Below are 72,089 nucleotides of genomic sequence, written 5' to 3' on the forward strand. Positions count from 1 at the left end.
TAACGGGTCGTGGAGGATGTGCATTGACTTCAAGGACCTCAACAAAGCGTGCCCAAAGGATTGTTACCCCCTACCAAACATCGATGCAAAGGTGGACTCCGTGGCGCCATTCAAGCTAAAATGTTTTCTGGATGCCTACAAAGGCTATCACCAGATTCAAATGGCACCACAAGATGAGGACAAGACCGCATTTAGAACCGACAAGGGTGTTTTTTGCTACACAAAAATGCCCTTTGGTTTGAAGAATGCGGGCGCCACCTACCAAAGACTTATGGATGCCGTTTTCAGCGAGCAAATCGGAAGAAACCTAGAAGTCTATGTGGATGATTTGGTGATCAAGAGCAGGGAGGAAAAGCAAATGCTCAAAGACATCGAAGAAACCCTTGGGCGCCTAAAGGAAGTTAACATGAAGCTCAATCCGAGCAAATGTACTTTCGGCGTACTAGAGGGAAAATTTCTAGGTGTAATGGTCACCAAGGATGGTTTCAAGGTGAACCCTGAGAAGGTGGAGGCCATCCTTGACATGCCCTCGCCATCCACCATAAAAGAAGTTCAGAAGCTGAATGGTAGATTGGTTTCAATCAACAGGTTCCTAGCGAACCATGCAACCAAATCTACCCCGTTTGTCAACACATTAAGGAACTGCTTAAAGAAAAGCCAGTTCAAATGGACTCCTGAGGCCGAGCAAGCTTTCAGTGAGATTAAAGAATGTTTGATAAATCTGCCCGCGCTCACAGCTCCACTCCCTGGTGAAACTTTGACATTGTACCTATCAGCAGGAGAGCGCGCCATCGGCGCAGTATTATTGGTGGATCGCAAGGGAATCCAAACGCCAATATACTATGTGAGTCGGGTGCTGACAGATCCTGAGACGCGCTACTCCATCATGGAAAAGTTAGTTTTGTCACTAACACACGCGTCGCTCAAGCTTCACAGATATTTCAATGGTTATCCCATTGAAGTTCTGACTGGTTACAACATCCAGCAAGTGTTGCGGCGTCCCGCGCTCTCAGGAAGGCTGATAAAGTGGGCGCTGGAATTAGGAGAGCACACGATCTCCTATAAGCCCCGTCCAGCAATAAAGGGACAAGTCTTGGCCGATTTCATTGCAGAAGTCCCTGAAGGAAGAATTGAAGAGGCTCAGCGCGTGGTAGACCCTCCGCGAGCCAATGATGAAGAAAATGTTTGGAGATTGTTCACTGACGGAGCTTCAAACAATGAAGGGTCCGGCGCAGGCCTCAAGCTGGTGGATCCAGAGAATCACGAATATACTTATGCCATCAGATTGGACTTCAAGAGCACCAACAATGAGGCTGAGTATGAAGCCCTCCTGGCTGGCCTGCGCATCGCGCAAAAATTCGGAGTTAAGAAGCTAGAGGCCCATGTTGATTCATACTTGGTAGCAGCACAGGTCAATGGCCTTTATGATGCCAAGGAGAACACCATGCCTCTATATCTAGAGCAGGCGAAAAAGCTCATCGAGCAATTTGACTGCTTCAGAATCATTCATATTCCGCGCAGTGAAAACAAATCTGCAGACGCGCTGAGTAAGATGGCATCAACCAGTTTTGATCATTTTGGCAAAGATGTCAGGATAGAAGTAATGAGCAACCCGTCGGTGGTAGCGAAGTCTGTCCTGGTAACTCATACAACCCCTTCATCATGGATAACTCCAATAATGGAATTCTTGAAGGAGGGAAAGGTACCAGATGATCGCGCACAAGCAAGGAAGATAAGACACAACGCGCAGAACTATGAACTGCTTGATGGTACATTATATCGACGCTCTTATCTTGGCCCGCTCATGAAATGCCTAGATGCTGAGGAGGCAAGCTATGTGATCAGAGAGATACACGAAGGAATCTGTGGAATTCATGCTGGCCCGCGCATGGTGGTTGCCAAGGCAATGAGCGCAGGTTACTATTGGCCAGGCATGTACTTGGACGCTCTAAAGGAGATCCAAAAATGCAAAGCATGTCAGAGCTATGCGCCGAACACCATGCGGCCAAAGAACAACTTGATTCCAGTAACCTCAGCATGGCCTTTCCACAAATGGGCAATCGACATTGTGGGTCCCCTACCGCAAGCGCCTGGGCGAGTAAAATTTTTGGTAGTGGCAGTAGACTATTTTACAAAATGGGTTGAAGCCAAGCCACTAGCAAAAATAACAGCCGAAGCGATGAAGCAGTTTATCTGGAGCCACATCATATGCCGTTTTGGCTTGCCCATGGAAATTGTGAGCGATAATGGCAAGCAATTCACTGACAAGAAGATATCCAGCTCGCTCAAGGAATTGCGCATCAACCAAATTTTCACTTCAGTTTATCACCCTCAGGGGAATGGACAAGTGGAACGCGCGAACCAAAGCTTGTTAAATGGGCTGAAGAAAAGGTTAGAGGGAGAATCCCATTCTTGGGTCGAAGAGCTACCGAATGTCCTGTGGGCGCACAGGACATTAAGCAAAACCAGCAATGGCGAGTCCCCGTTCAGCCTAACCTATGGAACGGAGGCAATGATTCCAGCAGAAATTGGATGCCCATCCCATAGAGTGCTCATGATGAACAAGATTGATAACGAGCGCGAAAGGAGGTTGGATCTCAACTTACTTGAAGGGCGCAGAGAGGCGGCTATCATCAGTGAAGCCAAGTACAAGAAAAAGCTGGAAAAATATTACAACCAGCGCGTGAAAGAATGCCACTTCAAGAAAAATGATTTTGTCCTTCGAAACAATGAAGCTAGCCGCGCGATACCGCCGGGAAAAATGTCCCCCAATTGGGAGGGACCTTATCAAGTCTTGGAAGAATTGGGAAAAGGCGCATACGCCTTAAAAGATTTGAATGGAAAGAAGATCCCGCGCGCATGGAACGCGGCACAACTTAGAAAATGTTTCATGTAAAAATATCAAGTTTGTAATCAAGGCTTTTTAAGCCATTATGAATAATGATACGCGCTATCTTCTCTTAATGTGGATTCTATTACCTTTTTGCATACATGTTTCACACTTCCCTTTATTAGTTTTGAGCAATATGACAACACTGTATTGACATCAAAACAAATTAAAAAGGAAGTAAAACATACATGCGCGAGCTTCAAGCTCAAACGCGTTAACGAGTCTTAACTCTAAAACGTCAGGGCCTTAGCCCAATTCTATTACCTTTTGCATACATGTTTCACACTTCCCTTTATTAATTTTGAGCAATATGACAACACTATATTGACATCAAAACAAAATAAAACGAAGTAAAACATACATGCGCAAACGCGTTAAAGAGTCTTAACTCTAAAACGTCAGGGCCTTAGCCCAATAATGTGAGCCTTAGCTCAAACAACTCACAACATCCATCCTACATGCTGCGCAGCCTGACCATAAAATACCTAAACACAACTAAGGCAAAGCAAATGCCAAAACATAGTTGTTAAGGTCTCAGGTCGAGGTCGCGCATAAATTGTAATGGATATCTGAGTAACACATTGACGCGTAAGGCTAAAAAAATCATAATTCCATAAACGCGCGATAACGTCGCGCAAAAGAGGAATAATGAAAGCGCCAAGACACGTGTCAACATAATCAAGATATGGCAAAATCACTTACAATATGACAAGGGTTAAGTATAATAAATTCCTTACAACCTTGTTCTTATATTCAACAAGCATATCTTATATAAAGAGATGAATGGGAATGCGCAAGATGCGAAGAAGGGAAAAATAAAATTTCATTCCAAAGCATTGAAATTTACAAGTTTACAAGAAGAGATACAAACTACAAATATAAAAAAAAAAAACATGAAGGGCTTCTCAAGTCTCCACGTTGACATCAGCCTCTTCATCATCCTCATCATCGCCCTCGGCATCTGGCGCAGCCTGCTCCTCGTCATCTCCAAACTGACCATAGTCAAGTTCTTCATCTTGAATGGAGTCTTCTATCGCAACAGTGTCAGGAGCGGATCCTTTGGCCACGCCAGAGCCGCTAGCAACGCCAGCATTCCCCGCGCCATCATCGCCGCCAGCCCCTTCGCACTCGTCAAGTAATTTCTTTAGCGCGACGAGATCGGGCTGGTCAGCAAGCGCGGATATCTGCAAATCATAAGGAAAAATATGAGTACAAAAAGACTTAGAAAATAAGTCAAGGTAATCTCATTAAAGTTAAAATACCTGCGCAAGGATGGGAATGGGAGTATTTATATACTTCTCCCCCATCGCGGCCATCTCCGCGCAGGCAGCGGAGCTCTGATAAGGGTACTCGGATGGGTTCTTCTTCAGCATGCCATATTCATAGCCATCCGTAAACCCTTCAGCTCGCCCCACCAAGCGCGCGACAGCATTGCAGTCCATCACAAGGGCCTGAAACTCGTCTGAATATTTCATCGCGAAAGCGCAACGAGTCATGCCCTGTGAGATGAGCCAGTGGCGATCCTGCGCGAGGCCAGCAACAGACGTCTCGAGGGAAGGAACCTGAGAGTTTAATAACTCAACAGTTTCCTTAGTCTTTTTCAGCTCCTCTTTGTCAGACGCTGCTACCGCCAAGATTTCTTCTTTCTCCGCCCGCGCAGCATCAAGTGCTTCCTGGCTAGACGCTGCCGTCGCCTGGGCTTCATCTTTATCGGCCTGCGCGGCCGCCAGCTCCCTCTTCAGGCGCGCAACCTCACTCTCCAGTGATGATTTTTCAGTGATAGACTGGACAAGAGCTTGGTCACGCGCCTCAGCCTCCAGCTCCAAGTCGCGCGCTCGGCGCGCGAACTTGGCCGCATCCGCCTCCGCCGCCTGCAGCTTCTCCCGCGCCGCATGAAGCTCATGCCCGCGCTTCACGAAGGCGCTGTTGGCACTGGCTCTGTTCTCGCTAAGCTCGGCTTGGAGCTTTTCAGCTCTCTCGCGAGCATCAGAAAGATGCCAGGCAGACACCTTAGCCTCTTGCTTGGCTTCCGCAAAAGCATCACGTACTTTAACGTAATCAGAGCGAAGCTCTTAGGAGGCAGCAATGAAGGCCGACCCAGCAAACATATGATCATTGAGCAGGTCGTCGCGAGCGCTGTCCTCCTGGAACCTCCTTTCAGATGGAGGCACAGCATGAGCCCAGAATTCCGCACACACCCCCATGGACTGAAATGTGCTGTCTTCAGCTATATTCCATCTCGGGCGGTAAGTGTGATCGGCTTCCTGCAAAAACAAAGAAATTGTCTAAGTCATCAAAACATTAAGATGGAAGTCCGCGCAGCGGAGCAAGAAAACAACCTATACCTGCGGGGATGAAGCAGAAAAGTCAGCGCCAGCCCTACGAGAAGGCTCCGCCGCGAAACCTCGTGGCGCAGCAGGGCTGGCGCGGGCGCCATCGGAGTCCTCAGCATGAACCTCCTCATCCTCCTCTGAAATAGGCCTCTTCTCCTGCGACCTAGAATCAAAATCGGTCTCGCGGGGAGGGCTGTGCGCAGGAGGAGGTGAGGGAGGTCTCGACGCCGCCAGGTCGGCGCGCAAAACGGCCTCCTGCTCCTTAGTAATCCCGATCAGGGGAGATTCATCGTTTGCAGGAGCAGGAGTAGAGCCAGCGGCGCTGGCGCCGGCGTCAGGAGTGCCGCCAGAAGCTTGTACGCCAGCTACGGCTTCTATGAAAAAATCAACAACAAGAAATGGTTACTGACTTGATCTAAAAAGAAAGTCAAAAAAAAAAAAAAAAAAAGAGCGCAATACGTACCTTGGCGCAACTCTGTTCGCGAAGCAAACATCGCCATGAAGTCCATTCTACCCTTCTTTGAGGGTAAAACGGGGGACTTCGAAGCGACCTCCGGCGCAGCCTCGACATCTTGTTGCGCTGTCGCCGGCTCTACAAACATTTGAGTGAGCAAGATTCATTAGTAATTCTATAAGAATCGCGCTCATAGAACCATAAAAGATAAGCAACGTATACCTGTCGAAGGCGCAATGCCACTTCCCTTTTCCGTAGCGCGAAGGGAGGAGGTAGCGCCACCATATCTCAAGTGGACAGGAGGTCTGCCCACTTTTTGAGGCAGGGAAGCCAAGGAAACCTTGGTGGTAAACCCCGGGGTTTTCCCAAATCCCCCCGCCTGAGTAGGAGGATCCTGAACAACAGGGTCATCATCCTTCTTCTGTTTCTTACTGGCCCCTGCGCCAGTTTTCCCCTTAGCTTTACGCTTCAGTTGGGGCGGATCCTCTTCCTCCTCCTCTTCCGCGAGCTCCAGCTCATAATTTTCAAGCGCATCTACAATACATGCAATAGAAGTGTTAGCCAAATTTGAAGGCAAATGCATAAGTACAAAGGCTTACCAGGCGCATCGCTGTCGAAGACAAATCCCAGATCAACAGGGATGAACATGTCATCGAAGCGATCTGGGAAACCAACCTCCCCAGCGCCAAGCGCGACGGAGCCACCCTCCACTTGATCATCATAAGCGGCGTGGATATACTCCTTGGTGACTGCACAAAACAAGTCAAGTGATATCAGCAAAAAGAATTATATTCGCGCAGAAAAAAAAAAAAAGCAATGAGATAAACTTACACAACCCGTCGACTTGGATAACGGGCTCAAGCGCGCTGTCCGCCCACCTCTTGCTCATACCAACCCCCACCAGCACCTCCTCACGAATGTTCTTGGCGGGGGATGGTTCAGTGGTCAGCTTATTAACCCAGGCGCCAGTTGGGTTCTTGAGGACACCCACATCCGCAGGCGCAGAAGAAATCGAGCGCATGGTCATACGGATGGGGATTACACCAGCCCTTATATAGAAAAACCTCTCAGACCAGTCATGAAGGCTCTTGAATGAAACAGTGGAGCACTTCACCTTCTGACTGCGAGGAACAAATGAGAACCAAGAATCTTGGATCTTGGGCTTGTAAAAATACTGAAAGCGCCGAGGGGTGGGCTCCTCGCGCTGGGATTTGCACATGAACTCAAAGTGAGTCATGCGCACAAGTCCAAACGGATGGACTTGGGATATATGAATCCCATAGAACTTCAGCAGTGCACCCACAAACCTTGTCATCGGGAGACGAAGGTTGCAGTGGGTGAAAAAATGGCTATATAGGGATATATAGCCGGCAGGCGGGTCCGCCGCCGTTTGCCCGGCTGCAGGCAACATGCAGCCAAACACAGGGAGGAAACCCTGAGAGGCGATAAGGCTGTCAAGATCAGCCTGCCTCAATTTGCAGGGGATTTCATTCCACCTCTTCACAGCCTTGGTCCTCCCTACCTCCTCCGATGAGACTTCAGCAGCCTTCTTCCACTTGCCGGTCCTTTTCAATGTAGACATTACTAATGATTTTCTACGGCAATGGGTGGGGGAGATTGTGTTGTCTGAGCTATCAGACATACAACTTTGACAAAGAACGAGGGTTGTTTCTGAGTAGCAGATATTTGGGAACCAGAACAAAGTTAATCAGAAGACAAAGAAAGGAAAGCTCAGAAGAATAAACAAGAAGATGAAGGATAAAAAACTCTAAGGGCTGGCTTTTATAGGCCCAGGAGAGAGAAAAATGGGTGCTGATTGACTTCACGCGCCCCCACTCGCAGGTGTAAGCCAACGCGAGCGCGACACGTGTCCCTGACAACTGTGTGAGGGGACACGAAAAGAAAAATACAGCTGTTACCAGAGTTCACGCGCCACCACTCGCAGGAATGACCAATGCGAGCGCGACACGTGTTCCTGACACTCTGTGAGGGGACACGAAAGGCAACTGTAGCACCTCGAGCACACGAAAGGTCTGACACGTCTCCATCACTGACCCATGTCAGCAACAACCAACCACGTTCAGGGACGTTTCGTTTTCAGCGAAAAGGATAGATCTTCGCGCAACGATGAATAATAAGAAGAAAAAGACAAACCCCTACTAAAAGAGCAAACTGTTAAGTCTAACATCTATCTTGCCTCGCTCGCGCGAGACAAGACACACATTAGACTGGGGGGGCTTGAAGAGGTATGTACCCGCCTCAACACCGAGCAAGGCGGGTCAACACACAAGATATAGACAAGAGTCAAGACATTACTAAGGAACAAAGCCAAAACCTATGCGCATGGCGCATATCACTTGCTCAGGCATCATATGCCCAGGCACCATACATGCTCAGGCATCATATGCCCAGGCACCACACATGCTCAGGCATCATATGCCCAGGCACCACAGATGCTCAGGCATCACATATGCTCACGCATCACATATGCTCACGCATATCACATATGCGCGTGGCGCATATCACATCTGCGCATGAAACATCTGCGCGTGAGAATAAAGAGAAGACCTCGCGCATCCTCAGGATAGGCGCGTATCACACATAATCAGCCTCATCCTTATCCAAATCAGGATTAGGGCAACCTTGATTGTGCACGTCAGACAATCTCCCAGAAGGTATCTTTTTAAGGAATAAGAATATGCTGATGTTGACAGCTGCCAAATGAAAGGTGGACAACTAAGCGTAACACATGTGCTACCACGTGATTACATCCAATGAGAAAGCACCAGGTGTCCCAGAGGACACGTGGCGCAGAGCAATTGGAGGAGGCCAACAAGGCTGAGCCCAATCAGTGGAAACCCTAGCACTATAAATACAGCATCAACTCCACAAGGAAAAGATCATCCAACAACTGACAGTTACAGCCAGTAACATACTCATTCATTCACATTCAATCATATTCAGTCACATTCACTCACAGACAGTTACTTCCAGTAACACAATCATAGAGAGTATTCAGCTATTCAGCAATACTCTCCAGATTTCCTTATACACAGATTATTATCTTCTCCACCAAATACTTATTCTCACACCGGAGGGTTACCCCAAAGAGGACCCCTCTGTCCCTTTCTGAGGGGTAAGTTGACGGTGCTGTTCATTTTGTAGGTGGAAGAACCCAGATCCAAGAAAACCATCGGTGAAAGAGTATAATCACACCCGAGGAAAGTAGATCGTCTACCAGTGAGTCGATCCACGTTTCTTCAATATATATAAACGAAACCATAAAAATACTACGTGTTGCGATGTGGTCGCTCTTCCTTTTCTTAGAGTCACCAGATTTGCTTGATTTTAAAATGGAGGCTTCTCATCATGAGAATCTCATGCATTTGACCCGAATTCACGGGTATGAGTCTCATTAAATTAAGATATTTCTTAAACGGATTATAACATCTCATTAAATAAAAAATTAATCTCACAAAATATTTGATATGAAAATCCTATAAAATATGGATATACTAAAAAAACAATATTTGATTTCTTTAAAAAAAGATATATATTATTTCTAACTAAAAAACAGTTTTATAGTAAAAAATAAACGGGTCATGGGTCTCACCAAACCCAAATAGCTTTTAAACCGGGTTATATATTTGTGAAACTCTTTCATCATTCAATACTATATATATTATTAACTTTTGTATAATAAATAAATTTAAAATCCAAAATGTATATAAATATTATAAACGAATAATAAAAACACCCCGTAATACGAGGGATTAAAACTAGTTACATACATACTACTGGAAAGTGATATTATACAAATTTAAAATTGCTCATTCGTCAGTATTTATGTTAAATGTCAAATATGATACATGATAAGATAAAAATCCACATGATTTAACAAAGCCTTTTATGCAAAATCCAACTAAAAACTAAAAGATGCCTAACATTGCTATAAAATATCTATTACTAGTTTGATCCTCCCGTGTTACGGGAGTTTATTTAAAGTTTTGTTTTTAGTCGTTTTCCTATTTTATGATGATTATTTTATTTTTTAATGTAGTTTTGTTTTAATTTAATATATATATATAGGGGTAGGTTAAAATAAAAGGAGATAGTTTCCTAAGAAGACTAAGAATAAATCCTAGCCATTGGATCATGTTAATCAATGGTTGAGATTTAAAATCACCAATAACCGACATAGTTTCCTAGAATTACTTTTTAATCATTATAACCGACATAGTTTCCTTGAATTATTCTTTTATCATCATTTGTAATACCAAATGTCAAAAATTGATTGGCTCTTACCATTCTTAGGAAACTCCTTATTCTTATTTAAACCCTTTTCTATATATATATATATAGAGTTGATATCATTTAAGAACTCTAAAAACGTTAAGAACGCTTAGAAACCTTTAAAAACCAAACAATTTTTTAATTTTTTTTATATATTAACATTATTTAAGAGTAGTTTTATCATATTTTATATAAAAAAATTTGATTACATATATTAATCACAAGTTTAAATATATGTAAAATTTATGTACTAACAAATTTACATATGTGTAAAACAAAACATAGATATGTATAAAAACTAATTTTTAAAATTGTAATCGTAGATATAGATATAAAAAATGATAAAACTACTCTCAATGAACGTTAACATACAAATTTTTTTATAAAAAACGTTAGTTTTTAAGGGTTCCTTCAAGTTCTTAAATAATTTAACAGTTCTGTAATGATACTTATCCTATATATATATATATATATATATATATATATATATATATATATATATATATTGTCACACCCCCAATCTAGGCCTAGAAGTGTGAACCATAGTTGGTACCATATTTGTAAATAAATCAGAGTAACGTAGCGGAAGTCTTTATAAAAACATAAGGATCGATAATATAAAATATTTACATTACAAAAGACGAAACAAAAGTCTCATTTAGTATTTACTTGTTTTTAGTTTACAAAACCACCATGTTTTAATATTTATATAAAATTATCCGAGCCATTGGATTCTAGAGCTTCTTCGTCCTTCAAGCTCTAATCTTGATTACCTGCAAAATGTTATTAAAATACGTCAACAACGAATGCTGGTGAATATGCTAACGCTAAAATATTTTCTTTACTTAATTACCCCTCAAGACCACGTAAGTCCCGGCCCATCTTGGCTTAGGAATAATCAAGTTAAAACAATCATCATAAACTCGAGTCTCTGCACTAGGTCACCTCAGCGAAACACCGCAGCGTTTATGACATAACTTAGGTACCATAAATATACACATGGCCATTCCCCGCTCGGACGTAACTTAGGTCCGGCCCATTGTGGCTGGAGGTCGTGACCAAGCGTGGTGCGATGTGCCCACCGCGTTCCACATATGTAAGGATCCAGACAAACGTATACCATAGCCTGAGGGCTGGCTTATACTCTTATTTATAATGTTTTTAGAGACACGTAGCCTCATGTAAAGTTTTACACATAACACGTTTGTTTGTTTGAAACACAAGTTTGTAAAAGTGGGACATATTCACCTTTTCAATGGGTTCGGCTTCCAACACTGTCCGTTAGTCTTTCCTTCGCTATCTCGCACCTATAGTACGGGTATAACATTCATTAGTCGGATACACGATCCGGCTTAAGACCTTTAGTTTCATTCATCTCAATGAACCTTTAGTTCATTATTTTACTTTAAAACCTTTAGTTGAAAAGTAATATTGATAAACTTTTAGTTTATAAAACCCGACATTTCTTTTTTATTAAGAAACGTTTTCTATATTATTTAAGTATACTCGTTATACTTAAATAATATATTTCATAACAAAGAATAATTATATATATATACATCTATATATATTTTATCTTTCTTTTCTTTATTTTCTTTGTTGTATCTTTCTTTGTTTATCGAGAATAATTCCGACTCGGGTATTAAACCCTTATAATATTTTATTATCATTTTGGTTGGGCATTATGCCTACCTTTCTTGGCTTGGCAACACCCTAGACACTTGGGCAGCACTTCGACGCCGCTCAATCAATACTCTTTTCTTTGTAAATTCTTCCTCTTCACTTAGCACGCTTTTCGAGACACCAATACTCTTGGCACGCACTTCGAGGAAATTGCCGGGTCGTCGGGCAGCACTTCCTTCTTGTTCGGGATGTCGGGGAGTGGCACGAATATCGAGGTACTAGGTACGGAAAACGGGGTTTCGGGGCACAGATTTCGAGGTGGATCGTGGGCACGCTTTACAAGGTAGAGAGAGAAACTAGTAAGAGAGTAAAGTGTGTGTTTTTGATGTGCAAATGGGAAGAGCCGGAGGCTGCTATTTATAGACTCGAAATTGGACCCCATCGCTACGCGATGGGTTCCTTGGAAAGCCTATCGCGTAGCGCGATGTAGGCTTGCTGAGTCACATCGTAGACCTGCCACGTGGTGACACGTGGCAGGCGCCGAGCCACGTGGCGACACGTGGCGGACGTGTTGCCACGTGGTGGCAGACGTTGCCACTGTGTGCCACGTGGCACACGTGTCAATATCTCTCAGACACCCCATCGCGATACGCGATGGGTGTCTCTCTTGACCTGTCGCGTAGCGCGATGGGTCAAGAAAACAGATTTTTCATTTTAGTCCCTGGAGTTTAGAAATTGACAGAATTGGTCCTTTTACTTTAGAAATTGACATTTTTGGCCCAAAAATTACGTGATGTTACACACACACACACACACACACACACATATATATATTAGTTTAACGTTTGGGTTTTATCAGTTGAGATGTTTAGGTTTTTTAGATTTTTGACGAACAAACATAAACGAACGCGCTCATGTTGATTTTTTTAAATGTATAAACATGAACATAAATATTTGTCTAATGAAAAAAGAGGCGTTGATGTAGTTGACGATGGTGGAGATGATAGATCAACAACGAAGAACATGTAAAGCAGATAAATTAAATTAGGCTTTGATAATCAAAGTGCTTATTAATAAATGAGATCTTATAACCCATTTGAGGGTTATTAGAGTTTCGTAAGACACATAACCCGCAGAAATTATTCTTTGATAATTAAGGGATTATTTCACAAATAAATGAGATGTTATAACCCGTTTAAGGGTTATCCGGGTTTGGTGAGACCCATGACCCGTGAAAATTATTATTTCTTATGAAATAGTTTTACAAATAAATGAGATGTTATAACCCATTTAAAGACTCCGGGTTTGGTGAGACCCATACCCACGAATTCGGGTCAAATGTATGAGAAACCTCCATTTATAAATCAAGCAATCTGGTGGCTCTAGAGAATGGGGGGGGGGGGGGACAACCTGAGAGCGACACCTAAGATTTTATGGTAGGTAATTATATAGATAGTTAGATATAGTTGATAATGCATAACATGTATGTGCAAATGTGTCAAGCCCAAACTCGACTTGTTTAGATCTCTATTTCGGAATCTTTTGCATAAGTCACGAGTAACATTAAAATGAAGCTCCGCTGTCTTGTTACTGCTCGTTTATTAGTAACTATTATATTCATACACAGGCGTGCACGGGCACGCACACACACATATATATTATATAATTATTGTTATTATAAATAATATTAATAACGATTGTTATGTAATACATATTTATTATATTGAATCAAAATTATTGAAAAATAGTGTTGCAAGCCCAGTCTAATTTGAGCTTAATTATTAAATGAATCAAAACATAATCTCGAGCTCATTTAAATTCGGCTTAATTCAAGTTTTAATGAGTCGATTTGAGTGGTTGAAGGTTGGCTCTAGTTGATTCCTATCTAGTATTAGTTTATCAAAAAAAAAAATATTGTGAATGTTTAAATTAGAATAACAACGGAAAAAAATGTAAAAATGTATAGGATTACTTTTGGGTGTTTTAGATTTATTTTTAGTTTCATAATATGCATACGAAATATCAAAATTGTTGTTTTTGAGTTATTACGATACTTTGTGACATAATCAAATCTAAAAATACTATATACTCTTGTTTCAAAACTTACAAATATAGTAGTTTGTATATGCAACTTTAACGACCAAGTGTGTATTTATGGTCAATTTTGTACGTAGTATTCTTCTTTTATATAGTATTAAAAAAATCAAAAAAAAAAGAAAAAAAAAGGATATCATTCGTATTCAAAAACAAGAAAATCTATATGGAAAAGGAACTCTAATTCTAATTACTAAAAAAAGAAAATCGTATCTATTTCGTGTCCCAATGTTTATTTTCTAGTATTAGCAAGAAAATATTGATTTTAAAATAATAATTAGGTTTGAGCCTTGTTTTGATCCGGCCTCCAAGCCATGATCCGGTGAGACAACCACCACCTAACCGATCATTTACTCCAGTTGCCGCCCATCATCACTTACTGCTCAAAACCATTGGCCATATATGCATGCCCATCATTGACCGTATAGTCCCATCATAACATAAACTTTGCAATTCAATTCCTCACGGTCAAAGTCACACTAACTCTGAATTTGGAGAATATTGATTAATGTTAATGCTAAGTAATTAACTTCCACTTAAACATTGTGTTGAGTATGACCGGCTAAATAACTGATAATTTTTTTCTTTATGAATAATGTTTTTTTCAAGTATACATGTGACCATTGTCGTCATTTATTTGACGTTTCAGGTACGACTCTGAAGTAACCATAGACAGAAACCTTAACGACATGGTAAACAATGATGGAGGCGGGGCCAGCCATTACAACCGCGAGGATGGTGTTTCAACCATCGGAAGTGTTTGGGGATTCTAATTTCATTATTTGAATTTATTTTCAGTTTGGAAATAATATTGAACTTCAAATTCATATTAATTCTGATTATGTTACAATAAAAGCTTCATTGCCAAAGGGACAAAAAATAAAAAATAGAAGTTGAAGATGTAAAAGTTTTATTAACAAAATTGATGAGGCCAAAAAGTAAATTTTTGAAATTAAAGTTAGGAAACAAAAAGTATATATGTGAAACTTTATACCAAAATTCTAACAAAACCAAATTTTTAACTAATATTAAGAGGCTAAAAAATATATATACAAACTTTTGTGACCAACATCTAAGAATCTAAACTTGACAAATTGCCATTTAATGTCATAATATAATTCTATTTTCATTTCCATTGATTAATAATTTTTAATTAAAATGAAATCAGTAAGCCAATGGGCAAAGCTCAATTGATATTGGAGAACTGAAGATTTAAACCGAAGACTGTAAGGTTTTAATTTCGAATCTAATCTCAACCAGATTTTTGTGATTTATCATATTAGGCTTTTGGCGACGGTTTTCACCGAAACAGGAGATTATGCATTTGGGCTACTTAGCGATGTCTATGATTGCGAACATATGAGATCTCTTTTTACCCTTATGTTACACTGAATAGCCAGAATTTTATTCATTGAACGCTAAAAAATCCGTAAACTAAATGCACCTTGTTTATTATTACACCCGTAATTCTCTTCTCATAACCGTTGCCGTCAGCTGTCAACTTGACGACCAACACACTAATCAGTCAAATATTGATTAAAAGGATTTCTTTTGTCATTTGGATATTTTATAAATTCATCTCTACTTTTTGAATAATTCAGGGTAAAATTAATTAGATATTTTTAATAAAAATAATTATTAGACGCTGATTTTAAATGAGAAACTTTTATTAAGATAAGCAACTTATACAAAATACTTATACGGTTGTACCTTATTTTGTTAATACCGTAGATATTATTAATGTGAACACATATGAAGGCACTTTTTTTCCGAATGGTATATGAAAACATATAATATCCAAGAGTCGCTAGACTCTTAAATGTATAGACCGTAGCATTATTAATCAAAAATAGTGAAACAAGTACATCTAGGAGTATAATGAGATGATTATACAAGCGTGAAAAAAATCATGAGAAATTAAATCGGGGTTGAGGCGGTTATCTGCGGTTTCTAATGATCATGGAACATATTTTATATTTGCATACATTCTTCAAAACCATATATAATCTTTATCTTTACTATATATAATATACCAAACAAGGACATATTAAGACGTTTTACATTAAGAAATTTAAAAGAAATATTGCACATGGTACAATTTTGAATGAGGGCAAAAGAGTCATTCTCACACATTTATTTATTATAGTTACAATATTGTCCTCTCAACTACAGTTAAATTTAAAAAATAATTACAACTATGACCCTTAATCTTTTACATATATATTACTTTAATTTTTCACTTTTAACCAAACTTCCCCTATGATTTTTAAACGTTAATAACTTTTTCATATTTTAATATTTTTTAAAAAAATGACACCATAAAAACGAGCATATTTTTATCTTTAATTTGAGTATTTTATTGTTATAGTTTATTTTAGTAAAAAAATTACATATTACGTATGGGTGTTTGCTGTCTGGTTTTGATGGTTTTAAACTAAACCATGAACCAAACCGTTAATAACAGTTTTTTCTCGTCGAAAACCAAGACAACCTGGCCAAAAGTTAAAGAAAAAAAAATTAATCGTGAAATCAAACCGAAGACCGCCAATGAATACCCACAAACTTATTACGTAATTACCAAGATTTGCGTTTCCGGCTGTATGTGCGCGGGCACCCGTCTAGTAATTTACTATATAATATCAAGAAATATAATAATTAGCTTTTGAAATTGTTAAAAGCTTTAAATTATTAAAAGATATAAAACTGTTGAAAGTGTAGTCGGTATTTGATATTTCAAATAGGTTTTCCCGTGAGTTTAAATCGAGCTATGGGCAACATGAATCTCAATAGATAGTTTTAACAACATAATAGTGGTGGGTGTGGGTAGTGTTCCCGCTTCAGCCTTGACTACCACATCAGATCTCCATCAAGAGCCTTTGTCCCGATATCCTTCACATGTCTTTGTTTCTTCTCCACTTTGGCACCATCACCACCCTCTTTCACCACTTGTACCATCATCTCTCACCTTCCAACTCAAGGCTCAAGTCCATCTCTCATTCTCTCACTTCCTGGAAAACTTGTCAATTTGACGAGTAGTTGGTAGTGAGCACCCGACATATAAACGGTTGCATATGAGATACTATTTTACAATCAAGAATACAGTTATCAATACCCGTTTTCAATACCTTAAGTTGGATTAAAACATACTCAGAATAAAGTTATCAGTACTTGTTTTCAATACGTTAAGTTAGATTAAAACATATTTGTACATCAAAACATTTTCATTTGTCTCTTGATACTTAACATAAGTATGTATTACAAATCAAATGCATATAATTATTATTGGTAAACTTATCAAATTATATGACTATAGAATATAACTTTTAAATAAGACAGCCTGTAAAAGGGGTATGGATTCGTGCATAAGTTTATAAAAAAATTAAAAGTAAAAAAGTTAACAAAGAATAATAACCCGTACTTTAGATTGTACAGTCCTTTGAATGCGTTATCTACCACCTCATTATTTCCTTATTTTAATTATTAGCATTTGCTTCTTTTTCTTTTCAAATTATTTCAACTTCAAATTCTTAAAAAGGTTTTGGCATTTTTTTGAGGATGATTTTGGGAAGTTGATGACGTTCTTTTATGAATCAGCTGAACTTGATCAGAGATGTTGTTCATCATTTATAGCTTTAATTCCCAAGTTATCGAGTCCGAATTCTCTACAAGACTTCAGACCAATTAATCTTATCGGGGCCATTTCTAAGATAATCTCTAAAATTCTCTCCAATAGATTAAAGTGTGTTCTTAAATCGGTGATATCAAACTCACAATCAGCTTTCTTAAGCGACAGATCGATATTGGATGGTCCCCTTATAATTAACGAAATCATAACATGGTGGAAAAAGAAGAAGATACCGGGGCTGTTACTCAAAGTCGACTTTGAAAAGACATATGATCACTTAAACTGAAAATTTTTGGATGAAGTGATGACTAATATGGGTTTTCCTATTTTGTGGAAAAAATGGATTTATGGGGTTGTTTCTTCGGCTCGGTCATCCATCTTGGTCAACGGGTCAACAACGTTTGAATTCAAGTGCTCGAGAGGCATTCGACAAGGGGACCCTATATCCCCATTTTTGTTCATTATGGCAATGGAAGCTTTGACGGTTATGTTCAAGAACGGGTGTAATAAGGGGGTCTTTAAAGGTTTTCAAATGCCTAATGAAGGTCCTCTTATATCTCATTTGTTATTTGCTGATGATGCTTTAATGGTGGGAGAATGGTTGGTGAATAATATGCAATCTTTAAGCCGGCTGCTTAGGGTGTTTAAATTAGTGTCTGGGCTGAATATAAATCTAAGCAAAACCACCTTGTTTGGGGTAGGAGTGAACTTTCAAAATGTCAAAGCGATGGCGGATATTTTTCATTGTAAGGCGGGGGAAGTGCCGTTTTTGTATCTTGGAATTAAAGTGGGAGCTAATATGAATAAAATTAATAATTGGCAAAATGTGGTGGATATGTTTGACAAAAGACTAGCATTGTGGAAAGCTTGTACTCTTTCAATGGGCGGTCGAATAACGTTGATTAAGGCTGTTCTCGAATGCCTTCCAAGCTACTACTTCTCCCTTTATCAAGCCCCGGTAAAGATTTTAGAGATCCTTGAGGCTAAAAGAAGGAGATTTCTGTGGGGAGGAAGCGAGGAAAAGAAGAAAACGTGTTGGGTGGCTTGGAAAAGACTAACCTCGGCCAAGGAAGATGGTGGGTTGGGTTTATGCCCTCTTAAAGATTCTAATTTAGCGTTTTTATCAAAATGGTGGTGGCGATTCAAGGTGGAAGAGGATAGCCTTTGGAAAAAGGTTATAATGTCCATTCACCAGACGCCTAGATCGTGGCCGATCATTTCCCACAACAAAAGGTTAAATGGTACATGGGACAAAATTGTCAAGATTGAAAAGTCGTTGGCAACATACCAAGTTTCTTTAACAGATTCTATTAAAGGGCAGGTTGGAAATGGGTCTAAGGTCAGGTTCTGGTTGGATATATGGCTAACGGAAGATTGAAAAATCGGTTCCCTACTTTGTTCTTGTTAGAAGCGAAGAAGTCATGTGTGGTGGCTGATCGATGCATAGTAACGGATGGAAATTACTTGATAAAGTAGAATTGGAAAGGCAGCCTATGTACGGAGTGGCGGTTAATGAACTGATAGAAATTCTTGATTTACTATATTATTTCAGGTTTAAAGGAGGAGAAGACAAGTGGGTTTGGGGTGGTGAGGCACTAGATTCGTTCTCGGTGGCAACAATGAAGAAATTATTATATAGAGTTGATTCACCATGTCCGAACAATATCCTAGATTGGAATAGTTGGGTGCCGATGAAAGTGAACGCGATCGTCTGGCGAGCTATCCAAAACAGCCTTCCCACGTGTGATAATCTGATAAAAAGGAAGATTCTTTTTGGCCCGGATATATGCTGTAATTGTTTAGCGGCGGGGGAGTCGGCGGACCATATATTTGTTTCATGCTACGTTGCGTGTGTGGTGTGGCAAAGAATTGGTAGGTGGTGTAACATTCATACTTCCCAAATCAAAGACGTTCAAGGGCTATTAGTGGCTGTCAATCAAGTTCCAGAGGTGGAGCATAAAAGAAAAATGGTATATTCTATTGTAATGGCTGCTATTTGGTGTTTATGGGAAACCCGAAACAAGTTCATCTTCGAAAATAAGCCGGTAAAGATTGATAAAATGCTTGGAGACATAAATGTTTTGAGTTTCTAATGGATAAAAAATAGGGCGAATAGTTTGAGTCTAGATTGGAATAGATGAAAATCGTTAGTGTTTTAGTTTTTGTTCTTGCTTGTTTGTGGTTCCAGCCCTTGCTACCTTCTTGGTAGGAAGGGTTTTGGTTGATTTAGTTAGGAAAGTTGCTGTTAAAAAAAAATAAATTATTTGATCATGTTTCATATTGATTTTATAATTGAACATGTGTAGGATCAGATCAGATGCCCTTGATTTGCTTTCAGATATAATATTTAAAAAATGAAACGAAAGTAGAAACTAAAGAACCAAGTGGATGCTTCACATTAATTGTACGAAACATGATTTTCATGAATGTTTGTATATTTCTCGTGTAATGATTCTGTACACATGAAAAAGTGTTCTATATGTCCGGGTTATGTGCGATTTTGGTTTGTTTCTTTTTTAGGTTAAGTTTATCTTCGAAACTATGGGTTCATAGTTTTCAGTTTTATAATATAATACTTCATAGAAAATAGTGGTTTTGAATTATGTTTGATAAAATTGTAAAAGGAAAAATTGGAATTGTCACCATACCTCATGCTAGTCAAATAATTAACGAGGTTTTTGATCTCAAGATCGATTACTACGAGTTAGGGCATTATCTTCTTTGGGTTTGAATCGAATTGGAACCCATGACTTGTTTAATAAAATGAGTCGACCTATGGTAGTATGGTGTCATAGATCGAATATTGGCTCAAATCGAACCAAAATTTAAATTTCAGTTGTTGAAAGTAATTAGTTGGTTTAATTTAAGTTTTAAATTTTTCGGTTTCTGCTTTTACATTTGGCTTATGCTCAATTATAGAAATAATTTTAGTTCTACATCTGGGCTTAAAATGTAAAAACAATAAAAAATAATAAAATAAAATCTAAAGCTTTAAGAATAAATTTTTGGTTAATCGCTTAATAACTTATACTTGCATATAGCCCTAATATTTTTGGTTTTACCGGTTGTCATATATTACTTAACAATAGAAAAAATATTTAATTCATGTTTGGTTTTGGCGTTGAAGATGGAACCATGTTTTGGGTTGATTGCAAAGTTTAGTTTGATCATGGAACGAAGTATAACATAAACTGAAGTTCAGTTTGGAGATGGAACAAGGTATAACATAAACATCCAGTATCCGTCAATGAAGGCTTGTCGATAATATATGCTTGGGTAACTTGATTTCCTCAGTGCAGATATATAAATGAATGATTACTGACGGTAGACGGATATTCTCCTAGGGCAGGCGAGCCTTCTCTATTGGTTGACAACTTTTTAATGGTAGGGTGTACACTATCAGTGATGGTTTAGTCGTTTACATAGAGAACCTTTAAGGTATGACGGACTTGGCTACAAGTAACTTAAAGTTAAATCTAATTAACAATAAATTTGAAATTTAATTATACTTCATGGAAAATGCATGGTAGTATGGTACAAATTCGTAAATAAGTAAAAAACTAGAAAATAAAATTAAAATACAATAACTAAAAATAAACTCTCCTAATGATATCTTGTTTTGGTTCTAGTTTTAGCACCGGTCTCATGACTATCTTTTCTCAAGGTAGGTTTTAACACATCTCTTGAGACACATGCACAAATATCTAAAAGAGTGCTGGAAAAACTCTTGCATATATGATACAACTTATTGCTGAAAAGGTCTAATAAGAAGCCAATCATTGTTTATGAACATGATGATGGTGATTCATATAGTCAAGGGGTTTTTCGTAGTCCATGACATAAAACACTTTTGTACTCCCTCAGGTCTACTACAAATGGTTAAGTTGTTTGTAAGTAAACAAAAGCATATATTAGAAAAACTTTTAACAATTACCATCTTCCTCTTGCGTTGCAAGAAGGAGATCCCAATGGTTATAAAGCTTAGAAAATGTTATGGATTCAAATATTGTAAAGAATCAAATGCCATTTGAGAAATTTGAGTGTTAATCCATGTTGGCTGGTTCTGTCATATTACAATCTAGGGATGAGGAAATTCGGACCGAATCGGTGCTGGGACCGAATCGGTACCAAAGTTTTGAGTTTCGGGATTGATACGGTACCTGTATTTCCCCTTTTTTACCTTTAATGCCGGTACCGAACCAAATATTTCAGTACCGGTCAGGATCGGTATTTTCGGTACGGTACTCATCCCTATTATGATCAATACACAAAATCATCATATGTATACACAAATACACACACGTATTGTAGAAACCAAGAAGGGGGTGAATATGCATTTAAGCTTTTTAACTTGTTTAAAGATATTAATCTTGTTTGTAAACTCTTTTATAGTTAAAGTATGAAAGCATGTAAAGAGTTTAAGTGATAGAAATGACAAAATCGATTTATAGAGGTTAAAGCAGATGTTAAATAATCCACTCTACGACCTCTCCCAAATTCTCCAATCGAGTCTCGGTGCGCTAAATGTTTCCCTAAAATGGTAGAGATAACCAATATAATGTTTCACTAATTCAATGTAATGTTCATTTATTTCAACACATTTTGTCAAAGATATTGAATCTTCACAACACTATGTTAAGATGTTGGGTTTGTGGAGGTTTGGGTTTGGTTTGGGTCCGGTTTACTTGAAGACGGATTAAATGGGTTTATAAAGATAGAATATATGGGAGGTTTTGGGGGTCGGCCATATATCTCTTTATTAGGGCCCGTTTATGTTATCTTGTTTTCTAAGCTAGAAACCGGTACCGCTACCAAGAATTTATGATTTTCGGGATCGGTATTTTCGGTACGGTACTCATCCCTATTACGATCAATACACAAAATCATCATATGCATACACAAGAATTTATGATTTTTCAGTACCAGTACCAAGAATTTATGATTTTCAAAATCGGTATTTTCGGTACGGTACTCATCCCTATTACAATCAATACACAAAATCATCATATGCATACACAAATACACACACGTATTGTAGAAACCAAGAAGGGGGTGAATACGCATTTAAGCTTTTTAACTTGTTTAAAGATATTAATCTTGTTTGTAAACTCTTTTATAATTAAAGTATGAAAGCATATAAAGAGTTTAAGTGATAGAAATGACAAAATCGATTTATAGAGGTTAAAGCAGATGTTAAATAATCCACTCTACCTCTCCCCAATTCTTCAATCGAGTCTCGGTGCGCTAAACGTTTCCCTAAAATGGTAGGATAACCAATATATTTTCACTAATTCAGTGCAATGTTCATTTATTTCAACACATTTTGTCAAAGATATTGAATCTTCACAACACTATGTTAAGATGTTGGGCTTGAAGATTGAATAAATGGGTTTATAAAGATAGAAGACATGGGAGGTTTTGGGTCGGCCATATATCTTTTTATTATGGTCCGTTTATCTTATCTTATTCCATAAGCTAGAAACCCTAACTAGTCTTTATATATTGTAATCCTTGTACTTGTAATTCTTAACGAGTGAGATAGTAGCAATAATAAAATACCATGGATGCAGCCCGTGAACGTAGGTCAGTCTATACCGAACCACGTAAATCTCGCGTGTTCATCTTCGTTTATTTTTCTCTTGCAGTATTATTCGTGTTTGTGTGTCCTAGATCCTAACATAAGATGGTGTTAAAACTCTCGAGAACCAAATACCATTATATCAAGATAGTATTCCCTATCACATCATCAATAAATGATGAACAACTCAAGAACAAATCACCAGAACCGCACTAGTACACAGTAAAACAAGAATGAATAAGTGGTGTTTGAACTTGTTCTTTTTTGGTCTTCTTATTGATCTCTTTTCTTCAAATTGATTCTAAATATGAGGATCTTAAAGAGAGACATATTAAATGTGTAAATATAAAAGTTTAGAGCAAGAAGGGGTAAAGAAAAAAGGTTGCAAACGCTTCAATTTATAGGCACAACAACTCAACATCCGAACTAGTGGCTAAACCATCCACGGTCTCTGGCGGTCGGTCTATCGTCCGTAGACGCCCGGTCCACCATATTTTGGTGGTTGTGTTATGAACGTTGTGCTTAGTCTTGTCCACTTTTCCAATCCTTTTTCTAGGAATTAGGACTTCTTTCTAAGCCAACAAGATAACTAAATAATCCTAGTTCTTTTCCAAAGTTTTATAACCATGGAGGTGTTTGGTACAGAGAATGGAATTGTAGAGAAATGGAATAGAGAAACGGAATTGCAGAGAAAGGGAATTGGTCTGGAGAATGAGAATTGACTGTTCTGTTTGGTAGTACAGAGATTTCAGTAGAGAAATATAGCTGAGAATCATTTCTCTTGTTTGGTACATAGAAAATAAACAGAGAATTTATATCAACTTTATCATTAGCACAAGTATTTTTTTCATAACAAATATTTATTAAAAAATAAAAAATATATAAAAAGATGCATAAATTCCAACCAAAATATGCATTGATCAAACCAATTCACATACAAAACATAGTTTTTAAGCAAAAAACATCAACCATAGTTAAAACCAATTCACATACAAAACATACTTCAACCATACATAACTATCCCGTTGAACCATCGGTATACAACTCGACCATCTCAATTTTCTCTTCTATTGTCAACGCAAGAAAAGAACGTCCTAGATCCACATCTTTACCAATCAAATGAGCTGCTTTGAACCGTTTTTTCGTAGTGATACCTGGTAAAGCTTTCAACTCATCACTAACCTTTTCATAGATTTCACGAGCCTCCATACCTTCTTTGCTAAGTTGTTTACCCATCATCTCCCCAAATCGAAGCAAAACTTCCTTGATATCTTTGCAAGACTCTCGATATATCTCATCTGCATCCGTGCTTCTACCTCCTTACCGAATATGGTACACAATTTGTCATAGAAAGGAAATGACTTGTCACGAAAATTCAAAGCACCTTTGTGAGACTACAAGACAATTACAAATAAATTAGACTAAAATTTTAAAATCTAAAAAATATATTTTTTAGAATATACCTTCACGTATTCATTCCAAACACTTACGTTTTGAGGAGTTTCTTTGACGAGCACTTTCCCCCTCTGATCTGTAACTAGGAACCACATCTACAACAAACTGCTGGACATTACGCCCCGGTCTTTGTAGGTAAAAATCAGATGGTACACTGCTTCCAGCGGGATTAGGTTTATGCATCACAAGATCTTCGTCTCCAATCAAACCTTGTACATCCGTAAACAGCTCACACACATCCAAACCTGCTATCAGACATACAAGTTTAAAGCAATTCAATAAAGAAATTATTTCACGATGCAAATATAGCCAAGGGTAATAGCACATTCACAACTCACCCATCCGCCGCTTTAGGTTTTGCCTTTATTTGGCTAGTCTTTCTTTCGAGTTGCTGCCAGAATCACTTGCAAGGTCATACTCCTAAAACAGAATAATCAATATATCAAGATTAACTATATCCACAAGACTCTAAGCTAAAAGTTCAAAAAAATACAGTACCTGTCCTCTGGAAGCCAAAAGAGCCCCATGTCCCAACACTTTAGAGAGTTCAAAGCTGTCAATAAAAAATGTCAGATCAATAGCTGAAACAGAGCAAAAAATGGGCGTACGTAAGGGACCAAGAAAAACCTCTGGAATGAATTGCTAGCACTTATTTTGGGGAGAGATGTTGGCCAAAAAACAACCTCTTCAACAGAACAGTTTATGCAAGCCTCCTTCATCTTTGTCTCAACAAGATTAAAGAGATCAGTCATAGATAAATGCTTGAAACATCCAGCAATTGCTCCAATGGCATGAGCCGCCGCAACTCTGGTATCCTAGTTTTTGCTATGAAGATATTGTGATACCTGAAAAATGCATTAAGCAATAATCAAACCAATTTGAATGCACAACCGCCATAATATGTCCCAAACTAAAAAACAATACTAAAATAAATCAATGCAGTAATACATACCTTACGTAGCAAAGAGCTTAAATCTTGAGGATGTAATTTTGCAATCTCCCCTATCTGGCGACCTGCAGTGAATCGTGTGGCTTGTGTCGAGCCAGCTTAACAACGGTCAAGAAATACAAGCAGCCAGCATGAACATGAAAAAGTACACATTTTCACTCTACCTTATTTCAAGCTAATATTAACCTAACTCTAGATTAAGCTGCTTCTCTCATACCAAATCCAAATTGTGGCATTCAAGTTCCAACCGTTAATTATGTCAATCTGCTGCATCAGATAGTATCACCACTCTAAATCCATCTAAACTATATATATTAATGATTTTTCAACTAAACTCCCATATTGCATGATTAGGCATACATGCATGGCACCTAATCACTTTTTAAACAATTCAAAGGCAAGTCGGTTATGAAACCAAACTATAAACTTATTGCTAAAAATCATCCGTTTTCCCACAAAATATGCATTTACAATATAATAATGATAATAACAACAATAAGCCTAGAAAAGAAAGATTGCAATAAAAAGATACTCTCGAGTAAATTCAGCAACCGTTGGAGGCGAGAAGATTGTTGCTGTGCCATATCTCTTAATAATTATACCACTTACAACATTTCTCATTCTACCAAAAACAATAATCTTTCACAATCCTGTCAAATGATTTCATTCCTCTCACCAACACACAATCCTACACCAACCAAAAATTATAAAAAAAATATACAAATCAACATCCAAACCTAAATAATAATAATAATAAATACATTCCAATCGAATTACACTAGCAATACACAGCATATCCAATAACTATTAACAATTTCGTTATTATAACGATTGAATCGTTAGCAGTGATGGTAATATACAGAAATAAGAGAAATTGAACGTACCTTAGGGTTTTTTCGTGAATGGAATTTAGAAACCTAATAATAATTAATAATAATAATAATATTAAGTGTGAAGCATTCGATTCAATTGACGGTTATCGGCGTGGTGACGTGGCGGATGTGTGTTACGGTGATGGTGTGTGTGTGTGTGTGTGTGTGTTGTACGGTGAAGATGAAGAACGAATGAGGGTTTCGGGTTATTATTATTATGATGATGATAACTGAGATCGGTTCTTGGATTGGAGATGATTTGTGGGTGATTACAGGCTGCAAGTCGATTGAGCATGGAGAGGCGTGAGAGAGTGAGGCTGAGAAATGAAACCTGGAAATCCAATTCTCCGCTTTTTGTAGAGAAACAAAATCAGAGAAATGTAAATGGTTTATTTCCATTTCTCACCTCTTTCTTTCATAAACAAACAAGAGAATTCTTTCCAATTCCATTTATCACCCATCAATTCCCTCTACCAAACACCCCCTTAATTTTTTTAGGTGTAGCATCTTGTATGTTAGATATCTGAGCGTGTTCTACCCATTTATGTCAAAGCTAAATCTCTTTATCAAGATATGTTTATTTACTTCTAGAAAACTCAAGATTTGCTTTCTTTTGAAATTCAAATATTTAAGTAATTTAAATATTTAATTAGATATTTTAAAACTTTGACCAAGATATAAAAAAATCTGTTGCATTTTGATAAATCTTATTTTATAAAAGTTACAAAACACGCATCGGCAAATTGTTATGCATATAGTCATTGAGCAACAACATATTCGAACATCTTCAAATTTTACAAATCTTACAAATAAATTACATTAGGTTTTCAAATATGACAAATCACACAAAATTAAATTAAAAGGCCCAACCAACCCAGAAAAGCCTAGCCTGGATGACGATCTATCAGAAACCTTTCCCTTGATTACTAGCAGAATCGTGAAGGATTACCAACGGAAACATGGGCCCACATCGACAATCGTATGAAAAGATAAGGCAGGAAATAATTATATTAAAAATCTAATCCCATATTTTTACCGACAAATCGGCATGGGACTTTCCGTCGGTAATACTCCCCCACCAAACTGACAATATTTTGAAATAAGTCGATGTTTTTAAAACATAGAAAACCAGTCAGTAACAATATATTGAAAGAGCCTATGAGTCTTCTTCCATCGAAGACACTCATTTGTTTGGTATTGATGCATAAATGGCAACTGTGAGAACTCATTAACAATGTTGATTTTAATGTCAATTTGGCATTTAAAGTTGGATGAATTTACTAAATAATAAAGTGGAATCATAATGAATATCGATACGAGGTAGGAGGTGTGAGGTGCACATATGTCGGTCATTAGATACCAATAATCATTGGTACCTAGTCTTCAATAGTAAACTAATCCTCAATAGAACTATGATTAGCAACTTGGTCCATCAAAGGCAACTGCCATCATTAACAACCAAGAGAGACAAGAACTACTGTCTATAGTAGTTGTTCAGCAACATCAACTTGGCCAATCATCGGTTACACAATCATCAACACTAATTAAGTTGCTGTTGGATTTCGTGTTGAAGATTTCACTATTGATTCAACCGGATAACTGCCAACGCTTTTTACCCAACATACTCTTTCACTAGGTGTTGTTTCAGCATGACAATATGGTGGTTCTCCAACTACAAACATGAGTCTTTGGTCATTTATTGAACACATTTTTATAACATTAGCACATGTTCTTGTTTTCTCTTTAAATTATCCGAATAAAGATTTACAAAGTACAACCAAAATCCTATGAGGTGAAACTGATCTGTACGCAATTCAAAGAAGACAATTACAAACTATAAAACCTGCATATAGTGAACTCATGGTATCTTAATTTAAGAGATTAAACGTAAAAAGGCTAACAAAAGCTGGATTTGAACACAAGACCTTTAACATGAATTCAAAACACTTACCACTAATACTTATAACTATCAACACTCATATTTAAGCTTTGCCATATTCCCTCAAAGCACATTCTCAATTCATTACTGTTATAACTAAACTAATCTCATTAAAGTGTACAATAGAGCAAATACAAATTGAGAAGCAATTTATTATACAGAAAAAAAATCCAAAGTATTATTTGATATGCACAATGCGGAACTAACACTTAGGATAATAATCATCATACACGTAATAAGTTTGCCTATTACCATCTAGCAAATCATTTTTTGAGGCCCCTAAGAATCAGCCCACCTTATGTTCCGCCTCAGATTTGGGACCGATGTTTTCTTGATATTTATAACAATCTTTCTAACTTGATAGAGTTGATACTTGATACTGAAAACATTATATATAATAACTAGAAAAATTTGCCAAAAAAAAACCATATATTATTTACAAAACAAAATGTCACGCCTATTAAATAAGCCTAACTATACAGTTTCATCAATTGAATTTGGTTTCTTCTAAAATGAAATTTCCTAGGGAATAGCATTAGGGCCGATGAACCACTTGCCATATGAGAGGCGGGAGTTCAACATCGCAACATCTCAAATGGGTGGGCTATATCAAAATTTTGGTGTTTTAGGCTTGGATTTAAGTGAGTAGTGTCATCTAAACAAACAAGCCATTAACTCTAATAATGATCCTTCTGGACAACAACAAACTGTTGTGCTCGTGCCACTATCAGAATCAGTAACATATTTTTTAATTCAGCCGTGGATATAACCCGATTAAGGGTACCATGCCAAAACTTTGATGTTAATAATTTTGTTGAATAAAGAGATAGTGATACAATTGGCTAATTATGATTATCTCGGAAACTGTGTTGATTAAGGGTAAGATATATACAAATTACATTTTACAAGTGTTGCGGATGTTTATATATGGCTATAGCATGCATCAGAGCTTTTAACTGTAACCATCAGATAAGTGATATGATTATGAACCTCAGAAGAAGAAGGTGTCCAGTTGGAAGGACATTGAATACCACCACACAGGATTGAAATACAGATCAATGAAAGATAGAAATAACACTCAAAATGATGTTAGATAGACACAGAAAGTCGAATTAGTCACTGATATCATCAACCAGTGGCCATAGCACATTCGCGAGTGATCGAAAACTAAAAAGTATCAAGATTAAATTCTTTTATTTAATCCATCTATGTATGTTCTAAAGACATAGTATACCAACATATGGAAACCAAAAGCAGCTACAAGCACACCAATTGTTCATCACATCAAGCCAAATCAATGCTCAACCACACACAACTAAAATCAAAACAATCAACATACAAATTAACCATCACCTGACAAAACAGATTGCACCTCAAACTGCCCAAAGACAAAACACTTCAAACCACTACAAAACGTTACAAAAATTACATATACCTGAAGGTGTTCGACGAAATGCCACTTCCAAAAAAGAAAAGAAAAAGAACTTGATCCCATGCCCCAATGGATTCAAATTCACTTATTATTATTATTATATCCAATTTCTTATTAATTTAGGGAAAACATAAATAAATACCTCACAATACCATTAACCATTCAAACTCGTTTCCAAACCACAAACATTTTTATTGAAATTATTACTCTAGGCGAACGACGAAACTCAGGAATCCGAGATCTCCACCTTATCATTCTTATCATTCTTCACAACCCGTCGCTGATGCACAAATTTGGAGAAATTAACAGACAGGTTCGAATAAACCGAACTCACCTTTCAGATATTACCATTAATCTCCTGAATCAAAGCAACATTCTTCACCAAGTTATCGGGTATCTTCGACTGGTGATTCTCGTTCACTTGTTGAATCAATAACCTGTTCTGATCCAACGCTGACTGAGCCTCCTTGAAACCCTTGTTCAACGTCTCCCATGCCTCCACGTCACACTCCTCATCACCGTCGATGTCGTTCTCCGTTCCGGCCAGCCACCGCTTCGCCGTCGTGGTTTTGTCACCGGAAGTTTTTGTATAATTCGCCTCCTCGACCGCCGATGAGGAATCCATGTTCTCGACAACAACAACACACGGTTTGTTTTTGTTTATTGTCAACGAGAAAAAAACAAGCGACTGTGTCGAAAGGCGGCATATTTTAATGTTTTTGTGCACTTTCTGGTAGAGTGACGGGTGGGTGTGGTTTGTGAGGTGACGGTGAGTTTGGGCCGTTGGATTGAGACACGTGGACGTGTGGGATTTTGTTGTGAGGTGATGAAATGACGGCTGGTGAGTTTAAAGGTTGAAAAGTAGAATGGATCTTAAATGGTGCTGTGATTGGGTCACGTATACGGAAAGGGAAAAATATCTTGGTGGGTATAATTTATTTAAATGGTCCTTGGACTTTTGGAAACTCACTTTTCGAACTTTAATTATATGTGAGTGAAGTACAATTGTATGGTGATTTGTTACTTTAATCATTCTTGAAAAAGGTAACTATTTAATAGAGAAAAGTTACAAGAAGATAATGTTGAAAAGAATTGTTGTTGTTGACTTCTTGTAGTATTTATTTATTAAAGTGATAATCTTGTTCTTTGGATCAGGTAAATATTTTATAGGGTTGTATTATTCTTTAAATAACAACAAAAATAAGAAGTATGAAAGCCTATAATTAATTGACATGTGTTAAGTAGAGACCGAAAAAGAATGATATAAAAGTAATAGTATTATAGTACATATTTTCTCTCAACTTGAAAGTAATAGTTAATTGACATGTGTTGACATGCCTTTCTATCTGTCAATGTGTTTTTTTCGTCATTGTGTCTTTCAACTGATCGTTGTGTTTTTATTAAATTCTAATAACATTATTGTGTAATAATATGTAAATATAATGAAAAATACCAACAAATTATCTAATACATAAAACACAATGATGAATACATATTACACAATAACCTGAAACGTAAAATACAATAATGAATACATATAACACAATGATCTGAAACGTAAGACACAATGGTAAATACATATAATACAATGACTTGAACGTAATACACAATGAACATAATATTATTTTTCTCAACTTAAGTGAATGTTTAGCAAAATGACTAAAACACAATGATAAGTAGAAAGACAAATGCTAAACATAAAAACACAATGATGAACCAAAAGACACAATGATATAATATTTGTTTTAATATTTATCTTTAATATGAGTACAAATTAAAAAACACAATAACTAAAATCTATAACACAATGTTTAAAAAAACTCAATTAAAACACAATGAAGGGCCAAATAACACAATATAAAAAAACCCAATACTTTTTTTTATTTTTATATAGCAATATGATATTCATATTAAAGATAAAAAAACGCTTGTTATTTTGGTAAAAAATTTTTCTAAAAAATGGCATATGAAAATTTTATATACGTTTTAAAATGATGGAGTAATTGACATGTGCCTTACATGTGGAGAGAGAAAGTAATCATAAGTGGGGTTATTACCTTAATACCCTTCTCATCAATTTTTATTATTAAATTAATCTTGACCATCCAAATCTAAGATCAATAGATTAGATTGATTCTTACTCTTCTCATTTTGTTGTACTTTGTAACTTAAGTTTTTAACTTTACCCATGTTTTATATAAGTTTGTAAGAGCAACTTAAATTAAAGTAATATGAAAAGCTTTATTAACGTGTCAAGTTTTATTGTTTCAATTTAAATGTTTTGTTTCTAATTTATAGGATTTTATTCTTATAATGTTTAAATAAGTTGATTCTATAACAGAGTATAGTGGAACAATCGTTAAGTTCAGTCATGTATTATTGTTGTGTATGTCTCTATTCTTTTCATCCGTGTTTTGTTTAGTCATTATCATGACAGAAGACGAAAATGTTTTAATACAGAAGTTTCATAAACAGAGTTTGGTTGGTGGAAAATACAGACTGAAACACTACTTTGTCAAAAAGAGTTGGATGTAGCGCTAGAGAATGAGAAACATAAAAGATATCTGAGACAGATTGCATAAAGTTAGACAAGAAGGCTAGGACAATAATTACTCTATCATTGTCGGTTATCGCATTGCGGAAAAAACGTCGGGAAGCCGGACTCAATATGTATAAAAATTTTCATAAACAAAAGGGACGGACACGAACAAATAAATTTATACTACGTATAAAATTTTCAGCCGAAAATAATATGCCAAGACACAATGCTTGTATGACCGATGCACGCACAATCCAACAGGAGTGATGAGAATATGAGAGTCGTCCGATATAGTAACTAGCTTCGACATGCTGGATCCAGTTGTAACTTGTAAGCTAGAAAATGACGGTCCGTTAGTTTAAATGTTGAAAAGTCGTATGGATCTTAAATGGTCCTGTGATTGGGTCACGTGTACCGAAAAGTGAAAAATATCTAAAGATAAATTTATTAAAATGGTACTTCTAGTTTTGCAAACTCACCTTTCTTAACTTATAATTTATGTATGAGTTAAGAACAATCTTTGGTCATTCCTTTCCAAGATAAGTATTTAGTAGAGGAAATTTACAGAAAGATGATGTTTAAAAAATTATAGTTATTACAATAATTTTTTTATAAAATGATAATCTTGCTTTTTGGATCATTTAGTACATGTTTTTGTTATTTTAACTTAAATTAAGGGAGAGGAATTGCACGTGTGTATGACTTCTAGCTCGGGTTCTGACTAAGAGGTGTGTGAGAAAGACAAGCAAACAAGAAGTTTATCAGAGAACTTCCAACTCGTTCTCTAAAAGTATATGAGTGAGTTTTGTAAATTATATGACATGGTTATTAATGGTTATGAGTAGAGTAGGAAAAAAAATGTTATGTGTGAAAGTTAAATTTGGATTTCCATTATCACACTATATAATTTTTTAATATTTTCTGAAAGTGGTTGTAAATAAGAAGAGTAAACAAAGATAATTATAAAGGTATATAAAAGTATTTTTAATTGAAAAAGAGAGAAAGATATTATCTTTTAGGTGTATTGGTTTTTATTAATCTCAACTATCATCTTATGATCGTTGGCGGTCCCAACTAACGAGTTGGCTGCTGAGTCACATCTTTTAACGTATTTTTTCCTAACGGTCCGCAACTAACAAAATCATAACATCGTTAGTTGTAGGTCGCCGGAAAAACGCTTTTGGCAAGAAAATTCTCATTTTTGGTCGGAAAACTCATCCTGATCACCACCACCACCACCACCAACTAACTCACCACCAACCAACCACCACCACTTGAGCACCACTAACCGATTTCAACGATGGTTCTAGGGTTCCGGTGACCTGAATAATTGGAGGGTGTTACTAGAAAAAGGTTCCTAATGGTCCGATCTAAGGTTACAAAATTTTTGAGATGAAAACATCTGAAAAAAAAAGTGAGTTTTCCAGCCAAAAACATTTTCTCGATAAACTTCAACTAACGATGTTAAAATTCTGTTAGTCGTGGACCGTTATGAACAAATATGATAAAATGTGGGATTTCTATCAGCTAATTCGTTTCGTTAGTTGAGACTGCCAATGACCAAGAAGATAGCTGAGATTAATAAAAACCAATACACCTATATTTTATTGTAATTACATGGATATAGTAGGCAATTGGTTGGAAATGCTCTCTGTTTGTCAGTTTATGGGAGACTAGGAGGTGGCAATTATCTCACAATGTGTTAAAATAATATAAATGAAAAGGTTGTGTGTTGTGAAGGGGCTTTACCGTCTCTTCACGTCATCATCATGTAGGGAACGAGGTTGTGTGTTTTGTAGCCCCTCTCCATAAAGCCTCGTTGTGTTTAGAGCCCCTTTACCATGTTATACATGTGTGTGAGAGAGAAAGAGAGAAAAACACATGGCCCCACCACAAATCCTCTATGCTGCCCGTCTTCAACTTACCAGATCTATGCCGCCCTCTAGGTTGCCCGACATGGTGTTGGGGAGGGCAAAGCCCCTTACACCGCCCTCCAGGACGCCGCCAACAAATGGTCTAATGGTTGAAATACTTCTTTAATTTAAGTATTTTTTTTTCTAACGGCTAATTTGGAATATTGATGGTTCACTGTGATATAGATGTCGTGCTTTAATCAAAAACAAGTATTTATGAAGCTTAAATACCTATAACTAGTACGGGTAAGTAAGGTCGTCTCCACAGGGAATCAGTGGAAAGTGCAAGTAAAGTTCATAATTATTAATTATTATATTAAGTGGACAAACGATGTCAAGCGATTTATAAAAAAGATGATTTAGTAAAACACGATTAATTTAAGTGAACTGTAAACAATAATGAGAAAACGATTCACTTCAGGTTCAGGCAATGTGATAACCAACTAATCACAGATTCATAAGATTAATTGCGCAGTAATTACTAAACCTAACAGTTAGGTTGTGAGGACAAACGATACCCTAACCGAATTGTTGACACAACTGAACCCCGGTTCACCCAATTACCAGTTTAATGTATGAAAATCAATTGTAAGCAATGACTAATGATTATTGGTTCAATGACATAAGTGTAAACCCTACATGTGATGAACACAACCAGATAAGTGATGCAAAGTTTGATAATCAAAAACATAAACTGTTTAAACACTCAATTCTAATGTAAAACAAGATTAAAACATTCAATCAAGTTCATAGTCATTCAAAACATAGAATTTGATCAAAGTTAGTTTACACAAAACCCTAGCCTAAAGTGAACACAATGGTTTAGCCTTGCCTCATGAAGATAGCAGCTTCAAATCTTGATTCGGTTGAAGGAAACATGATTAGAGAGGTGATTGGGATGATTAGGGAGGTCCAAAATCAGCCTTAGAAACCCCAAAAACGGCTAGGAAAAAGTCTCCCTCAAAACCCTAAAACATATGGCTTTTATAGTGAAATTTTCGGGCTTTTTCGCATCAGGCTGTCACTTGGCGTATGATACGCCAAGTCTGCTGTACGGTACGCTAACTCTGACAAAGCTATACTCCAAACTTTCTGCCATACGCTGATTTTGGCGTATGGTACGCCAACTCTGATTTGACCAAATTTCATCTATCTCCCTTGTATTGCACTCACATTCCTTCGGTCCATCTTCCAAAACACATATTTAAGCTCCTGATTAGTTCCTTTAAGCTCCAAGCACCTACAATCATAAAACCAATCAAAGTAACTGTGTTCAATACATATAAATAAGTAAAACACACGATATTAAACAGTATAAACACATTCTTTTACCCACACATCACACTGGCTCACCAACTCATCTTTATTCCTACAGTAGCAGAGACCATCCTTACGAAAAAACCAATGATAAATGAAAAATCCTTTGGCTCAGTCAAAAAACTCATATTTTTGGTCACATGTTAAACTTGAGCCAAAGACCTCGATCTCCTTTTTCTTTATTTTATCTAACTTTTTTAAAGTAAAGTATTTAGAATGCAGGTGTGATTTCAAAATATTGTGTGTATATCAGTCCGGCTGTAAGCCTATAAATCTATAATAAACAATCAAAAGTCAAAATTTCTTATTGAAATATAAGAGCATTTTCTGCCGCTCCTTAAAAAAAGTGTGAGAGAGGTATGCAATTTGAGGACAACTAAAACACAACTAAAAGAGAAATGCCATTTGAGGACGAGAGGTATGCCACAAATAAGTTTAGTGACCACCAATCATACTTATCATCATAATTAGTACACACTTATTCAATTTTCACACCATTGTTGTGTTCATTGCTTTTAATAAATAAAGTACACTTTTCCTTTCAAACAAAAATAATCTTTTATGGTAGGAGGCTAAGAGCTTTGCTAGTGACTCATCAAGGCTTTCAAGCTCCTTAAGAAGATTGCAAATTATAGTGAACTTTATTATCATTCATAAAAATCTCATAAATTTACTTGAGATGTGGTACGAATTCAACATTTTCTATTCAAGCTTATTAGGTATCATAGATGTGGGAAACCAAGCACTAGACGAGTTCTTAAACTTATGAAATTAAAATCACCAAGAAAATAACAAAGAGGTTTAATTTTTCAATTCAATATTAATTAAAAAACTATGAAATCACAAACAAATCATGGGTTGATGTCGATTATGGATAAAAATTATCATTTAAAACTATAAAATTCTCAATATTGGTTGAGGTTGACTCAATCGTGACGATTACCGGAATAGTCAATAACACTTGATACACACTTACCACATTAGGGAAAAAACCATGTTGCACCACATTGGTTAAAGCATCCAAAGGTGTGACAATATTACTAGATAAAAATGTCTCAAATAACTTCAACTCCAAATAAAGCTCCTCGGCATCAACATGACTTAAGTTTTGTTTCATCAAGCGTCTTCAACTTTTTAAGAAACAAAAAATCAAATAGTTTTTCGTATTGTTCAAATCTTGTTTCAAGAGAAGCAATCGCTTTGTCAACAATACATATAAAGTAATTGACTTTAAAGTTCTCATCGTGTGAAAATAAGACTTCTTGCTCATGAGACTCGTCAAATTGTTTTTCCTAATAATCGGACACTTTTGAGAGAATACCGGATGAACACCCGTTTCAATGGCAATTTTTGTAGCTTCATCAATAGCATTAGAGAAGCCCACTTCTCTATAATTCTTGAAGAATTTAATCAATTTTTACACTTGTTTAATAGCAACATCGAGAATCATATTCTTGGATTGCAATCTTTTGCTCACGTAATTCACCATTGATAATTTTTCATACCAGATGACAGTTGCTATATAAAATTCAAACTCACAAACTTCATTCTTTGATAGTGAACGAGCATCGCTTTGAGTTTTAGTATCGGTATCGGTATCGATGTCCCTAACTTCAAGCAAAGCTTCTCTTACATCCATAAGTTGGAATCTAATCAGTTTAACACTATCCACACGACTTTTCCAACAAGTGGGACACATTGACTTAAGAGTCAATCATTCAACATTGTCTTTTAGAATCGCCCACCTCTTAGTAGAATTAGCAAAAACGGAATAAATCCGTTGTATGACACCAAAGGATTCTCAAGATTTAGTGCAAGTATTAGCCATGTCACATAATACAAGGTTAAGACTATGACTATGACAACCACATGTGGCATAAAAAGCTCTAGGATTTATATCTAAGAATCTCTTTTGAACTCATTGATGTTTTCCTTTTATGTTTGATCCATTATCATAGCTTTGACCACACATATTATGGACATCAAGACCAAAAGACTTTAATTCTTCACGTGTAACATCAAAAAGTCCCTTACCGGTGGTATCATCAACAACTAAAAAACCTAGAAAAGATTCCTCAACAGTAATCGTATTAGAGTTTAAATTGACATCGAAATACCTCACAATTATCGACATTTGTTCTTGGTGACTTATATCAGGAGTGCAATCGAGGATGATAGAATAATACTTTGCTTGCTTTATCTTCTCGATGATTTATGATCTAATCCGATGTGCTAGCAAACCTATTAATCCGTTTTGGATGTTGTGCCCAAGATAATGTACGTTTAGTTCATCATTCATAATATGTCATACATGTTATTTTATAATTGGATCAAACTCTTCCAACATCTCAATCAATCCTAAAAAGTTTTCATTACTTTTTGGATACAACTTCTTGTAGGATCCCCGAAATGCTAAACCATTTTTAGCAAGAATTTTCACAAGTGCAAGAATCCTAAAAATAACTTCTCTCCAATAATCTCTTTCTTTCTTGAATTGCTCATATGCTACTTTGCCAATTGTTTCTTTACATTTCAACCTCTTACGCATTTCAAACCATTGTTTCATATTCTTCAAATGTTCAATACTAGACTCATGATTTTTAAGTCTAATGGAAGAGTGTTTCCAATTCGCAAAACCATCGCTATCCAACCCACCTTTCGGTTACCCTTTTCTAAAAAGTCTACAACAAAAACAAAATAGCTTGTCAACGTCTTTCGAATACACTAGCCATACTCTATCGCAAGTCTCCCCATTAGATAGACGTCTTGTATACATGCTTGAAGAAAAACGTCTTCCAATTGAATTCACTGGACCCTTATGAATAGTCAAATCTCATTTTGGACATTTCTCAACCAAGATATTGATAATGTAAGGATTAAGGGTATCCCAATTTCTAGGATCAAAAATATTAATATTTGTATTATATTACCTTCATCCAAATTAACACTTTTCATATTAACATCAACATCATCTTCATCCAAATCAACATCATCTTTATCCACATGTACATCCAAATCAATATCATCTTTATCCACTTGAATATCCACATCAATATCGTCTTCATCCACATGAACATCCGCATCAATATCATCTTCATCCACAGTGACATTACCATCAACATTTGCTTCAACATTAATCACATTATCTTTATCAACATAAACACATTCTTGTTCTTCTTTACCGCTTGAAGTTTGAGGTTGTTTTCGAAAAAAATCAAATATATCCCTAGCTTGAGACTTTGTTAATTCTTCCGCACGTTTCCTTTTTTTAAGTTTTTGACTACCCGATAGGTACTTGTATTTAGGAGATATTTTTTCTGAAAAATATATATAGATATGAATTAGTAAAATATATAATCACATAATCATATAATCTAATCTAAACCAACTAAAGGAAATTGCTTGAGTGCTATTGTGCTAGATATATATTAGTAAAATATAAATAGGCATTTTATCTTGTTACTCTTATTCAATAAATTTATAACGATATAATATTCATATAATCTAAAATCTAAATTCTAACAAGTTACAAGTAACAAACCTCAACTCAATAGGACAATAACTCCTTGCAGGCTTGCAGCGTCGGACTGTCGGAGCCTCTAAGAGTCGGACTGTCGGAGCCTCGGAGGGATCCAAGAGACCAAAGACTGAAAGAAGCCGGCGTAGCGGCGCTGTGGCTGTCCGGAGTGGATTGTGGATGCCGACGGAGTGGTCACGGCGGTGGTTTAGTGGTTTCAAGCTTTCTGATGATCGTCATACGTTAACGTCATGCCTCTTGGTCTCCTAATTCATAACCTCGTAAACAAAATCTAAAAATTGTAAATGGTTTATCGGCTTCATATTTGGGCAATTGTAATTGGGCCTTTTTAAAAAAAAGCTGAAATACAATTTATATATATATTTTTTAAAAATTTGTTGGGCCTACCGCGCAGTCGAGCCTAGGTCCCTTCGACCACTCTGCCCTGGTCAATGGCCGGCCATGCAATCGTTCATTATAAAACGAGCAAATACATGTTTGGCGATGGCGAAATATTTATTCAATCAATCCTTTAATGGAGTTAGCGGGAGGTCAGTCGACTCAAGTGTTTGTCGATTGAGTTGATGGCATGAATTCGATTAGTGGCAGAAGAATTTGGACGGCTTCGATGCCTTGTTGAAAGTGGAACAATATTGAATCAACTGATTTAACGTTGGAGGGGGGGGGGGTTACAAAAGTCTAATTCCTCTTTGTTTGTAATAGAATAAAATATTAATTTAAAAAACACTATTTTGATAAATAGTTTTCAAGAAACACTAAATTGATAAATAGATTTTTTTCATTAACACTAGTTTCATATGTGAAAAAAAAATTTCCAGCATGTTGTTTGAGTGGTGAGTCTATGGTTTTTCAATTTAGTATCAATTGCATTTGGTGGGAGGCGCCTTGCATTGTGTTTTATCACCACTGTTCCCAATATCTTTTATTTATTTAATATCAATATTTTATGGTTGCCATTGGACGTCGTTCTTCATATTTAAGGGGTTGAGTACATCGAATTAAGTGTTCTTTGGTTTGCGTGAAGTATATATTTTTTTAATAATGATTTTTCACACAATTGAGTTTTAAATTTATAGAAATGGTTTTCACCTCAAAACTAAACCATACACACTTAGGCACGTGTACCTATTGTATATGCAGTATAGTATCTGTAAAAACCAAGTATCGTTCCACGGATACGATAGTTCTTGATACTAAATCTTTGCTAATGTCTAGCTGGCTAAAATAACAAGTTGGTTGGTTTAAGTAAAATATCATGCAAAATATAACAACTAAGCTAAAGAACACAAAAGCAAATGATCAAGGAAGAATTCACTTTAATTTGAATCTGTTTAGCTCATAAATAACAACAATTATGGATACATGGCAAGACCACAAAACGCAAGTAACTAGAATCTCGCTAAAGATATCTAATCATGTGACTTGTTGGAAAGTTAGAACGAAAAATACAAACTAACCACCTAAATTCATTCACGTAAGACGAGTGATTCGATTATGTCAATGTTTCATGATGGCATGGACTAGTTTCGTATCACGGGTGATTAATCCAACAACTCTTTGGAAAGATAACATGAAAAACGCATAATCCACCTAAAGTTGATTAAACTAAGCAATAATCATACACTTCTTCAAATTATGATGTTCATATCAAGATTACATAAATTAGAGGTTCGTGTTAACAAACCCTAGATAGACATAACACTTAACAAGAAAAATCACAACAAAGACTTTGTGTTTCCAAACATAAGCATAAGGATGCACATTTAAGAGTTTATCATGAATAATCAATAATTAAGACTTCATTCACCATTCCTAGTTCAAAAGCCATAGACTAGCATAAAAATATACAAATCCATGAATGGATGCTTAAATCATGAGTGTTCCAACATTAAATAACCAAACAATCACAAGTCTTTAATATCATGACATAACGAACCTTTAAATACACAAAACCATTGAAGAATAATAATGAATGCTATAACACTAACACAATCCTTGCCAATAATCCATAAATACCATCAATTATTACTAAATTTCATCTAAATCAAAGTGATAACAAAGGATTTAGCTCATCATGTGCTCAAGAACTACATACAAGCTTGAAAAGATAACAAAAATCATGGTAAAATCAAGAATAATCAAACCAAGAATCCAAGCTAGATGATGGATGATGCTTCTCTTGATGTTGGAATCCTTCAAAGTGCTTGCAAGTGGATGGAAATCACAACGGTTTAGAAGTTAAACAGTGGGTTTAAAACTCCCTGGGACTCCATCTCTCTATTATGTGAACGGCCTATTTATATTGTAAAAAGGGAGACATGATCATGTTTGTAGAGAGACATGGTCATGTTCAAGAAAAATCTAGATCTAAGCATCTGATTGGGCTTTTTTCTCCTCAATATTGTAATATCTCATGTTCAAGGAGAATACATCAATGCCTAAGGGTTAAAAGAGTATATGCAATTGGCGTAATGATAAATATGGAACCACAACTTCTTTTGGAGACAAGGTGTCACAAGGTACTATCATGCAAATTATAAATGACAATATCTATTTAATTTATTTAAATAAAATAATTTACATTTAAGTACATCAAGTATAAAGAAATTACAACATGATCAATTAGTTATTGAATAAGTTTGTATCCTAAAAGGCACTCTATATGATCTTTATCTTGCTAAACAACCAAGCTGATGACCTGAAAATGCGTACAAAATAGAATAGGTTTGTCAACACGAGGTTGAGTGAGAAAATCACCAGTGCATTAATAATATATAAGAAAAACCGCAAAACTGTTATCTGTGAGTAAACACAATCAAATCATAGCCGGTAAATATTACAAACAACAATGATGAATGGGCTAAACCGTTGCCATGCGAATCAGGTGTTGGTTACCATGAGTGAGCTGTCGGTGAAACCATTGTCATGCGACCGAATGCCCGCCACTATGAAAAGATGTGAATATAATGATGGACCTCTCCGAATGCGGTAAATAAACACATAAGCAAATAATAAATAGCAACTAGTCATTCAATTGTTACACAAAACAAATATTAATAGTTTGCATTTGAGAATATAATAAAATGTGTAAACTAATAATTAGTATGCATAAGTCTCCAAAACGTTCAAAATATTATAAAAGAGGGGAGTGATTACTCACCTGATTAGATGAACAAAGACCGAGGGATGATGTGAGAAAGTTATACCCTTCAGGATTCACCGAAAAGGTTTCTTAGTTAATAAAGATAGTATTATAAGTTATTTGTAAACCACTAAAACCCCTAAAGTAATAAAAGAGCAAAAATATTGGGCTTGCAAGGGTTCGAACTCGCGTCCCTGGCCGGCACCACTGATAAACACACACACCCCAGACCAGCTGAGCTGGGTTGTTAATTAGCAAAACATATGAGAATAATATAATATAACCAGTACACCGATCGTCCCTAAACCCATATAAAACCTAATTCTACAATCGCCCAAACCAGTTTATGTTCGAGTAATTAAAGTCAGGGTTAATGTTATACTGATTAAAACGATCTTGAAGCATATAATCTTTAACAATTGCGATTTGATGTTTATTAAAACAAGACAAGCCGGCCCAAACACGAACACAAATTTATATCAACATTATGTTATATTGCAATTAGACTAAGGGTTATGATTCGCGATGGCTAGCAGATGTTGCAGACGAGAATAATTGTATTAAGAATGATTCCAGATGGTATAATGATATACTAGTATTGACGGTTTGGTTAATATTGTTAATCTGTATCTTATTGATCTATTTTTCCCAGTTCATTACGTCGGTGTGTTCGTTTTTGGTATTATAATGATCTGGTAGGATAAATTCCATGTTTATTACGAGGATTAAACTCCAAGAAACAATTTGGGTCATGGTTACAGGTTCAAAAATGGGTATACAATTGGGGTTACGGGTTGGTTAGATTATAATATGAATTTATTAGGTAAATTACAATAAGGTCCTTCAACTTTATAGATGGATACATATTAGGGTACAACTAAAGTTTAGGGTAAATATTAGAGGTGACAATGTGAGTGAGTTGGGTTGGGTTTGGGTGATGAGTTAGAATGGGTATGGGTTAGGATGGGTATGGGTCAGGATGGATTTTCAAAATAGAGGGTTAGGACGGGTATGGGTCAAGATGGGTAAAGCTAACCCATCTTGACCCAAGTGTATGTTAAAATACAAAGAGTTTCAAAAACCCTTCAATTTTTTTTAAAAAATTAATAAAAAAATAGTAACTAAAAATATTAATAAAAAACGCAAAATGTAAAATAACTAAAATGTTTCCCCCATCATCCTCGTTCATTAAATAAAAACCGGTTTTGTATAAGTTCAGGTTCGGTTTTTATCGGGTTTTTTTTCGGTTCAGTTTTGCTTTCTTTTATTTCAGTCGGTTTTGGAATCTATTCGGTTTCAATGATTTCGGTTTTGATTTCTCAGTTCCTATACGGTTTCGTGGGTTTTGTTTATTTTAAAATTTAATGGAGCTTGTTTTAGTCCATTCTAACCCATGAACAAACCCATAACCAAAAGTTACTAGCATTTCTCTAACCCATTTTGACCTCATTGGAAAATTCTTTTGATCCATCCTAACCCATTTCAATTTTAAAAATTATCCATATTGCCCCAAAACAACCCATTTGGATTTTTGTTTTGCCACCCCTAGTAAATATTATACCTTTAACAAAGTTTATATAATAAATAAAGAAAAGAAAAATATAATTAAATAATTAAATATTTATTGATTAAAATTTCCCGGAAAACGAAAATGGGCCAGGTATTGGTATTTAATATACTATGTGAAAACCCGAATTGTTACACAAGTTTTCCAAGAAAGTAATAACATGATCATGTCATTTGAAAGACATGATCATGTCTTCTCATGTTTGTTCAATTTCCTTCAGTAGCTCTCCAGAAAATTCCACAATTCACCAACAAACCCTCAGAAACCCTGGAAATTCAAAATTCAAATATACAAGTATATATTTTCCATTAAATTCCTACCAAAAGTGTGCAAAATGAGGTAAAAGATGTGTAATAAATATGTATAAATTGTGGCACATCAGTGTTCTTTGACAACCATTCACATTATGTATTTTGACTATTCTCCCACATCTAGTTCTAGCCACTTTGATCTCTGAAGAATTGTTCAATGTTTACACTTTGTTTAAATTTATTTTTGTTAGAATTTCATTGTAAATTGTAACATATAGCTTGTTAGAAATAAGAAGAAATTAATATAAATATTCGTTGGAAAAACATTGTTGGAAATTTGATGAAAAAACTTTGTTAGAACGTTGTTGCAAATTTAAAATAGTTTATGTAGGAAGTTTGCAATGATGTATTTTTGTAACAACTATGTAAGAAAAGTTGTTGGAAAACGTAAGACTGAAATCGATTTTCAAGCATTATGTTTTTCTGACACAACTTTTGTTGGAAAATGTTAGAAAGTGGGGTTTTCAACAACTTTTTTACGAAATCAGTCGTTGAAAAATGTCTTTTTTTTCTAGTAGTGGGTACTCCAACCCCTAAGTAGGTTCGTCTTGTTTTGCTTGTTATTGTTGCTAACTTGCTTAAGTCTAGGGAATTTATATGTATTTCAGGCATTGTTTTCAGAACCGGGACGAACAACAAATCGGACGCCTTATCGGTTCCTAGTTGGATCGGTCAAACCGGTCGAGTCAGATTTAAGAACAAGATAGAACCATAATAACATAAAATTTGGCACCGTATTTACATATCTAACTTAACGAAAATATGAAAATATTTTATGTATTGATGTGAATTTACAATTTTAATCAAACTAGGATTCGTAGCCGCGCTTTGCTACGGGTCAAGCAGTTTTTATTTGTTGCTTGTATTATGTATTTGACATAGATTAGAACTTAGATTGTGGTGGTAAATATAAAGGGCCCTTTTGCATACATAAGCTATTTTACAGACATACCTAGTTATGGTTGTTTGGTTCAAAGTACATTATGGTTTGTACATACATGATACTTGATGGGTAAGCATATTTCGTTTTGATCAAAAAGCAGGGCTCCTTCTAGTTGTGCTATACTGATATTTAATCCATGGTTAGTAGTAGTTCATATATTCCAAAAAAGGGCTTTGTTGAATCCATGGTTAAAAGGTAGTTATGACCGTGTTAATTCAAATTTTGTGTTTCTTGCTGTGGTCATTAGATAGGTATTTTATTTAAGAGTAAGAATGTAAAGGTATACAACCTGAGTCAAAAGAGTTAAGGTAAACATAAAATGGTGTACTACCAGATTGTTCCAGTTGTGGCCTTTTGTCTTGACCTTTTGGTGCTGGTGTTGTGGGGTGAATTGGTTGTGTAACCGGTTTTGCTTTTTTCACACTGTTGACGGTTAATGTGCGGTTGGATTTGATTGTTACCATCATGTCGATTGGTTTTCCAATTACTGCGAGGATGGGTGGTGGTGTTATTTTTTAGTCTTTGTAGCCATGGGTTTTTATCAGGTTAACGCGTGATTTTCCAAGGAGTGTTGTCATCGCTTCGTTAAAGAGTACAACAGGCCAGTGATGTTATCTGTAATTGTTGTGTTCATACAGTACCTGTTTAGATAATACATAATTGTTTGTATATATTTGTTTGAAATATATTAAGTAAAAGTAGTAAAATTAGTAAGTACAAAAGTTGTAATATGCTTACATGTACTTGGGTGGTTTGGTTGTCTTGTGGTCCTCGCATACGAAGCCATTCGGATTGTTTCTTTTTGGGTGCATATGCCTGGGGCATTCGGGACAGTGAACGTAGAACCATTTTGTGTCCGTTGAAATTTCCTTTATCCATGCAGTGCACCTGTGGTTATTCTGCCAAAAACAATTGTGTGCATGTAATGAGTGTTGTCATTTTAGTCAATACGAATAAATCTAGAACAATGTTTGTGTTTTATTTTGTCGTATGTGTGTTACCAGTTGTTGATGAGGGTTCTTTGTCAGAATTTGTGCAAGTGTTAACCAATGTTCTGGGTTTGCCGGTAACATAAGGTTGTTCAATATGTTGGGAAGATATTTCGTGCATCTTAGGTTGCATATTTTCAATATTAAGTATAATTGAAAAGAAAATCAAAAACACAAAGTTGCTCCTAGAAGTACGTTGCGCAAAATTTGTTAAATAAAAAATAATCAAACTTTTAGAATGACCAATTGCAAATAGGACATAAAATGAAAAAACTAAATGTTTATGGTGTCGTTGAAAGTAAAGAGATAATCATGAAGCATCAATTTTTGGGAAGTATTTTTGTTATTAATTACTAAAAAGCATTAAAATGTAAAACTCAATGTTTATAATTCACTTAGGTTATTCTGTTTTGTTTGTTTTTGGGTGCTTTAAAATGACTATTAATTTGTTGGTAAGTACCTTCTTATGTGATTCTTCATTTCTGGGTATGTCGGAGTCACAATTATTGTTGTTGCAACAGACGAATCCAGTTGTGGTTGACCTGTTATGATAACACTAAATTTAGTTAAATAGAACAATTGAAAGTGTTATTTTGATTTTGTTGAAACGTATTTATCCATGTATTCTTTGACTTCAGCGGAAGTGATTGCAATGATGCTTCCTATGTTGATTTTACCTGGTGCTTTTACATTGTGGTTTGGCTAGAGAGTTAACTCAAGTGATGTATCGCTGCATTTTGTCAAATGATGGTTATTGTAATCATAATGACTGAAATAAATGTTTGTGTAACCGTATATGTAAAAGAGATGTACAAAGGCAGATTACCTTGAGATCATTTCTTCATCTATTATGATGATCTTTCTGAGGTCGTTGATTTTACTGGTTTATGTTTGTCATCTATCACACGTCCTATGAAATCTGCAAGTGTATTTTTTTGGGTTAGTATTTGTTTAACAGTATGACACATACATATATAGAGAAATACATATGTGCACAAATATATAGACACACACACACACACATATATATATATATATATATATATATATATATATATATATATATATATATGTACATATTTATGTATGTGTGTGCGGAGTTGTTGTTTTGCTTTTAAACGTGATCGAGTAGTAATAGGATTTGGACAGTTGGTTTACCGGTTAGCCTCTTTGGGATCTTTGTTCTTGGCATAAGATCATTGTGGGAAGAAAAGTCAAAGTAGTGGTCAGGGATGTTGTTGTTGCTGGATGGAGTGAATGTTGCTATCATTCCGAGTCTTATGGATGCATCGTGACCTACTGTTGGCATGTAAGACATCTTTGATAGGCATACGTAGTCATCGATTATGTAGCAACATTGGACAATGATAATTAAATCAAAATGCGTTTTGTTATATGATGTTGCTTCTATCGCGCATCCCTGTCATAAGATGTGTTAGTTGTCACTTTTCCTTTAATATGTCATATTTAGGAAGGTAGTACTTACATGTATCTCGACGAAGAGGTAACTAATATATTTTTTTTATCATGATATGGAATCCACTTTTATAGGACACGTACTTCTATTGGTGCTGGATCACCTTATGCTTTGACTTCAGAAAGACATATTGTAGACATTTTTGAAATCCTGTAAGTTGTTGTTGAATGTTGTTATATAAAATATTTGGTATACGTTTAATGCAAAACTTTATGGAGAAAGTTGTTGTAACTAAAGAGAGTATGTTATTGCAATGCATTTTCTATGAACAACTATACATCATCATCATCATCATCGTACTCAGTATATCCCACCAATAGCAAAGCTATGGTAGGGTCTGAGGAGGGTAAGATGTAGACAGCCTTACCTCTACCCCATAAGGATAGAGAGGCTGCTTCCGGTATGTAATTCTATCAATCTGGATATGTTTGGGCGGTAAATGTACATGTATGTAAAAGTAAATGTGTGACTTAATTCTTTGTGTCTGCTTTATATTACGTTATTCATGTATAACATGATCTAAAAAGTCTGAGTAAACTATATTTCTTGTTTCGTCTAGTTTGTCGTTTTCATATGGGGCTATTAGCACCTTTAGTGCCTCTGGTTTGGTAGCCTTAGACATTGCTACATACAGTTGACCATGTCGAAATACTGGTCGTGGTAAGTAAACACCAATTTTATCTAATGATTGGCATTGGCTTTTGTTTATTGTTATTGCATAGAAAAGTTTTATTGGAAATTGTTTTCTTTTGAAAACAAAAGGTAATTCTTTGTCTGTATGGATTAGGCTAATTCGAGGTATGTATAGTCTGCGGCCGATCATAGTTCCGGTCATTATCTCAGCCTCAATGTTTCTATCCAACAACTGGGTGATTATAAGCCTGGTGCCGTTGCATAGGCCCGCGGTTGGATTTAGGTTTCTAAGCAGAATAACAGCTACGTTGGGTTTTAGCTCTAATTGATGTGGTGGTTGGTTGTTAAAGTTAAGTAGGTTGAGGTACTCAGTTGTGTATAACATCTCTGTGTCACCGTGGTCGCCTGCATGTGGAGTAATAGAGTATTGGCTGATGTATGTCTTGCTTGTTCCTGGAGCCATGTTTAGTATGCATGTGTCTATCAAGTGTATAGTATCGTTCTTTGGGAAGACAATTGCTTATTTTGAAAGCGTTGTCTTTGCAAGGTTTCCGTATCGTATATGAAATGCATGAATTCTGACAAAGACGAATCTGAGTATTTATTATGTGTTCGGATGGTATCTGGATTTTTTTCATGCATCGAGGGTCGTCTTTGTGTGGTATTCTCAGTTTACCATCTCCAAATGATATGAGCCATGAGGAGAACTGTGTGATGGAGGTTTCTTTTGATTCAGTTAGGTTAGGTCGTTGAAGTCTTATGTTTTGTGTAAGCTGGTATATCTTGAAGTGGCGCCATAAATATGAGTTTTGTAAAGAGGATGCAATAATGGACGACGTTGAACCCTTATGTACTATTGGTAGTGTTTGCCTAAAGTCACTGCCTAGCAATATTGATTTCCCACCGAATGGAAAAGTTGGTTTGTCAAGAATGTCTTGAAATGATTTATTCAATGACTCAAAGCACCATCGATCACTCATAGGTGCTTCATCCCATATTATGAGGGTTGCTTCATTTATGAGTTGGGATAAGTGAGTGTTTTTCTTAATATAGCATGAAGAGTTGTCTGTTTAGTCAATTGGTATCTTGAAGCGAGAATGTGCTGTTCTTCCCAATGGCAACAACAATGACACGATGCCAGAAGCAGCAACCGCAAGAACAACATCGCCTTTGCATCGGACAGCTGAGATACTGGTTGACCATAAGAATGTCTTTCGGGTTCCACCATGACCATAAACAAATGCCAACAACTGATTTTTGGATGCTATAGCCGTTATGGCGTCATTGTATATAACTTTTTGTTGCGCATTTAACAAAGATTTGGATGACTCATGTTCTCGTGAGAGTTGATCCCTATCGTAGTTTTTTTCTTCCATAAGTAGGGTGTTTCGTATCCGTTCCATGAAGTTTGGTGTGGGCATTGGTAGACCAAAATCTGACAATCTCTTACCATTAGGGCTTGAGATTAGTAGCAACTGAAGCTCACAAAGAACAGATTGTTGTTTGTAATCGCCGTTGGCTATGTTGTAGTCATGTGCCAAGTCATCAGCCATTTTAGACCACTGTTGGTTCCAAAATTGCAATGGATTCGACACGTCACATTACAAAAGAATATGTATGAATAATGCACACAATACTGCGGTAGTGGCCCAGGTGGCGGTTACGTTAGGTGTACATGACCATTCGTTGTCATCTTGAAGTAAACCGAGCATTTCACATGCACTACGAAAGGTTGGGCATACGTTGCTATTTACTGTCCGTATGGAACTATATGATTGGCATCCTTTTTGGTGATTCAGAAGCATTCTAAGGAAAAATTTTCACCGGCACTTGGATGTACATAGATGCACCTTCCTGTGGATGGAGACGTATGAGAGGATCTTCTAATCCAAACTTTTGATCTGACATCCCATCTGTATTCAATCAAGTAGTCGACGTATGTTAGGTGACGTCCAGATGGATCGAGTTGGTTATTGTTAAGCCATTGAGTTAGTGTTGTACGTCTGATAAACATGTTTTCAACAATGTTTTTTAGGTTGTCATGATCTTTGACGTAAGGTCGAAGACTCACTAAAAAATAAACCGATTATAACTAATTAGATAGCGATAAGCGGGTGTCGAACACAAGGAATATGTGGAAAATGTGTTACTAAGTAGCTTTGTAACTAAACTATATTAAATTAAGTGCAAAAAGTAACTTCAATAATTTGGTTGTTTGGTTGATTTAACAATAAGAACTAAAAAAAACACAATTTAACAAGTTTAAAATCAATATGAGAATATATGCTTTCCCATGGTTTCAGGTTTCTATGAATGTAAAAGTTAATGTTTAAACTGAGATGAACAATAGATAAAGTTCGTGTTTATGTAAACGATTGCGATAATTGACAATCACGTACTTGGATTATATAACACAAGGTAATCACTCAAAAACCAATTAGTTTATCCAACCCCAAATCCCTCCCGATTAATCTCGATTGCTTAAAGCACCAAGAACTGACGGTTTAGAACAGAAATTCAATAAACTAACAATCTATCAATCAATGCATAAACACCATAATAATAAAATCAATAAGATTAAACTATTATCTCAGAAATTGCATAAACATTCAACCAAACATTCATAAATAAACCTTACAATCCTAGGGAAAACACAAAGGGATTTAGCAGAGCATGATTCGGTTCATCATTCCTTCAATTAAAGTTTTCATATGAATCAAAATCGAGTCTCTAAAGATTACCACACTCACAATTGATCAAAAGCACCTCAAATTCGCCCCTAGGGTTGTCCTTAGATGAAAGATAATGATTATTATGTAAAAAGCCGTCCAAAATACAAGTAAATATGGCAGTTACGAAGTTCTGCGACGCGCCCACCGTAAGCTACGGTGGCCACCGTAGCTTACGGTGGCTTCCAAAGCCCTACGGTGTGGTAAAAATTCCTTACGGCAGTTATTGTCTTCCAGCCCCCACCGTAGCTTACGGTGGGTACCGTAAGCTACGGTGGCTTCAACTCTCACCTCCTTGTATCTTGTTTTCTTCATAGTTTCCTCGTTCCAAATCCATTTTCCTCACCTTTTTTGCCCACGTTCTCGTAATTTAATCATCTAGCATCTTCTACCTGCAATTATACGAGTAATTGTAGTCATCTAATTCCACAAGATGGACCGAATAAATACATGATTATTAACGGTCTTAATTCACTTAAGGGTTGTCCCATGGACCACCCGTCAATCTCTGAAGGTAATGTTTTGTGAGTTTTCTAAATGGACAGAAAGTACTTGAAACGGAGGATTCCTGTCGTGAACCATGAAGTTGAATATCCGCCAGGAGGCTTCATGCGGACATATCAGAGGACCGTCGATATAGTTTTGGATTTCATTCACATCAGATGGAGACTCATTCGGAACGTTGTCATTATTTGGAAACTTTGTTATCTTGTAACGAATACGGTCTATTCCTTTGGAAATGTATTTGAAAAGATATTTGGTTAGCATACTCCAACCACAGTATTCAACGTTAATGTGTGCCATAAAGTGCAAACAAAGGACACTATTGTAAGGAACAATGTTCCTGCTGTCGACAATGATGTCGTTCTTCTTAACAGTAATCCTGAATGTTTACGTTTGTAATGCACATGGCCATTCTTATCAAAGAAAGTCGTTGGTTGGAAGTTATTTGGGAAGCTTTTACATCATGATCCGGTAAACATGCAAGGTGAAGTAGGCTTTAGCAAACCGCTTGGCCCATGAACCATTAGTTCTGTAACAACCTTATACAATAGTAGATCATCATTAGGGTTAAGAATTTCAGCGGATTTAAATCTATCGATATCCGAAGATTGTGTAACCATAGACGTTCGCTTCACCTAAAGTAGTAAATGACAATGAGGTAGACCTCTCTTCTGAAACTCTATTGTATACAAATCTACGACATGTTAAAAATTAAAGTGCATAAGAAAACTTTTAAAATGGTTAACACATCTAAACGTAATCAGTGTAGAAGAAAATACCTATAAGAGATTTTTCTTCTTAAGGAAATCTATAAGAGATTTAACCTTAATATGAAAAACTCTTGCTATGGTATCAGGGCGATCCTCTAGTTTAAGGGATGGAAACTTAGATATATGTCGTTGTATTTCAGGCCATTTCACATTGCATGTAAACATTATGAAAAATTGAGGTTTTCCATGAACTTTACATATGGCAAGTGCATAGAGGTAGTGTTTGTACATATAACGTGGACCACCTGTGAACAAAGACCGCAATATCGTGCGTTTGCCAATTGATTGTCCTTCAGAGTCACCTCACTCAACAACATATTCGATACCTTGTAAAATTTCCACACGGAAAAGGTTTTTATTGTTTTCGATGTATTCTAAGCGACTTTGTTCAATGCATACATATGCATCAACAATGAATTGTTGCAAAAGACGACCTCCCCTCAACATATGTGTATATATGCCTTGTCTATCATGCAATAGATAACTGTAGTACATAGTCATTGTAAGTTTGCGGTCACTATAGGATGTATTGTTGCGTAACAACAAATCAGGTGACCAACCACCTTCTGCATACAAAAAAAGAAATGGATACCGCAATGGCATATATAACGGGTGCAGCTTGCCTATGCATTGCGGAAGGCCATATTTTTGACGAATGAAGATGTTAAAATTTGTACATGAAGGATCAACATTAGGAATAATGGCACCGATTGACCTTGGAGACGGTTTGTCATAGGATAGGGCGTTATACAAACTGTAAAGACGTATGCTAAAGTTTGGGACGCTAGATGAGTTGCATAAGTATTTTGCTGTCTGGAAAAACCTTAACCAATTCGTTGATAGTAGCCAACACATCCATAAGAAGTGTTACATTTTGTTGTCTTATGCGGGAACGATCGTCATTAGAAAATAGACCAATCCTATTTGAAATCTCGTTATCGGTATCGTATAAGTACATCTGAAGGAAACGTGGTGGTTCGTTTGGAGGTGGACAAAGGCTACAAATCCAATGATGTATCTGGCCTTCAACCTTGAACACGTATGGACCAGAGCCATCATTTATGAAATCATCAACTTTGGCACTGAAAGACGTCAAAGAAAACATAGAGTTATATGTCCTGATATTTGTCAAGAAGTCAGCATCTTGGAAAAGCCTAATAATTGAATCAGGAGGCACTCTTGGGTAATGCAGCGCCACACGACCACCCCTACAGCAATGTGAATACCTAATAATTGAACGATCGTCATTAGAAAATAGACCAATCCTATTTGAAAGCTCGTTATCGGTATCGTATAAGTACATCTGAAGGAAACGTGGTGGTTCGTTTAGAGGTGGACAAAGGCTACAAATCCAATGATGTATCTGGCCTTCAACTTTGAACACGTATGGACCAGAGCCATCATTTATGAAATCATCAACTTTGGCACTGAAAGATGTCAAAGAAAACATAGAGTTATATGTCCTGATATTTGTCAAGAAGTCAGCATCTTGGAAAAGCCTAATAATTGAATCAGGAGGCACTCTTGGGTAATGCAGCGCCACACGACCACCCATGCAGCAATGTGAATACCTAGGACGCCTACCAGATGTTCCAGACCTAAGACGTTCTTCATACCAAAATAAGGATCACAAAATTCACTGGTCCAACCGCAATCACCACTGTCAAAGTACGTTGTCTGATATGGAGATTATATAGAATGAATGGTAGGACGTGAATAAGACTCCGCTATATCATTAGTAGATGAAAAAAATGTCTGTTCGTGCGTGAAAGCGGACGAATAGGTTCTTATTCGGCGAGTCGGCATAAGGAAAGCATAAATAAAAGGAACGTACATAGAAATCAAGAATAAGTAAAATACACACACACACACATGCACACATACACATAAATAACATTGAAAACAGACCTAAGATACACATATTAGAAAAAAAAGGGGAGACGATTACCGTTAGGCTAAAGCTAATATGCACCTTACCAACAATAGCGAAATATAAATGGCCAAATAAACAGTATCAACAACTAACCTCAAATAGTATAGATGACAGTAGCCTTCACAACCAAGGAAACATAAGCAAAGGAAATAACTGCAAAATTTAACATACAATTATAAGTCAGATGATGCAAAAGTTGAATACCATAAATTTACAAAGAAGACCCAAATAAAATAAACGACAGTTACATTAACTATATTAAAATACCACATTAGCACCTTACCAACAATATCGATATAAATAGCCAAATAAACATTATTGGTCAAGAACTAACCTCAAATAGTGTAGAGGACAATAACCTTCACAACCAAGGAAACATAAGCAAAGAAAATAACTGCAAAATTTAACATCCAACTATTAGTCAAACGATGCAAAAGTCGAATACATTAAATTTACAAAGATGACCCAAATAAAATAAACGACAGTTACATTAACTATATTCAAATACCAAAACTGCATCCATAACTAGGTTCGGCTCGGTTGCAATTGCGACCCATTAGCTTAAAAAATAACAGTTGATGATCTTTAAAAAAATATATCCCAAACATCACTTTGAACTACAAACCTTTAGTTTTAACTATGTATTTGTAATTTTGACCTATATAAAGTGACATTCCAACATGAGTATATGGATACGGACAATATCTTCAAGCAATCTTATAAATTAAAGGGTATAGACATGCTAGAGTCTAAAATGTCTTATTATTCGATACAATCCATTTATTCTACATATGTATATTATATATAAACACATATGCCCAAATGATTTTCAATTTTCCCACTTTCCCAACACTGTTAAAAAAAAGAAAGAAATAACAATATTAATTTCAAGATTGCAACTCAAATGTCAAAACTTTTCTCTCTTCCTCTCTCTCTCTCTCTCTCTCTCTCTCTCTCTCTTTGCGGTGTCTCTATTTCACACTCTTTTATGGCCATTTAAAGATTTGATTTAAAATTAAAAACCCTTTTTGAAATATACTGATTTCGTACCATTCCCATCGCACTATCTATGGCTCAGATTCTTCTAATTTTACTTCAATTGCCTCACACCGCTATGGGGTGGGGCGTTTTATGCAAAGCTAAGCTCTGATGTTTCATGGAGGCTGCATTTTTGTGTTATGCTTTCTGATTTGGTGGTCGATATGCAGGTTGTTTCTTAGCTAATGCTGTCAAAAAATGCAATTTTAGCTGCACTTTAATGTTGTAAAAAATGTAGTTTTTTGCTGCATTTTTGTTGCTGTTAACAGGTGCAGCTTACCTGCATTCTAACGTTGTCTAAAAGTGCAATTAGTTTGTTGTTAACACGTGCAATTGATATTTAAAATTTCTAATAGTGTTGTTGTAAGGATGCTACAGTTATATGCCTAATGTTCGTTATTAGGATCTTTGTTTTTGATACTTCTTAAACACATTTTAATTCAGAAGGAGTTAACACCATGTTTGACCATTGTACTTTGCGTATCTAAAAAAGAGTTCACAGAAGGAGTTAATTCAGAAGGATATCTAAAATTATATGTATGTAATCATGAAAAGAGTTCACATTCGCCCTTTTTTTTTCTATTGGACCCAATCTTATCATGATAATGCATTAAGAGATTAAGAACTAAATTTAGAAGAATCCTGTCGTGATGAAGCCAATGTGGATGAAACCATCAGTCAATGTGTTTGTGCATTAAACTGATTGGTGGCTCTAAACATAAGTGTATGCATCGTAATGTTATGGTGGCTATGAACAGATGAAGGCTATTGCAAAGGCAACATAGACCAGAAACATGTGTGTTAAATATTATGCGAATATGTTATTCATATCAAATTGTCTAATTCATATGGTCTATAACTTCAAGTTAAACTATCAAATTGGTTTATTACACAGTAACGAAGGCTTAGATTGTTTCCAGGATAGGAACCCTTAGTGGAGCCGGAAGGGGTGGTTCAGCGATAGTCTTTCTATAATTCATCCTAAATCTAAATCGTTTATGGCATTTCCGCGTTTTGATTCAGAACACTCGATAGTGGCGGACAGCGATGGTGTCGTCACGTCGTGGCTCAGTGCTCTAATAAAGGTTCCTAAATCAACGGTTTTATGGGAGGTCAACATAAGGTATGTAGTTTGACTACATTAGATTATTTGTTTAACTTATTGACGGTTTGCTCACCATTGAGCCCAGCCAAGCTAATTTTATTTTTTCATTTTATCACAATCGATTAACCAAGAACCAACAAAAACCTAAGCAAATTTAAACTTACTCCATATTAATTGAGCGTTACAAAAAGTCCAACCCCTAATTAGATAAATTGAAACTGAGCTAAGTCAATTACAACACCCAAATTAACAATATAGAGAAACAGAAAAAAAACATTGGTGGATTAATCCTTTTAGCATATTCATCATCTTCCATCTCCAATACAGAAAAAGGGAAGACAAAAACACATAGCGACGGCGAGGGCATGTGACGGGAAGACAAACAGTGATGACGGTGTTGGATAGAAAGTGTGAAGAATCAATTGAAGGTGGAGGCAAAATATGTGGATCGATTCAGAGGTGTCTATTGTGTTTGATAGCCGGTGATGCTCAGGATCTCTCTCTCTCTCTCTCTCTCTCACTAATTACTAAAAACATCCACCCTTTCTCTCTTTGTCTGGTATGGTAACGTACCACGCACGTGAAATACAGTTTCAAAATACCAAATAAGGCCATGCATAATCAAGAGAAGAACACACAGATTGTTGTGAAGAAAGAAGAAAATAAGCATAACGAAAGCGAAGAGGTAGGTCCCAGCAGAGCCCAGTTGGACCCGCAGAACTCACCTTGAAGAGAGACGTCTGCGCAGAAACCAACTGGATCCGCAGGACCCACCATGCTCAGAGACGTGACGTCCTTACGCGCAGTACGCAAGCTGTTCCCGCAGGAAATGCCTCCCAATGGTGAAGTACTCCACCTGTTCCCGCAGCTGCGGATACAAGCCGTCAGGAAAGGCCACCCGCGCAGCAAGGCTACACGCACAAGGCACTTAGCTCTCAATAATTCAGTAGTCACCTGAAGGAATGAGCAAAGCCGGGAACAATCCCGCACAAAGGCGGGAGGGGGAATACTCCCGCCCAAATGAGCCAGTCCGTACGATACTGGAAGATCTTTTGTACTGTACCTGACGAGGTATGGGCAAAAGATCTGACCAGAGACACGACAGCCCATTGACAACAGTATGGCGAGCAGGATGCTCTTGTACTGTATGTCACTATTAGCCGCTACCTACTCACCAACTCCTGTCATACCACGTGCATAGCCTATAGTTGGTGGAAAAGGAATAGTACACAGCAGGCCTGGTCACTGTCAGCCGCTGCCTACCCACCAACTGCCAGCATGGCACGTGCGTAGGCCACAGTTGGTAGAACAGGAATACTATTCAGCCGGCCATACCCTCTTGGAAACCTACCTTCGGCTATAAATACCCCAAATGGTATGATCATCTCATCTTATCTTGTATCTTACATCATATACCTGATATCTGCTCTAGCAATCTCTTAATATACATTTATATTCAAGAGCAATCTAGTCTGATTCTCACGCCGGAGGGTGGTCACAAGGAGGAACCCCCCCTTCTCAGTGACGAGCTTAAGGTGTCTGTTTTGCAGGTTATCAGAAGAACCATCTTTGCCGGATCTAACCCCTCGTGGGAAACATCTATTTAACCCCCAGATTATCCGTAATCTGCCCGAGGTCGATTAGTGTTTCTTCATTGGCGCCATCCGTGCATAAAAGCTAGAACTTCATTTCTTTTGAGTTTTTTCAAACTTCTGGAAAGATGGTTAAAGAAACTCCGGTAATCACAACCCCAGCTACTCAGGGGAATACCGGCGACTACACAGTTTTTACGAACACTACCCCGGTTACCCAAGCCGGGGCAAGTGCAGTAAATTTTACGAACACTACCTCAGTTACCCAAGTTGGGGCAAGTGCAGTAAATAATCGCTCACTGGGATTCACCGATACCCAGTTAGAAAGACAACGAACGAGGCTCCCCCGCCAAACACTCTATGAAGTTAAAGCGTGGGCGGAAGCACGTCAAAAAGAATTCCAAGCCGAGTTGGATGAACGCTTACGTTCACTCCAACAGCCTGAGGAATTCGGAGAGTACTGGGACAATGATTCGGAGGAATCCGATAGTGACGCAAACCCTCGTCATAGGGCGAAAGGGAAGCGTATGGAAACGGACTCCCAACCGAGAAGGCGTTTTGGAGAAACCTTCAAACCAAAAAACGCAGGTGGAAACCCACGTGACTTCTCCAAAACATTTACACCAACTGCTGCAAAGGTGGGAACGTCCAAATTTGCAAGGGACATTGCGGAAGCAATCATCCCGAAAAGTGCCAAACAGATGTCCAACATCGGCACTTACGATGGTATATCTGATCCAGACGATCATTTGAACAGGTTCATAGCGGGGGCAACCGTCAGTAGTTGGACGGAACCTACGTGGTGTTACATGTTCCAAATGACGCTTGTTGGGGCAGCTAGAGCGTGGTTCGATCGTCTACCGGTCCACCACATCTACGATTGGGAAGACTTCCAGCAAAAATTTAGCCAACACTTCAGCCAACAAAGGAAGTATACCGAAGAGCAATGGACAATCCTCAAATGCATTCGAGAGGAAGACGAATCTTTGCCAGACTTTATCACTCGCTTCAACTCAAAGAAGCTAAGTCTGGGTAATATTAGCGAAGATCTTGTTCGCGCTGCTTTCATCCAGGGCGCAAACGACCCAGAGCTCATCCGCACCTTAACGGGTAAAGATGGCATGCCATCCACATGGGATGCCATCATGACAGCAGCTAAACGCTTTGCGGAAACGGAGAAGCAACTGGGTAGAGATCTCCCCCAGAGCACAAACCTCTACACCTAGAAAACAAGAGAAGACAACGTCCTTACCGCCCGACTAAACAAAAAGCGGAAGCTAGGCATTTGGCAGTCAAGGGTAAACTTTGACACCTCATCCGGCTTGCAACATACGTTAGGCGGAAGGGATAACGTACAGTCGAACCAGAACCCCAGATGGACGCCACTCACCAAAAGCGTCACCGAGATATTCGCCACTGAAGAGCTCCCATGGCCAAAGGCTCCAATAATCCGACATCGTCACAATGCTGATCGGAGCAAATACTGTGACTTTCACAGGACAAAAGGCCACAACACTGAAGAATGCACAGACGTAAAGGACATCGTCGAAGCATTTGTCAGAGATGGGAAGCTCGCACACCTCGTGGCGTAACGAACGCTGAGCAGGCTGATGCGTGTAGAACCCCAGCTGGGGAAAACACGAATAAAATTGCAGCTTCAATGCCGGAGACTACATACTGCGTAAACAACGAGATCCCGAACCAGGTGCATATCGGCTCGATGGCACTCCCATCCCAACAACATGGAAGGGAGCTCAATTACACAGTTTATATGTAGATCAATTCCAAATTTGTAAAGAAAAGGCCCAGAGCCACTTCTAATGGAAATGATTCTCCTTAGAACATCGACGCTGATGATTTTACATTTATACTTATGAACTTTCCACACGAATGTGCCGGTTTTCACCGCATAATTATGTAGTAAGTCGTTGCGTGGGGAAGGCGGCAAAACCCGCATAAACCCAAAAAACGGCAAACCTTCACGCAGGTCAGTTAAAGGTAAAGTTCAGTCATCCCACTAAATGAAAGTGCCGGTCTATCCGCACGAATCATGATAGAGGAAACTGAACACAACCTATTAACAACCGCGCGTCGAACGGTTAATTTATTCAACACTGATGCCGGTACTCACCGCATAATTATGTAGTAAGTCGTTGCGTGGGGAAGGCGGCAAAACCCGCATAAACCCAAAAAACGGTAAACCTTCACGCAGGTCAGTCATAGGTAACCTTTGGTCATCCCACTAAATGAAAGTGCCGGTCCTAACCGCACAAATCATGAGAGGAAACCGAACCTATTGACAACCGCGCGTCGAGCGGTTAACTTACTCAAAATACTTTAGAAAATTTCGAACAAAAGGATGAGGAAAACCTCCACGCAGGTTAGATATAGGTAAAGTTTAGCCATCCTACTAAGTGCAAGTGACGGTCTTACCCGTACAATCACGAACGAGGAAGTTAAACTTCAACCTATTATCTACCACGTTCAAAGGTTAACTTATTCTAAACACTTAGAAAATTTCAAAAGAAAAGATGAGGAAAACTTCCACGCATGTCAGATATAGGTAAAGTTTAGCCATCCTACTAAGTGCAAGTGACGGTCTTATCCGCACAATCATGAAAGAGGACGCAAAACTTTAACCTATTATCTACCACGTTGAAAAGTTAAATTATCTAAGTACTAAAGAAATTGCTAAGTTAAATCAGAATATGCGTGAAATAAACAAGGCAAAGGATTGGCAAATAATCTTTATTCCATCGAAATTCAATTATTACAAAGATTGCTGGGTACATACCCGCATACAAAAGAAGCTATACAAAAATAAAAATCTACTCTAATGGTGGAAAGGGATCTTCAAGATCAAGCCTCAGGACCACTACCACTTGAACCCGCACCATCCGAAGAGTGTGGCGGTTCAAGGAAAGCTTTAAGGATAGCTAGCCCATCATCAGCAGCGGCAACTTCGTTTACCTTCTCCACCACTGGATGCGGGAAGGCGGCATACTGATTCACTGCTTGGTCGTATACAGCTTCAGTATCCACATCAAATAAAGGGAAGTTGGAAGGCGGAATGCCTTTCTCAACGAACCCTAGACCAAGCAGGAAGCCGGCCTTTTCCCCATCCTCATGAGAAGCGTTGAGGGCTGCGCTCATAGCATCGTCATAAGACGTCTCTGTGAAGACCCGATGCACAACCTACAAAAAAGAAAAAATACAAGTATCAAAACCTTTTCTATTTACAAAGAAAAGCGTAAAGACATTATGAAGTTAAGCTTACCTGAGACAACGCTTCTCGAAGAAGCCATTCCTTGGTAACCAGAGCTTCCTGGAGGGCAGCTTGAGCTTGGGTACGGGCGCGTTCGGCTTCACTTTTGTTGAGGTTGGCAAGCAACACTTCTTTAGCCGCAGCCTCTTCAACGCCCTTTAGCTTCCGCTCAGTGTGGTCAAGCACGCCCCTCTGGTCCAAGATCTCTTGGAGCTTCTTGGCGTCTTCCATCGCCAAGGCATCATGAGCCTGTTGGAGCGCCTCTAGTTTGGCTTTAAGTTCCTCATTCTCGAGGCGTAGAGGCTCAGCAACAGCTTCAGCCTTGGTGGCCCTCTCGGTTGCGTCCCTTGCAGTTTCCTTGGCCAGCCGAAGCTGTTCGTTAACAGCTTGGGCAGCCTTGGAACGGGCCTCGAGCCGGGTCTAAACTTCAACCTCGAGGGCCTTGAAGGCCTTCTCCTTTTCCGCAGCCACTGCGGATAGCCTCCTATTCTCCTCCCGGACAGCCCGCGCCTGAGCTACTTCTTGGATGCGAGCTGCTTTTAACTTGTCGTTTTCACGACAAAGCAGCTCGACGCGCGGCTTCATCCGGGCCAGGAGAACCCGAAGCTCATTGGTTAGCCTACCCTCCTGGTAGTTAGCCATGGCTTCCCCCAACGCACCACTGGGAGCTGCGTGACGAGCCCACTCCACGCACTCCACAGGTGTGCGAAGGGTTGTTCCTCGGCGGATGTTCCATCGTGGAACATACACTTCATTGGAATCCGACACTGCAAAAAACAAAAAGCAGTTAGGAAAAGATGATATAAAAAAAAAAAAAGGCCAAAAGAACCCTACGCACCTGTAGGGTCAACAACAGGCCGATAGCCGCCAAACCCATCACCTGAACCCAAGGGAAATCCGTCCAAGAGTTCAGGTAGATGGGAAGGAGGCAGAGGTTGGCGAGAAGCCCCATGCATACCTGAAGGATCGGCCGTCGTTGTCGATGACGGAGGAGGCATGGTGAAGGCCGCCGCGGTCGTAGAAACCAACGGAGGTGAACTCACTGTAGGTGAACTCACAACCGTGGTCGCCGCGGCGGAGTCCGCAGAAAAAGACAGGTGCGAGTACAGTGTTAAGGCAAAACCCTTCACATACTTAGCACCTGCAGGGAATTGAAGCCAAGAATACCTCGGCGACCAAGTAACTATAAGACGGGTGCGGGTACAGTGTTAGGGCAAAACCCTTCACATACTTAGCACCCGCAGGGAATGGACGCCAGGAATACCTTGGAAGTAAAATAACCGTAAGACGAGTGCGGGTACAGTGTCAAGGCAAAACCCTTCACATACCTAGCACTTCGCAAGGAATTGAAACCAAGAAGGATCTTCTGGGCAATGCTTGCGGAAACGGGAGTAACATCCCCGCATAGCGGGAACGTCGAGAACTACATTGTTTGAAGCTCCAAGATGGAATTGGTGGTTTTAACATAATTGATCACTATGTTCAGAACTACCAAAACCTCATGGAGAATCCACACAAGTGGGACTCAACGCTCCTGACTTGCGAGGAGATTACAGACCTACCCGCATCATACCCAAAGATCAAGCAGGAAAGTCGGGAATTTCTGCAAGTGACATAAGGACTTCCGCGGGAAGAATCCCCATGGAAAACCTTAAAACTAAACCCTTTTCAAAACCCTTTGCTTAAGTCCAAAAGTTCACCTCACTTTATTAAACATTCATGAGAAGAACATTGGACTGGGGGGACTTGAAGAGATAGGTCCCAACAGAGCCCAGTTGGACCCGCAGGACTCACCTTGAAGAGAGACGTCTGCGCAGAAACCAACTGGATCCGCAGGACCCACCATGCTCAGAGACGTGACGTCCTTACGCGCAATACGTAAGCTGTTCCCGCAGGAAATGCCTCCCAATGGTGAAGTACTCCACCTGTTCCCGCAGCTGCGGATACAAGCCGTCAGGAAAGGCCACCCGCGCAGCAAGGCTACATGCACAAGACACTTAGCTCTCAATAATTCAGTAGTCACCTGAAGGAATGAGCAAAGCCGGGAACAATCCCGCTCAAAGGCGGGAGGGGGAATACTCCCGCCCAAATGAGCCAGTCCGTACGATACTGGAAGATCTTTTGTACTGTACCTGACGAGGTATGGGCAAAAGATCTGACCAGAGACACGACAGCCCATTGACAACAGTATGGCGAACAGCATGCTCTTGTACTGTATGTCACTATTAGCCGCTACCTACTCACCAACTCCTGTCATACCACGTGCATAGCCTATAGTTGGTGGAAAAGGAATAGTACACAGCAGGCCTGGTCACTGTCAGCCGCTGCCTACCCGCCAACTGCCAGCATGGCACGTGCGTAGGCCACAGTTGGTAGAACAGGAATACTATTCAGCCGGCCATACCCTCTTGGAAACCTACCTTCGGCTATAAATACCCCAAATGGTATGATCATCTTATCTTATCTTGTATCTTACATCATATACCTGATATCTGCTCTAGCAATCTCTTAATATACATTTATATTCAAGAGCAATCTAGTCTGATTCTCACGCCGGAGGGTGGTCACAAGGAGGAACCCCCCCTTCTCAGTGACGAGCTTACGGTGTCTGTTTTGCAGGTTATCAGAAGAACCATCTTTGCCGGATCTAACCCCTCGTGGGAAACATCTATTTAACCCCCAGATTATCCGTAATCTGCCCAGGGTTGATTAGTGTTTCTTCAGAAAGAAAATGATATTAACTTATAAGTAGGAAGAAAATGGTAGAAACAACCGGAAGAAAGAAAGAAGAAGAAGAAGAAGTGGCCAGTGGGTGAAGTCAACATCTCTCAAAAACATTAACAAATACATTTTGAAGGCTGTAGAGGTAGACAAATAATATATTCCCACGGGATGAATAATATAATGAAACAAAAGCAGGCACATGATTAAATGTTGAAAGCTGGCAATATCGTGCATAAACTTGTTATATATAATGCTTTAGAAGTACATTTAGCTACAGTACATTATGTGAATATGAAAGAACTTGCTTTATTTATATATATATATATATATATATATATATAATATTAAGACTAAAATTAATAAAATATCAAGTCTCAATTAAAAAATGAAACATGCATGAATATTTGAAGAAATTTTCATTTTTGACAATGCGGTTGGACTACCCGATAACCGACTGGTTCAAATGGTAAATTAATGCTTCAATAGGCTTACACAGATCTGTTCCGAATCTCAATCCAATCAGCCCAACCGACTATTTTTTTCCTTTTGTTTTCTAATGAAAGTCTGACCATAATTAACATTTAAAAGTCAACAATTTATTTGAGATATAACATGTGCGGATGTGATCACCGCCCACGCTTCCTGAGAGATGGAGGGAGTGGGGATATGATGAGTTTCCATGCCACATTCCATTTTTGCTAAAAGAATGCAAAAAGTTAGCCCACAAGGCAAAATTTTTGTCACTTAGATGGGAGGTTGAGGTTCAAACCTGAGAAATTGACTAGTTTAGAATTATTGATGTAAAGAATGCAAACAGTTAATTACACACTTAGACTTTAAAAATTTAATTATTTCCTAGACATCTTCGAGCTGCGTCGGGCTTTAAGTTTTTTTTTTATTTAATATGCATGGTGTTGGGTGAGAGTCTCTTTGCCTCAAGTTCTAATAGATGTTCCACAACCCCTCATTGAAAATTAGTTACAACTAATGTCTGTTTACATGCAAATTTCTATAGATTATTTAAATCCGAAGCATATATAAAATTTCCACGAATAATCCCACCAAAGACTCTTTCGCTGAACCCCACTTTAAGACGTTGCCCTAAAACCCCTTTTAGTGGAGCGTAATCCCTTAGAATTCCTTTAAAAAGGGAGAACTACCTTTTGCACTCTATGCTCATTGGTACATGAACTAAGAAAATTCGTTAAAGAATGTGTATTTCATACGTTCGAACTCCAATCGATTTATATTCTCATTTCTTGGTTTTAAGTAAATCCTAATTCCCTAAATTGGCTTGATACTATCTTACAATACTATTAAAGCAACACAACGGTCCACATGTCCTTTAACTAGGGTGTCCACATAGATGTCATGTAACACATTTCCTTTCTTATTAATGCCAACTCACCCTCTTCATAGTATATAAACCTTAACATTAGAAAATAACAAACATTTTTATTTTTATCTCTCTCTCTCTCTCTCTCTCTCTCTAATATGTGCAAGATGAGCGGCTTCTTGAGAATCGAATCATGAAGGTAAGATGTTTACTTCAATTCTTTAATAATCAATTTTCTTCATCTTTGATTGATGGTTTTTTCATGTTATTTCATATGATTTATCCATAAATCAACCCTAATCTGAACATTAAACATCCAATTATTTGTAATATATGCATTTTGCTTTATAGTTAATCCATGATGACTGTTTTTGGTTGGAACGAATGCATATGACGATGGGCTGGTGATCGATCTCAAAACCCTAAACAGGTGCCAAAAGATTTAATTATAAGGTGAGTATTTTAGTTGTTTGTAATTTTAATATTATTTTCTGTATACCCTACTTACAGTTAATAATGTATATACAAGATAAGCGATGAGTGATTTGGGATTAAATAGATTAAAATCTTACATTTTTCCTTACAAAATATATAACATATATAATTTAGCTTTTCATATACTAATTTATATAGTTCTTTTTCTTATTTAACACTTATTTATAATATAACAAGTGTTGATTTTCATCATCTTAAATAGATTGGATTAGCAGTAATACTATGGTTATTAGTTTTTTTGGACAAAGTTTAATAGATTTATTTAATTACTATAACATAAAAATCACTATAAAAGCAATTTTTATGTATTGGCATTGTAGGTTATGACCATTATGGTAGGTTGGTAGCTGGTTTTGGAATGACTGCTCCGAATCAGGTGTGTTTATTAATCATACTATTATTAAAAAAGTTGTATAGTTGTCATAATGCACATTTGAGAAATATTGATAGAATATATTTGTACAAATTTTTATTATGGTTTTGACTACAATTTTTATTTCCTTATACACATTTCAGTCACATTTATGGTAATACAAGCAACAATATGTAACTGATTTAAAATTCTTGAGGCAGGTTAATATGTAACTGATTAAAAAATCAAGAGTCAAATATTTAAATTCTTACCATAATTGGTCATTTACTAATTTCAAAGGTACAATTTGTTTGGGTCAAATTAAACAAACATTCGGGATAGCTCATATAACTTCCAAAAAAATGGAACCTTTTATAATATTTATATTTATTTATTTCTATTTTCAAAATTCAAAAAATTAACCACTATTGCAACAATCTTTTGTAGTTTTTAGTAGTATTCAATTTCAAAAAGCTTTCCATCTTTTATATTTGACCAAATTTTAATTAGCTTAAATGACAAATTTAATGTATACTGAAATTTTAAATAATTTACTTTTGATTATACTCGAAAGTTAACAAGTTTTGTATTAAAAACGCATTAATTTATTTGACCAATTTAATATGTGGTGTATTACTTATTTGAAATTTATATTTAAAAATTCTTAGATATTTACTATAATTGCTTATTTATTTTAAATATTTATCATTTTTAATTTTAATGATATATTCCAATCATTTATACATTTATTTATTTATGTTTTTAGGAACCGATTTTTGATAACTCTTTTGTAGTTTTTAATAATCTCCAATCTCAATAAACATTTCATCTTTTATATTTGAACAATTTTTACTTAGGCATAAATGTCAAGATTTAACGATTTGTCTACATTATTCTGGGCAAATTAAAAATAAACTAATAAACCAAATTGAACACAAAAACTTTCTATCTTTTATATTTGACCAATTTTAACTAAGCATAAATGTCAAAATTAATGTATAAAATTGAAAAAAGAATTATCTAATGATATCTATTGTTAATAAGGTAATTATGCTAAAGTGTTAACAATAATTTCATGATAATTAAAAAAATTAATAATTTGTTGTTTATTTAGTGAACTTCCAAAATAATGAAAATTTTTTTATAATAATATTTACATTTATTTATTTCTGTTTTTAAAAACCGAAATTGACGACTTTTGCAACAATTTTTTGTAGTTTTAAATATTATTCAATGTCATCAAATTTTCCATCTTTTATATTTGACCAATTTTTAATTACCATAAATGACAAAATTTAATGTATACCGGATATTTAAATAATTAACTTTTGATTATATTATAAAGTTAATATGTTTTGTATTAAGTACACATTAATTTATTTGACCAATATAATATGTTGTTTATTACATATTTCAAATTTATATTTTAAAAAATCTTAGATATTCACTATAATTGCTTATTTATGCTAAATGTAAGGCCCATTCTAGTATTAGTTTTTTGTATTTGTAATATGTATTTGTTTGTGTTTTGTTAATTGAATCTCTTGTATGTTTGGGCCATAGACCATATGTACTGAAGTCCATTGGGCTATTTGATTATGAAATATATGTGCATGAGAATACACACAATATATAATGTGTGTATATCTCATACACAAAAACAACCTTTTTGCAAAACCTTATCCTTAACTCTCAAACTCTCTCATTCTCTCTAATCTTCACGACAAAAACATATACAGTCAAGATCTGAGATCTCGGTCTTAACTAGTTGTTTCCGTCCGCCAACTAGTGTAGAGGTTGATCCAAGATAACTGTTAATAGTTGTTGTGTTGTTAGATCCGGTCAAGGGACCTACTATTGGTATCAGAGCTTTCGGGCTCTACTAGTTGTAGACCTTGGGTCACAACCTTGGATTTTGGTCTTGTTTGTGTTGAAAGACGGATTTTCAAGAAAGTTTGTGGGTTCGGATTCATAAAAGTTCAAGAAAAGTGTTCAAAAGTTCATAAAAAGTGTGTTCAAGCTTCATAGATTCAAAAGTTTTTGTTAAAAGTATAAGCATTTCGGGATAAAGAGGTTGTAAATCTTCATAAAATGGTGTTTGAAAGTGTGAAATCTTTGGGGTTTGTGTAGATCCATAAAGGGTCAAAGTTGAAAGAAGTGACGTTTACAAAAAGGGATTTCTTGGAAAAAGGTGGCAGGAAAGTACACACTGTACCTTCCTAAAGTACAGATTCCATTCGAGTGTGCATTCGAATCGAACCACCATTCGATTCAAATACAATTTGTAATCTAATCGAACTCAAGCGTATTCGAATCCAGTAACCATATGAATCGAATCACCATTCGATTCGAATACAACTTTCAATAAAATCAAGTCCAGATAACATTCAAATCGAACCATATTCTAATCAAATCCCTATTCGATTCGAATATTCCATTCGATTCGAATACAATCTAATACCTTGTGTTCAATTACTTTACATTCGAATCACCATTCGAATACTCTGTACTTATAGTTTTCAGCATAACCAGTTGTGTTTGTTGATATGGCTAGTCCAAGTTCAGAGACTAGTAACGACGCTGTAAGGAGTTGCGTGATGTTTGAAATGAGGTTGGAACTACTACAACGCCTCCAAAGCTGATGAATTGGGAAAGTGACTTTGATGGTGGAGATTTCAAAACTATCTTAAAATCATTGATTATAATCTCCTCAGACCATTTGAACAATGTCCACATCATCCCATAACTACCACTGTTGATGGTGATGTTCCAAAACAGGTAGCTGACTAGGATGATACTGACAGAAGGTTGCTTAATGAAGATAACAGGGCCTTTGGTGTTCTAAGTGTATGTCTCTCACGTGGAATTGCACTAACCTTGAGGGACTACACCACTTCCAAGACTCTTTGGGATGCCTTAGTGAACAAGTTTGAAGTTAACTTGGAAATGAGGAACAACAAGAAAGGAATGTTGAAGGGAGAATTCAACATGTTCAACTATGTTCAAGGAGAATCAATTCTAGCCTAATTCAGAGATTTGAAACCTTGACCACCAAGATCAAAAGTGCTGGCATTGAATATGGTCAAGTTGAAATCAATGACAAGTTGCTCAATTCAGTTCCCTATGCCTGGAACAGCAGTGTCATTACAATCAAGAGAACTACCAATATTCAGATTCCTAGCCTTGCAGACTTGACCACCATCATCAAGTCATTTGAAATGGATGAAAAATTAAGAATGGGTATTCACATTAGTTCTCTTTCTAAAGTTGGTCTATTGGATCAGGTGTAAGCACGACATTCATAAGTCAAGCTCACACGGCTGCTCACAATGCAAGTTCAACCTTCAAGACTGCTGCTATACCCTAAGCATCATCAAACTCAAGCTCCTTTCAAAATGCAGTTGACAAGGCAGTTGCACAAGTCTTAAAAGCTCATGGGATCTAGGCATCAACCAGCACTCAAGCCTACTATGCTCCTCAAGCCATATCACCTGATGACTTCAACTTGGCACTGTTTCATGCCTTTATGGCAAGTCATGAGGAGTTATTGAAAGGAAAGTTGCTTCCTCCTTATTTTGAGCAAAGAGATCTTCCCGAGATCAACAAGAAGGATCTCAAGAAAATGGACATCAAGTACCAGATGGCCATGGCTGTTCACCGAGCTACAAACTTCATGAAGAAGTATGGAAAGAACAGTTCCAAGGATGCTGATGGGAAGAATATTGAGTTTGAGAAGGACAAGTTGAGATGTTACAACCGCAAGGAACCTGGTCACTTTGCTAGAAAATGCACAAATCCACCTATGGCTGTGAGCGACATCAAGATCACCGAGATGTCTGATAATGAAGGTGCTAAAAAGCATGGCAAGAGGCATGTTCCAAACTACTCCTCGAAGCAAAGAGTTCCTAGAATCGGTCAAGAAAACTCTTCTAAGGGAAAGCTCAAAGTCCATGATCACAAGAACTGCTGAATCAACTCAACTGGATTGGGAGGATGAACAATTTGAGGAGTTGAAGTTCCTCTGACCTTTGCTGGAATGGCCTTCACTGATCAAGCAAGCACCTCGTCAAGCACTGCTGATGGAATACCTACACCTGCCTCTCTCATTACCGAGGTACACAAACTTTGCTTACAAGCTTGCATTGATAAAGTCTTACATTATAGAAATCATAATGCTAAAATTTTAGATCAAATCCATAACATTAAATGTCAGAATGATGAACTTTAAAAGGCTAAAAAGATCTACACTACTAGTATTAAAACTTATGGTGATGACATGGCTAAACTTAGCGAATAAGTTTTTGTAACTCAAAAATTAGCTGAACATCATGAAAGACATGTAGTTGAGTTAAATGCTAAGACTGTCAAGTTGGAACTAGATTTAGCCCAAAGAAAAATTACCATTGAAAACTTTGAGTTAGCCTCTGAGAAGCTGAATAAAATAATTGGGGCACAGATGGGGTTAAGAGTAAAGACAGGAATATGCTATGATAGTACTGCAGTTCCACCTCCTTTTAATGATAACTATACTAGCCTTCCTCACTTTAGTTTTAATTCCCTACCTGAGGATGAAATGTGCTATGGCATTGGTCATGTTCCAAAGCCAAAGACATTTGTTCATGCTGTTCCCAAGACAGTTGATCAGTTGTTCCTTCAGTAAGTCCTAATGGTAGTTCATCTTCTTCAGCAGGTTGTGTAGAAGAATGTGATTGTTTGGAAACATACAAGGGTTGTGGAGATCAAAAGATATTAAATTCAATTTTTGATTCTCATGTGAATCTAAAAACATCTGTTGTTAACTCGGTTTGTAATAATAATTCTTCTAATAACATTTTGAACAATCAAGTAACTTGTGAGAGTGTTCATGTTGGCACTTATCTTAATGTTGAAAATGAAAATGATGTTTCCACTTCTGATAGTGATTATGAAACTATTTTTGATGAGATTCTTTATAATAGAAATGTGCAAGAAAAGGTGTCTGTGAATACGAACTTACATAGATGTTCATCAAGTGATTGTAAGGTTGAGGAAATTAAAGTAAATAAAAATTGTTTTGAAAAGGAAAAAGCAAGTACCTCAAGAAAATATGTTCCACCTCATAGAAACAATTTTTATCAATCAACCAATCAAAATTATCAGCCTCAACTGTACAATCAGTTTGATAATAGCTACTATGGTTATTATCCAAAAGATTATGTCAACTCTTTCTACTCAAATGTTTTTGATGATCGGGGTTATAGATCTGACAACTTGTTTGTTCTGTTCCAAGCATCACCTTATTCACCATAACCCATGCATTATAATTCTGACGGATTCTATAGGGATGACAGGAAAATACTTTGTTATGTGTGTGGTAACCCGCCTCACCTTGCAAGACATTGCAAGAACTGGCATAAAATGCAAAGAGAAATGAACAATCAGTTTAATTAATTACGTTCCAGAGCTAAACCTAACTCAAGAACAAGAAATGATTGATCTGATAGTTCTACCAGTGAAATGGATGTGAGATCCAGAAATAATAAAAATAGTAAACCTCCTTTCTGGATAACCAAAAAGGAGAGAAAAAATGGAATTCAAAGACTGATAAGTCTAAGAATTCATCAAAAAGAAATCAGAAAAGATATCCAAAGATTGAGAAATTTGAGGATTTTTTTTAAAACCAAGGAGAAGACAGTGTAGAAAATCTTTCAAAAACAGGAAACCTGCATGTGCATGGACTCCTAGAGATTGTTCTTCTGACTCTGACACGTCCCAACACTTCATAAATCACAATGAGAATATAAAATTTGACAACCTTGCGGTTGACCCTTCCGAGACAACTAAGTCTTAGGAACCCATATCTAATTAAGCTGTTAATGTGTGTAGGGTCAGCCAAGACGATTTGTAAATAGTATTTGGTACTTGGACATTGGTTGTACCCGACACATGATAGGAGACGAATCCTTGTTGTTCGACGTTAAACTGTTTGATGGTTGATACGTTTCTTTTGCCGGAGATATGGGAGGGAACATTACAAAGTAGGGTAGAGTGTCAAATGGGATCCTGACGTTCAACGACGTCAATCTGGTGGAGCAGTTGAATCATAATCTGCTTAGTGTTACTCAAATATGTGATAGACAGTATTCCACCTTGTTCACTGAAAATGAATGCTTGATTCTCAAACTAGGTTTCAAAGTCCCTGAAGAATGGATATTGATGCGTACTTGAGGCATAATTACGCTTATATAATAGACATGAATAGCTCTTATTCACAAAAGATCGCTTCATGTTTGTTATCTAAGCCCTCGGAGAACGACTCATCTCTATGGCATAGACGTCTTGGCCATGTGAATTTCAAAAA

The 72,089-nt window shown here is 37.0% G+C and overlaps 3 protein-coding genes and 3 long non-coding RNA genes across 6 annotated transcripts; 1 reads left to right on the forward strand and 5 right to left on the reverse strand.

Annotated features, from left to right (window-relative positions):
- The first annotated feature begins 18,751 nt into the window (after nt 1-18,751).
- Nucleotides 18,752-19,405, forward strand: LOC143592691 (uncharacterized). The gene has a single exon (XM_077072555.1). It carries the CDS (start codon nt 18,752-18,754, stop codon nt 19,403-19,405), a length of 654 nt encoding a protein of 217 aa, XP_076928670.1.
- Nucleotides 19,406-25,125: 5,720 nt separating this feature from the next.
- On the reverse strand, nt 25,126-26,222 carry LOC143592698 (uncharacterized). The gene is made up of 4 exons (XR_013145963.1): nt 26,179-26,222; nt 25,827-25,982; nt 25,298-25,392; nt 25,126-25,190 (listed from the first exon to the last, which is right to left on the reverse strand). It is a non-coding gene; the product is annotated as an uncharacterized LOC143592698 (long non-coding RNA).
- A 19,188-nt stretch (nt 26,223-45,410) lies between these two features.
- Nucleotides 45,411-45,956, reverse strand: LOC143592699 (uncharacterized). Its single transcript, XR_013145964.1, has 3 exons — nt 45,809-45,956; nt 45,546-45,706; nt 45,411-45,448 (listed from the first exon to the last, which is right to left on the reverse strand). It is a non-coding gene; the product is annotated as an uncharacterized LOC143592699 (long non-coding RNA).
- Nucleotides 45,957-46,641: 685 nt separating this feature from the next.
- On the reverse strand, nt 46,642-47,533 carry LOC143592700 (uncharacterized). Its single transcript, XR_013145965.1, has 3 exons — nt 47,353-47,533; nt 46,955-47,203; nt 46,642-46,715 (listed from the first exon to the last, which is right to left on the reverse strand). It is a non-coding gene; the product is annotated as an uncharacterized LOC143592700 (long non-coding RNA).
- Nucleotides 47,534-47,772: 239 nt separating this feature from the next.
- Nucleotides 47,773-48,369, reverse strand: LOC143592692 (uncharacterized). The gene has a single exon (XM_077072556.1). It carries the CDS (start codon nt 48,367-48,369, stop codon nt 47,773-47,775), a length of 597 nt encoding a protein of 198 aa, XP_076928671.1.
- Nucleotides 48,370-48,976: 607 nt separating this feature from the next.
- On the reverse strand, nt 48,977-49,459 carry LOC143592693 (uncharacterized). Its single transcript, XM_077072557.1, has one exon. The coding sequence runs from the start codon at nt 49,457-49,459 to the stop codon at nt 48,977-48,979; it is 483 nt and encodes a 160-aa protein (XP_076928672.1).
- Nucleotides 49,460-72,089: the final 22,630 nt, after the last annotated feature.

This window comes from Bidens hawaiensis, unplaced genomic scaffold, assembly GCF_021521415.1.
Source record: "Bidens hawaiensis isolate Kalapana, Puna unplaced genomic scaffold, B.hawaiensis_p1.1 tig00041156_1, whole genome shotgun sequence".
Taxonomy (NCBI): domain Eukaryota; kingdom Viridiplantae; phylum Streptophyta; class Magnoliopsida; order Asterales; family Asteraceae; genus Bidens; species Bidens hawaiensis.

Excerpts from the sequence above, each read along its gene's own strand:
- LOC143592692 (XM_077072556.1), bottom strand. The coding sequence starts at position 48,369 with ATGGCTCCAGGAACAAGCAAGACATACATCAGCCAATACTCTATTACT.
- LOC143592691 (XM_077072555.1), top strand. The coding sequence starts at position 18,752 with ATGCATAGTAACGGATGGAAATTACTTGATAAAGTAGAATTGGAAAGG.
- LOC143592693 (XM_077072557.1), bottom strand. The coding sequence starts at position 49,459 with ATGGCTGATGACTTGGCACATGACTACAACATAGCCAACGGCGATTAC.